At 46.1% G+C, this 50894-nt stretch overlaps 2 protein-coding genes across 11 annotated transcripts; one reads left to right on the forward strand and one right to left on the reverse strand.

The window, feature by feature from the left end:
• Positions 1–6029: 6029 nt before the first annotated feature.
• On the reverse strand, positions 6030–24181 carry LOC119879041 (PWWP domain-containing DNA repair factor 3B-like). Of its 7 annotated transcripts, none has more exons than XM_038589509.1 (4): positions 24047–24181; positions 11095–11207; positions 9211–9391; positions 6030–8471 (listed from the first exon to the last, which is right to left on the reverse strand). In XM_038589509.1, the coding sequence occupies exon 4, from the start codon at positions 8265–8267 to the stop codon at positions 6312–6314; it is 1956 nt and encodes a 651-aa protein (XP_038445437.1). In that variant the 5' UTR covers positions 8268–8471; positions 9211–9391; positions 11095–11207; positions 24047–24181; the 3' UTR covers positions 6030–6311. The 7 variants fall into 7 exon arrangements, with proteins under 7 accessions (XP_038445437.1, XP_038445438.1, XP_038445440.1 ...); XM_038589510.1 differs by lacking the exon at positions 24047–24181 and adding an exon at positions 23637–23858; XM_038589512.1 differs by lacking the exon at positions 24047–24181 and adding an exon at positions 14683–14790 and having other exon boundaries at positions 9256–9391.
• LOC119868547 (synaptonemal complex protein 3-like) lies at positions 23467–34931 on the forward strand. 4 transcript variants are annotated; one of them, XM_038589518.1, is made up of 9 exons: positions 23467–23791; positions 25561–25746; positions 26483–26552; positions 26709–26743; positions 28634–28748; positions 29576–29675; positions 31198–31296; positions 34230–34334; positions 34462–34931. In XM_038589518.1, exons 2-9 carry the CDS (start codon positions 25620–25622, stop codon positions 34468–34470), a joined length of 660 nt encoding a protein of 219 aa, XP_038445446.1. In that variant the 5' UTR covers positions 23467–23791; positions 25561–25619; the 3' UTR covers positions 34471–34931. The 4 variants fall into 4 exon arrangements, with proteins under 4 accessions (XP_038445446.1, XP_038445443.1, XP_038445445.1 ...); XM_038589515.1 differs by lacking the exon at positions 23467–23791 and adding an exon at positions 23847–24318; XM_038589517.1 differs by lacking the exon at positions 23467–23791 and adding an exon at positions 23847–24318 and having other exon boundaries at positions 34465–34931.
• Positions 34932–50894: the final 15963 nt, after the last annotated feature.

Below are 50894 nucleotides of genomic sequence, written 5' to 3' on the forward strand. Positions count from 1 at the left end.
TTCCCGTTTTTGTAAAGTAGGCAGCACACAAATTGTGGGGCTTGAACTGAGTACCTGAGATCAAGAGTCAGCTGCTTTACCAACTGAGTCACGCAGCACCCCTCTTAGTTCCTTTTCAGGATGTTCACTGCTAGTATACTGATGGACACACAACTGGATTTTGTGTGCTGAATTCAAGTATTAGCTCTAGTAGCTTTTGTAGTGGATTTCTTAGGATTTTTTGATATCTAAGATTCTGTCATCTGCAAATAGTTTTCTTTGTTTTCCACAATTGGTGCGTTTTGCTTCTTTACCTTGACCGATTTCTCCGCCTAGAATGTGAAGTACAATGTTGAATAGAAGTGGCAGGAGTGAACATTTTGACTTGTCCGTGGTCTTAGGGGGATGCTTCAATTCTTTTACCATGGAATAGGATAGTAGCTGTGCGTCTTCATAAATGCCCAATTTCAAGTCGAGGAAGTTCCCTTCTAATCCTAGTTTTCTGAATGCTTTTCATCCTGAGAGTGTACTGGATTTTGTCACATGCATTTTCTGCATCATTTTGTGGTAATCGTGTGGTTTGTTCCTTTCATTTTATTAATGTGGCATATCATGTTGATTTTCATACGTTGCACCACCTTTATAATTGTGGATTAATCCCACTTTGCCATGATGTATAATCCTTTTAATTAAAATTCTTTTTAATCAAGAAAGCTGCTGGGTTTGGTTCCTAGTATACGTTTTAAGTTTTTGCATTTATACTTGTAAGGTGTATTGGTCTGCACTTTTCTTGTAGTGTCTAGTCTCCGTTTGCTATATCAGGGTAGTGTTGGCCTCATAGAATGATTTCGGAACTCGCTCCCCCCCTCCTTGTATTTGTTGGGAAGGCTTATAGAAGGATTTATAATGCTTTTTCCTTTTTAAAAAATTTACATTCAGTTAGCCAACATCATTAGTTTCAGAGGTAGAGTTAGTTAGAGGTAGTTTCAGAGGTAACTCATCAGTTACCTATAACAGCCGGTTTTCATATCACGTGTCCTTCTTCATGTCCACCACCTAATTTCCCAACGCCCCACCTCTCCTCCAGTGACTCTGAGTTTGTTTCCTAAAGTTAAGAGTCTCTCATGCTTTGTCTCCCTCCTGTGTGTGCATAATGTGTGTGTGTGTGGTGTGTGTGTGTGTGTATACCACAAGTTCCTTATCCATTCATTTAATCAATGGGTATCTTGTTTCCTTTCCATAGTTTGGATAGTTGTGGACAGTGCTGCTGTAGACAATGGGGTGCTTGTGCCCCTCCAGATCATTCCCTTTGTACACTTGGGGTAAATACCTACTAGTGAAATTGCTGTCTCATAGGGTGGCTCTATTTCTAAACTTCTTGAGGAAACCTCCATACTGATTTCCAGAGCGGCTGCACCAGCTTGCATTCCCACCAACAGGGTATAATTCTTTAGGCATTTGGTAGAATTCACCAGCGAAGCAACAAGTCTTGAGCTTTTCTTTGTTCTAAGTTCTTCTGGATGGATTCACTCTCTTTACTTTTTTCATGGGTCTATGGAGAATTTCTATTTTCTAATGAGTCTGTTTTGTTATATTGTGTGTTTCTAGGAAATTGACCTTTTCACCAAACTTGCCTAAATTTTGGGAGTACAATTGTCCATGGAATTCCCTTGCAATCTTTTTTTTTTTTTTTTTAATCTCTGCAAGGCTGATAGTAATGTCCCCACTTCCTGATCTTAGTGGGGACATTTCTGATTTTTGTAACCTGACTCTTCTCTCCTTTCCTACTATACTATTGCTTTTATTTTCTTATATTGTAAGGACATATCAGCTTCATAGGCTTCCATGTGTGTCTTTCCATGTAATGCTACTTGTGCTAACATGAAGGTCCTACCACCACCTACCCAGTACATTACTGCCAACTGTATACGGAGAGTCTGGAGAGAAATAACAAAAACTTGGATGATCCACAGAAACTTTGGTTTCCTGTCACGTGAAATGAGGCAGAACTCCATTATTATCTAGACTTCATACGTTCCTTTATAAGTAAAGGAGTCATATTCAATATTCTTTTTTTTTTTAAATGCAGGTATGGTCCTTACCACAGTGCTCATTTACCTTACCTTCGTAAATAGACACAAGTTTTTGGGAAAGGCTTGGCCAGTGTTTTCTGACCTCCACTTTCCTCACAGGGCCCTGGGCCCGTGGGCTGACTTAGAACTGGACACTTGGTGGGGGACCGGATTTTTCCACTGGAGCTGCTAACATCAGCTTTCTGCTTGCCAGTTCTCATTTTTTTTCTCCTTAGAAACATCAAGTAATACCCCAGCCAGCTGTCCCTATATCTAGAACATGGAACACTATTATGTACTCTCTATACTATCTCTCGCCGCAGATTCTGGTCAGTCACAGGAGACTGGCCACACGGGGCCTTGCTGTCCAGTATGGTAACAGTGCCTACCTTGCTCCGCATAGGTTTGTGCCACCATTTGGATTCTGCATCTGGAGGATCCTGTTGTCTCCATTTTTTTTTCATTTTTTTAAATTTTATAAATTTATTTTTATTGTTGTTCAATTGCCAAAATATAGAATAACACCCAGTGCTCATCCCATCAAGTGCCTGCCCCCCTCAGTGCCTGTCACCCATTCACCCCCACCCCCCACGCGCCTCCCCTTCCATCACCCCTAGTTCGTTTCCCAGAGTTAGCAGTCTCTCATGTTCTGTCTCCCTTTCTGTTGTCTCCATTGATTGCCAGTCCCATGCCAGTATATCTTGCTTCCAACAATGGTTTACAGAGGACAGTCGGCACTGGGCCTCTCAACGAAGCTTGTGCCACTACTTCACCAGCACATTCCTTTTTTGAGCAGGGATTTCTCTGCCCCCCCGAAGAAACAGAGCCTGGAGGTAGGACATCTGATCTCACATTATGTATCATATCTAAAATCCTACTCCCTTGGACCTTCTCACCTATTCTTCAATTTTCTCTGCCTAGGAAGCTCCAGTATTTCCAGGTCATTTGCTGTGGACTGTTGTTGTCCACGTTTATATAATATGTACAGGAGGCTGCTGAGTTGGCCCCTTGAAAGGACATAACACCCCGAGTCACAGTTCTGTGCTCCCACATTAATAAGCTCTCCCCATATTAACTTATATTCTGTGCTCTCTCTTGGGAGTCCAGCATTCTCAAAATCCATTGCACGTGTATTATCTCACTTCACGTAAGTACCTGCCAGCCGGGTCCTACAGTTTTCTTCTTCTGAATACAAGGCATTTCCCATCCAAAGTGAACTTCTGTTTTTCTTTTTTTTGGCCGTTCTGACCTAGTCTCCACCTACCCTTGTTATTATTCCAGAGGTAATGGAGGTTATCAGTGATTAATATCGAATAAGTGAAGCAACATCTGTGCAGTAGGTACCTTAGATGAAGTCTTTGCAGCGTCTCTGAGAACAAGGAAGCTACTCTCCAGTAGCAAGGGTCAGGGGGGTTGCTAATGCCCGGGTGAGGTTTCAGGGGATTCTGGGTATTCAGTATTCCATGCTCATCACCTTAGTGTGTCTCGGGGTTCCACTATTATCTTTGTCAGATAAATATGGAGACCTCTCAATTCTGTGCATGCGGTCTCCATGCAGCTCTGCCAACCAACAGTTAGAGTCAGGACCCGATTTCCACCCTCTGCCTTGTGACCGTAGGAGAGGAGGCCTCCTTAATCCACGAGGTTAGGGTGGGTGGCAGGTTGGGCTAGCCCTTCAGACACACACACATACACACACACACACACACATGCCCATGCTACAGAACCAGCTTAGGGCGATCTTAGAACCCCTTAACAACTGCTCAGGCTGGAAGGTATCTCAGAGTCTACACAGCCAGCCCCCCAATTCGGCTACACACCCCAAAAGTGATCCTGGTTCACCTGGGATCCTTGTGGAGTAGAAGAGATGCATGTCCTAGGCATGTCCGCCCTCTTCAGTGGATACCTCAGGCATACATGACACCCCAAGAGGGAGAGGGTCCTCACCCTTCACCCCAAACCAAAGGACACCCGCAATTTCACAGGCATGGGGAATCTGGGGATCTGGTTTCATATATAGGCCATCAGTCCATGATACCGATAACGATTTCTTACTAAGAAGGCAAAGTAGTGCCTCACAGTCACCTTAGAAATGAGAGAGTCTTCAACTATATCTTACTTAATCTACTGACTCACAGTGCCAGGAGTGGATGATGGGTGGGTGGATGGATGGGTGGGTGGGTGGATGCATGATGGATGGATGGATGAGGTAGTGAAGAAAATATTAGAATGTAGAGCCAGATATGGCCATATGAGAAGGCTGAAGTTGAGTGGTCTATTTGGCTCAGGAGACACGATGTTCATAGAAGAACTAGAGTGTGTTGTTCCAGTATAAAAGGTCCACAGACAGCATGAGATGGTGTGTTTCCAAGTACATTCCAGGACCATGAGGATGTCATGTGGATTAGCCCAAGCAGAACGCCTCAGGAGTCATTGGCATCTCTCAGGCAGCATCCAAAGAAGTTGCTTTTGGGCCTGAAGCTTACACAATTTGGAAGGCCCTCTTCTAAACTTATGCAAAATGAGCATGAAAGTGAATATTGATTTAGGATGTGAAGAAAATTCATAATGAACTTTTAAAAATGACGACTAAATCACTGAAATTCCAATATAGTATGTACACACACACAGGTGTGTGTGTGCATGGATTTAGACACAACTGTGTAGTTGTACAATCTAAAGTATGAAGAAGCACTAGCTCAAAGTGAAAGGCACAACGTTTTATTGGGAATCAAAACAGCTAACTCTTGCAAATTTTACACACACATTCACACAATCACATGGCCGTGTGAACACATAACATAGACCTGTGAGTGACAGCTGACTCCCTCTAAGAATAGAAATGCACTCGGGTTCATGTCAGACCAATAGTGCTCATTTCCACATCACATTTTAAAAGCAAACTAGCTTTTCTAACATTTTTTTTCCTCAAAATCTCTTACTTTCCTAAAGTTACTATCCTCACTTTCAAGTTAAGATAACAATTCATAGGCTTCAGGGTTTACCTTTTAGTTACACATGTTTCATTGTACCCTGACAACAGCCACAGTTAGCCAAATGGAGGCTTTTCTGTAGCTCATTTCTGGTTCCCAGATCCCGGTCCATTTATTGCTCACACAGCCTAGAATGACTTACCAGCCTGCATATATTACTGCTGGAACCTGTCAGGGCTAGCCAGTGAATAAATCAAAAGAGAGCGCTGGCTTGGTTTGAGATAGATGACTGCGTCTTAGGGGACACAGTTCCGGAACAAAGTGCATGCTTTCCTACAATGTGTGCCACTTAGATGGGCTCCCAGCAGTGAACCTGGACTCCAGCTAGGTCTAAAATCGCTAAACTGTGTGTCTGATTAGTTGTCTTCCACAGAGGAATAAGCCACTACATGCAAAGCATCCCATCAGTCAGGAAGACAGCTAGGAGCCTGTTTGTTTTAGGAAACCACTTAGCCACTGAGCAAGAACTGCTTCCCTAAGTGGAATCTCAGGCAAGTGTAGAGGTCACAGTCTCGCACAGGCCGACAAAATGTTCACCGCACATTGAGATGTCGTTCACTCCCATGTGGACTACACGCAGATGACCAGTCATTAACTATGGGTTCCAGACAGCTTTTCCAGGAACCATGAGAAGGTAGTGACAGTATATGGCAAACATCTGTGCCGTTGGCATCACCCCTCAGGGCTTTTCGTCCACACAGATAAGCATGGAGGATCAAATTCAAGGAATTTTCCTAAGAACGAATGCAGTCATTTACACCGAGGTGTCACAGAGAGAGTGAGAAATCCATGTGATGTTTCTGCGAAATCCATCTTACACTTTAAAAGCGATTGTTGCTTCATGTCTGACACCAGGGCTCTTTCACGTCATAAGAGATCGTGCGTCCCGTATTTAAAATATGAAGTGCTCTCCAAAGCAAGCTTAAAAAACATGTAGACAATGACACAACCAAGTAAGTAGAGAGAAGTACGACTGTCTGCAGTATTTTTTTTTATCAAATTAGTTTGCGAGGCGTTTGGGAACTAGAAACGATGGTGGCCGTGCTACGCACAAGTGCCACAGATGGATCCAAAATGAACCCAGCATGTTCCCGGGGTCTCAAACTCCTAGAACGTATGTACATGGCATAGAGAATGGAAGGATCCCGCATTGCATACAGACAGGCAATGAGAGGTCTCCCTGCTGCAGTGTGGGCACAGGAGGGCTTACTTATTAGCTTTGCCCCTTGGTGCCGATCTCTATCGCATTTTCTTTAAGATATTTTTATCAAACAGCTCTTTTTCTCGGTAATGCACGGGTGGGGCCCCGTAGGTACTTTTCTTCTGCCTCCTTATAACCTAATCCGTCAAGTGCAGCAATTGAACAAATGATTGCTTCTGGCAGAAGAACTTCCAGAACAAAACTCACTTTGTCGTCCCTTGCCAGAGTCAGCCTCTTCTTGTCTATTTGTTTGTAGATTTCTTGTAAATGTCCCACCACGACATCCAACTGGTCTTCATCCTCCAGGTATGTTTCAACGCAGAGCGTGTACCTGTTGGAATTCAGAAACGATGTCAGCCACCTGGACTGTTTCCTGCCTTTGACAATGTCCAGAAGGTGGTGATCGGCCCCCTTCGTTTTCACGATGAAGTCCACGAGCCTCTGGTTGGCTCGGTCCCGAGCAGCCCTCATCCGGTCAGGGAGAATCTTCTTGCGGGGCCTCTTCCCGCCCACGGAGGTCTCCTCCTCAGAATCCTCCAGGTCGGCATAATTGACCTTTGGGAAGTCAGCCTCCAGATCCCCGTCCTGGATGGCTTTCCTAACTGGGTAACTGACGTCAGCAGCATAATAGTCCAGGAAGGAGCCTGCAAAAGACCCACAAGTGAGCCCTTCTCTGTAGTGAGAAATCAGGGAGAAACACCAGTTCACACTTTGCTCGTACATTTTCCTGGCTCTCTTCATCAGTGTTTCTTTCTCTTTGCAGTCCAGGGGCTTTAATCTTCGAAGAGGAACTCGAATGCCACTCATTTCAGCGTGCATGTTTGCCTCAATCAAAAGCACCCTTGCAGTCTGCTCTGCTTGGCTGACGCTCTTTACCACCGCTGGCCAAAAGGGGTGATTTTGAAATTTAAACCAGACCATCATTCCTCCTTCAATGGGACAAGGCTCCTGTGGAGAAAGCGTGCTGGTCAGTTGTCCCATTTCCTGGCTGACATCCTTCTTAATAGCAGTGGTGGGGTTCACAGCCTTTGAGCTGGCCGAAGGTCGAGATTCCTGCAGCCCTTTCTCAAACTCTGGTACCTGCAGCTTCCTTCTCCTGTTTGCCAGACGGAGTGAACAACGCGGCCTCAGGTTAGGGGCACTGGAGGAGGCTGCCGCACCTTCCATGCCTGGCTCCCAGGGACCCTCTCCGTGGTCCTCAACATTCCTGGAGGAGGCAGAGCGCTCAGAGGAGGCAGCCGGGTTCTTTGCGTGGGTGTCAGGTGCCTCGTCTTTCAGAGCCTCCTCGGGCACAGTGAGGTTGAAACCTGGTGGCGGAGATGGAAGGATGCCTCCATCTTCAGCCCCGGTACCCCCCTCCTTGGCTATGCGATGCAAAGACCTAACTCTTGAGGTGTCCCTCTTTTCCTTGCCCTCTTTCTCACCACCATCTTCTGAAAGCGACGGTAAGTTCGGGCGCCTGCTGGAGCTTGGTGAGGACTTTGCTCGCCTTTTCCTTGGAAGGGGAGTGATGGTTGTGTGTGCCTGTGATTGGCCGCCTTCTGTGGTGTCTGGTCTCTGAGAATGCACCAGCCGCGGTTTGAGGTTTCTGCGTTTCCTGAGACGCCTCAGTAAGATCCCTTTGGCCTTCCGGTAGTCTTTAAGAGATCGCTTTCTTGGTCCCCTTCGGGACGGTGTAGTGGTCTCTGGATCATCCAATGCTCCTGCTGGGCGCACATCTGCTCTCTCCTTCAGAATCTCCAATGCCACTGAAAGAGCGTTTCTGTAAGGCACTTCCTGTCCCGCTGGGACACTGGCCTTCGACTGGGCTGTTAGCAAGGAGGTAATGGATTCAATCTGAGACTCGTTTAGGATCTTTACGTCTGTGCTTTTCACTTTAATTTTTTCATCTACCGAGAGTATTTCAACTTCTAGAGAAAGTGCTCCTTTCCTCTTATTTCTTGGTGAGACCCCGGATCTGGACAAAACCCTTGCTGGCCACAAGTGGCCTTTCCAGTTGCACAGGACATACTCAGCATCCATTGTGATTTGGGTGTCCTCTCAAGAGGTGACTAATAGAGGTTGAGGGTTCTGGCCGTCAGACACACAGGCACGGCACATCTTCCCTAAAACAATGTCCTTCAGCACGCCTTTTGGCCTCGGGCCACAAAGGGTTTACTGCTTGTGTGGACCCTCCTTCTTCACCTGAGTCTCCCAGAGTCACGGAACGGACTGTATAGGAGAACACTGGAATGTGGAAAAGGAAGAGAAGAAAACCATTAGGAGAAAAAATTACTTTTGTGAACATAGAAGAACATCGGTCACTGAGAATTGAAAGGAGATAAAACAAAGAACTATAAAGAGTTTGTGTGTCAGATAGGGGGAGTAAATACAAGGCAAGTATCGGGGAACATACAGAAGATGCCTGAGGAGTTTTTTAACCTTCCATACCCAACTTCTTGCCCTGCTTGTTGCCACTCCGTATTAAAGAGCATCTGTGTGGGGAGGCGGGTGTCGTTTTCCAGATCTCATTTGTGTTATTGGCCGTCTTGTGCCTTTTGTGCTCCCTGGGGCTCATCCTGGGGGGATGCTTCACTCGGTCCTTATTTTCTGGGGGGCGCTGATGCCACCCTGTGCACCCAAGGAAGCCAGGGACGATCTCCAGCCTACAGACCCTGAATGCCAGCCAGCCCAATCTTGGGTTCAAGAGCATGAGCTTAGAATCCAGAGGTTCACGAAGATCATCCTGGTGGTTACTGGTGCCATCCTTCATAAGGATTGCTACAGGCATGGGCCATTGGCTTGACCTGCCCTTTTGCATTGCACTACGGTGGCTCAAAAGGCTGTTGCCCACCCCCCTCCCCGCCCCCAGAGCTAAATTTTCGGAAAGAGATGGCTGTAGAGCGAGGAGCGGAATAAGCCACACTCCAAATGTCAACATGAAATGACTGCAAGTGAAATGTTTAGTAAAATAGGAACGTCTTACAAAACAGCACGTAGATCGAGGGAGGCGTGAGTCTTTTCGCGGCACCTGTTGGTTCACACGTTCCAACTGCTTGTCCGGCAGACCCTTTCCTCTGCTCTGTGCCTCTGAGGTGCACAGTCCTTCCAGGGATCAAATGGCCTCAAATGTAGATACCCAGGACGTACGTACCTCTAATGTTAATCTAGAAAATCAGAAAGGCAGATGGGAAATTAAGTCAACGAAATGGGGATGGAGTCATCATTTTCCCTTCCCCAGCTCTGGAATACAGGCTATTCTGAAGCAGAAATGTTAGTTACATCTCATTTGGAATGTAGACCTGTCTCTCTGCTTCCTTCGTTTGAATTTCAAAAATATTTCCATGTTAACCTGTTTAGTTTAGGCTGGTCCTCCTATTTCAGAACCATGGCCACTACTACAGCTTTCATAATAGCCTTTTTGTCCGTCTTAAATGCAAGGATTTAGTAGTAGCAGCGTTTTGTGTGTGTGTGTGTGTGTGTGTGCGCGCGCAACAAAACGGTGTCTATTATGTAAGTGTGTGTTGGTGTTTCTAAAGTAAAATTGTGAAGAGAAAAACCATGCAGAGGGGTATACACGGGGGCAATACATGATAGATGCTTACTGTCAACATGATGGTGTGAGCGTTCAGCGCACGTTCCCAATGCGCCATCTACACACGAGTGCACATATGCCTAGCACTGTATTTCTTCACTCAAGAGCAGTATGGGATCACTGTTTCGTGGGAATCTGATTTTTTGCATCAGTTTTGTGAATCACTTTTTGCAATGCGGTTTCCCTGACATTTAAAAACTTCATTTAAATACATTTCAAACTTTTAGATGTGTGTCATGCAGAAAATGCAGTTGTTCTCTCAATCCCCCTTCCGACCCGTCAGGAAATACCTGTTAATGGGTTCTACTTTTCCACATATACTGTTCAATTACGTATCACAGTTCGCTTACAGATTTTAGTTCATCCAGTATCGGTTTCAAATGGTACGCTTTGATTTACAACAGATTATTTCCCTAAGAAAACACATGTATGCAGGACTTTGTTCACACATACTCCTAGCTACAATATGAAACGTATGATGACTAATGACACAGACTTTGGGCCCAGCCTGCACAAACCTTTTCTTGCCAGAATGTATGATCATGCAGGTATTGTGTCCTCTGCTTTACAGAACTCAGTGTACTGGCTCTTAGATCACGGGTGTCGGGTGAGGACACAGAACAGAGAGGAGAAGGAAAAACAGGTAACTCAACCAACTGCAGTCTCCCTGCAGCATGACCTGCCAGTCTCTCACACAGAACAGGAGTGCCTGAGTCACCTGAGCTCCAACCAGACCCCCAAGACAGACACACACACACTCACAGATACATACACAGACTCAGAGTGATGAGGTTAGAGACGCAAGATGCCTGATATTGATGCATGGAATCCATGTTTTCTGCTCTACGCATGCATGCAAATGTTGTTGCTTCCAGGGCAGCTCGTCTCAGTTCCTTATCTTGGAATTACACACGGAGAATCTAAAATGCTGTTTAACACCATAAAGTAGGAAAACCATTAAGGATCAGTAAGCTGATCACCCAGAAGGAATGCGAACTGCAAATATATGAGTCTCGCACTTTTAAATTCTGTTTAAACCTATTTTCTATAGAAAGGGCTTTAAAAACCATAGCACCTATTTGAATATTCTCTCCCATTCACGTTTGTGTACATCTGTTCAACTACGAAGCACTTTAATGGAGTAACTTGCAGCGGACAACCAAAATATCAATTGCAATCATTTTGTCCGGTTACCAAAACGATGCACCCTTGAGAGACGCATTCAGAAGGAAAGGGTTTTTAATGAAAATATAAAATCCTCCATGGCCTACTCACCATGTGCTTTGGCCCACTGTCCAAACAGCTTCCATTGAAGGGTTGGCACATAATGTTGCAGATGATTTCCTTATTTTTTCATCCTGACAGGAGCACAGCTCTCTTCTTTCCCTCTAAGGGTGCATCCAGGTGGGTGTGTAGACAGACACGTGGCAGTTGGAGAGAAAGAGGGACAGATAGAGGGAATTACATGTAAATGTTGATCCTCTTCTGCACACCAGGAACAAGTATTAAAAATAGAACCCTGAATGACACTGAAGTAACTATTAAAGTGACCCCCAATTCTCGGAGGGCTTGGATCTGAACATGTATCCACAATTCTAGTTTACAGTCATACCAAACATGCCTGCCCAGTAAAAATGAATAGAATAAAACAGAAGGGGAATCGTAGAAGTAACAACTCCACGATTTGTAACTTCAGGGTCAATTCCAGACCATCAAGAAATAGAACCCTCAGATGAACCAGCTTCAATTTTTAAGTCCTGCTGTTAACTCTAGTCCATTTGCTCCTTGGCTAAGGAATGAGAGAACGTGGTGGCAACGAATATTTATTTCTCCAATCAATCGCCGTGACTTTTGGAAGAATGATTTTGGAAGCTTTGTTCCTTAACTCCTTTCCCCGTTGAGGGCTGTGATCACTTCCAAACAAAAACGAAAACAACCCTCTGAACGTGTTGTCTCAAAACAAGGGCACTGTCCTTGATAGGACTCCTGCACCCCTCCACTCCCCAGAGGCAGAACTTCTCTCATCTTTACCCCAACACCCTCTCATCCCTTCCCTAAAACCAGTGCTTATTTATTGGACTTTTTGTGTGTGTGGTTTTCATTCTGAGATGGAGGAGGAAGGCGGGGCCATAGGTAGAGGGAGATGGAATCTTAAGTAGGCTCCATGCCCAATGCAGAGCCCCACACGGGGTTCGATCTCATGACCCTGATATCATAACCTGAGCTGAAATCAAGAGTGTTGACCCCAACCGACTGAGCCACCCAGGCACACCTTGGAGCTTCTTTTAAGCTGTAGGCTTTGTGACCTTAAACTGTCCCCAAAACATGTATTTCCATGAATGGACGAGTTAGCAGTTCCCCCTTTTGGCTATAAAGGCACATTTCACGCAATTTCACTTAGAGAGAAAACACGTTCTTGCCTACTGTTACACCTTTCCAGTGCCCCATGAATCCAGCATGAACTTTCCACCTGTCAAAGTTTTTAACCTCATTCCATTTGTAGAGCAACTGAGTGGGAATTGCATCTTCAAACCTTTCCCTTATGTTGCTCACTAGTTTCATAAACTCATGGAGGTCACACCTATTTGGAAATGTGGACCATTTTTGTATAAACATTTCAATGGCAAGTAGCGCAGACTGAAAAATCGTGAACCGCCCTCAGTTCTACCAAAGAACTGAAAAAACTAGGCTTGCTTCTCACCTACCAATGATCAGCTACAACACTCAGAGCACCTACACATTCAAATTGCCAAACTCTGCCCCCCATTTTCCCTTAAGAAAGAAGGAACCACAGCAACTACGCTTGCAGGCACACACCATCAAGAGCTCTAGAGCTGCCCAGAGGAGCAGAACCATGAGTGCTTGTGCAAAGGACGACACAAACATCAAGGTTCCCCTCAGGGCCTTATTTTAAGACTAGAGTGACTTCTGTCCCATTCCTTTAGCAAACTCAGGTGGTTTCTCCCATCAAGCAGGCCAATTTTCTTCCAGAGATTCTCTGTTACCCCTCCAGTCACTGTTACCTGCCACAGGGAGACCTCCACTTCCCTCTCTAACAGTGATGAAATCATGCACAGCCTTAGGACTGAAAAAGTCAAGGGCATCCTGGTCTTTCCTGCAGGCGAGACTTCCATAATTACTGATAGCCCGGCGAGCGGACAAAGTGTGTATTTCAGAACCTATTAATTTCCCTGTGTCGTGCACAAGGAGAAAAAGGTGCCCTAATTCACAAGACAACTCACTGCATCGTAGCTTGTCATAACGGCATTGGGTGTCTGCCAGGTGCTTGCTACCCATGGGAATAGACTAACAAACCGATAATCTAAGCCAACAAGGGCATGTTATGCATCCAACACAAGGACTGATGCAGACCTTCATGTGCTGACAGAGGACAAAAATTCATTCACTCCCCCCCCCCAAAAAAAAATATATCTAGAGACCAGTGAAGCGCAAGTAATACGCTTTCCGTAAGGCACACATTCACATGAGAGCAACGGTGTCTACTTCATCTTTGGATACAAAGACATGTCAATGCAAGAGAAGAGTCCAGAATGATAAACAGAAATGTCATGGCACTGTTGCATTGGCAAGAGAGGAAGGAAAAGGACAGAAGTGGGTGGTGAGGGTAGACATCATTTCTCAAATGTTTTAAAACATTACACGGAGGACACATTTACGTGTACATAGGCACCGAAACCTTACTTTGCAAAGATTCTAAGGTGATATGAAATGAAATCCTGGATGTAAGTGAACAAAAAGCAGGCAAGCAAAACAGTACCAACCATTGCATAGAAAGCGATGCAAATACATTGCAAATGTCTTTGAGGTACATTTTCTATGGATCAAAGGAAATGTTCATTATTAAAATGTATATATTTAACCACAGAAGATATATTGTACTTCGGTCCAAGAAGAGAGAAGGGCTGCTGAATGTGTGAAGGAACAATAGGCAACAATGTTCCAAAATATCAGATGGTGTATTGAGATGCCAACCTGCAAGCATAATATATTCCGTCCCTCTCCCTGCTCTCCCTCTCTCTTCCTCTCTCTCTAACATTCACACACACACACACACACACACACACACACACAGGTCTAGGCTCATCATGGTTAAACTTCTAGAACCCAGTGGGAAAAGAACAGCTTTAAAAGCAAAGAGGGAAAACCAGCATGACTTTTAGGCAACACTCTCTTCCTATTTTTATGAAAGAGAACTTGAGTCATTTGGAGATCAAAAAAGAAAAAAAAAAGTACAATTGAGCAATGACGCAAGAGTGTCATGACAGGAAGAGTGGGCACTTGTAGTTCCAGAGAGCGCAACGGAGGATACGGTGGTTCTGAGAAGCCGTGACGTCTGAAGAGGAGACCTCAGAGCGTGGGCTCCGACCTTGTCTGTTAGAGATGTTTCTTAGATCATGTGTGTGTCGGCTACTCAGAGTGAGCACAATATCATCCCCTAGGCTACACAGAGTCACATTAGATCTTCCAATCCTACCCATTTGCCTCATTTGCTGACTTCTTTCTCCCTCTCATTTCACACACATAATAACTTGACTCTAAGTCAGTGCAAGCGAGTCAACTTACATCTTTAAGGGTTCATGGGACAATCATCAAGCAGAGGTACATGATGAGGAATATTTGGGGATCTCTGCTTTCAAGAAGTCAGGTAACAATGCCCTCGGGCAATGGTGTCACCTTAGGACAGCAGAAAGGGGCCCTGGTGTGACAGAGGTATTCAGTCACCTAAGCTCCCCAGCCCCAAGAGAAGCTGCCATCCCCTCTGATAAAACAGGAGGGATTAGAGCTCTTAAAGTCCAACTAAAACCCACACACTGGCAACACACAAACACACACACGACTCACACATTGATAGCAGACACTGACTAGTCCGACGTTTCTACAGGTACTCCATCTCTCCAGTCTGTAAATATCCTTGTTAAATGTTTCTTCTGTCTCCAGGAAAGAATGGCTTAACCCAGTTGTCATGGAAACCAGAATGTCATCAGAAAAGGTCTTCCTGATGTTCGCTTTCTATGGAAACCAGGAAGTACTAATACCTCCTCAGATGCAGAGCGTCGATCGTGGTCTCAGTCAATTACACCCTGACCAATCCAGTGAATGAATGAATGAGTTTGTGAGTGAATGAATGAATGAAACATTGAAGACAATATCTGATGGTCTCAGAAAAGGCACTGAGGGCAGGGGAGTTTTTGCAAAATGGGTTATGGAAGAAATAAAGTGGAAAGATAACAGCTTCTGTCTTCCCTTCACACACACACACACACACACACACACACACACACACGCTTAGGATCCAGGTTCCGTTAAGGACCTCCTTTCAACGTGCCAAGACACATGAGGCCGTGTGTGTTTGTGTGGGTGGGATTCAAGGACTCTCAGTCAATTAAAAATGACCCAAGAGGAGAAGACGTGTCAGGACAAAGGCCCTGGGTGTCAGAGGTCCATTTGCCTTAACTAGAAACTCGGGTTGCAACAAGACCAAATGACCCTCAGTGTACCCTCGGACGACTGTGTACTGACAAGGTTTTCGGGACACCAGTGGTTCCTGAGAAGAGAGGCGAGTCCCCAAAAATGTCCCCGATGGAGGACAATAGGGAGATAGAGATGAGCCTCTCACATTTGGGATGTGCGCTCAGCTTGTACTGCCGCAACCACACTGCCAATGAAGGCTAAGCCCAGAGGTAGGGCTCCTCTCAGAAGGGCACACAGCGCACACTTCCTCTCTCATTGTCATCTACATCAGGGGACAGAGCTGCCCTGTGATGTAGCTCTTGTTTCCTGTTAATGAGCTCCAGGCAATTCTTCTGTGGCCAGTCCTGGGCAGTGTGATGTGCTGGGAACAGGCTTTCGGGAGGGGAGATTGCAGTTCCGAGCTCCAGGGTTTTCCTATTTCCATGTTGTAAGTACTACCATTATGGCCGAATTCAAACCACTGACACGATGTCACCGAATGCTGATTTGGCAAGTGATGCCCCAAATCAGCCCTCACAAGGTGACGGTTCCAGACAGACCCAGCACAGCCATGGACCCCAGATTCCAGAGCCAGACAACGCCCTCTCGTTCTACGTGCAATCCACGAGAGCAGGGCAAGCTGGACTCTTACACAGAACTGTGTGCCACCTGAATGAAGGCTTTCGAAAGGTTCTTGGTGAAGAGGAGAGGAAGAGGCATACCAAGAGCCTCCATGTATGTAGCCTATGTAGTTTTAGGGGTGGGAAAATAGTGGGAAGCACCCATGGCCAATCTTTTCAAATCAGAGATGCTTTCTGAAAGACCAACTGTTTCCCCTTAATGTTAGACATTCTAGGGGGCGTTAACAGCTATTGTTAGGCTTTGGTTTGCAATTCCGACTGACTAATAATATTGAGCATATTATCATGTGACTTTTGGCCATTTGTTTATCTTCCTTCGGGAAATACGTACTCAGATCTCTTTCCCATCTTTATTTGTTTTTTCATTTGGTTGGAGTTGTAAGGGTTCTTTCTATACTCTGGTTGCTAGACTCTCCCTAGACATATGATTTGCAAGGGGAACCCTGGGTGGCTCAGCGGTTTGGTGCCTGCCTTTGGCCCAGGGCGTGATCCTGGGGTCCTGGGATCGAGTCCCAAGTCAAGATCCCTGTATGGAGCCTGCTTCACCCTCTGCCTGTGTCTCTGCCTTCCTCTTTCTCTCCGTGACTCTCATGAATAAATACATAAAATACTTTTTAAAAAATCATATGGGCAGCCCGGGTGGCTGAGCGGTTTAGCGCCAACTTCAGCCCAGGGCATGATCCTGGAGACCCGGGATCGAGTCCCACATCAGGCTCCCTGCATGGAACCTGCTTCTCCCTCTGCCTGTGTCTCTGCCTCTCTCTCTCTCCTCTCTGCGTATTCTCATGAATAAATAAATAAAATCTTTTTTAAAAAGACATATGATTTGACAATGTTTTCTCCCATCTTTATGATATCTTTCTCTCTCTCTCGATAGTCATTTATTTTTTGTTCTTTTAAAGAAAGATTTTACAAATTTACTTGAGAGAGAGAGTGAGAGACAGAGAGAGAGAGAGACAGAGAGAGAGAGGGAGAGAAAAAGAGAAAGAGAGAGAGAGAGATAACAGAAGCAGGAGGAGCAGCAGAAGAAGCAGGCTCTCCGCTGAGCAGGGAGCCCGATGCGGCGCTCAATCCCAGGACCACAACCCGAGCCAAAGGCAGATGGTAACCGATTGAGCCACCCAGGTGCCCAAAGATGGTGTCTTTTAATGCAAAAGCTTGTTTTCATTTTGGTGAACGTCAATTTACCCATTTTTTTTTTCTTTTGTTGCTTTTGGTCTAATGTTTAAGAAATCCGAGGTCATGGAGGTTTACTGCTATCCTTTATTCTAAGAGTTTTATAATTTTAGCTCTCACGTTTAGGCGTTTTGTGTATCCTGTGACTAGAGTGTCCAAGTTTGTTCATTTGTATGTGGATATACCGCTGTCCCAGAGCCACTTGTTGAAGAGACTATCCTTACCCCCTGGATGGTCATCATCAGTCATCCCTCACCCAACATATTGGTGTAGTTACGGGAACCAGTGAAATGCTGAGCATTATGAGGAAGGGGATCAGAAGTACAACATAAATCATTGGCTTAGCCTGGACCGTTAACTCGAAGTAGACACTATGGAAGAAGGATCGGACTGAATAAAATATTGAAGATTTGCTTCCAAATCTTAGATGAAAGAAGTAACATGTGTGATTAAAAACAGACGGAAAAAATAAAAGCCCAGAGCTGGTAGCAAATCAAGGCAGGCACCAAAAGGTGAAAGGTCCAAAGAAAATAATATAGGGGGCAGAGAGAGAGGGGGGGGGGGAGAAGGATGGAAGCAGATAGTATCCCTCACTTTCAAATCGTATAGTACATCTGAGTAGTGGAATGAAGCATGAATTTCATTTCCTCTGTAAATTTTCTATTTTGTGAAAATTATCCTATCGTGAGTCTTTATTGCTTTTATAATTAGAAGAGAGACTTGACAGGAGAACTTAAGTTAACAAAGAGCGCTCTGTATTAAGTTATTTTTGGAAAGTAGACCGTTCTTTATGAGCTAACCTCTGGAAGGATAACTTCAAAATTCCAGAAAACCTCTTGGCACTGCCGTAAGAAATCACAACGTGCTGAAATGATCTATAGACAGGAGTCATCCAATACCTGTGTTTTTCTATAGTCGGAGGACCTCTGAGATGTATCAATTTGATTTCTCCTTACAAGTGTAAAACAGACAAGTTCACGGTCGGTGTTAGAAAAGTCAAAAGCTGTTATGACTCAAAAGGTGTCATAACTCATCTTGGTTAGTCATGGAGCAGATGGTCCACTAAAGTCCCTTGTTCCAATTTCTTTCCTGATTTTCAGATTTTTAATATTTTCCTCACATCCTTGGTGGGCATTTGCAAAACAAAGACAGTGGTTTTATGAAGCCGCCAGATGGAGATATTGAGCTGCCACTGTTTGTGACAGTCAGGTCCTTCTTGACTAATACAGTGGTTCCAAGTTTGAGAGCAACCTGGAGAATTTACTGAAAATGCAGATTCCTAGTGCACGCCCACATGGTTGATTGGGCAGGCCTAGGACAGATCCAAGGAATCTGGACTAAACACTCTCCTTTCAGGGATTCTGATATATCGGTGATCCCATGCACCACCCTTTGAGAAGCTCTGATGTAAATGGCCATTGAAATCATGCACATAGGTGGAAACATTTAGGGAACGTGTATCGATTGAGAAAAGAATCAAGTAAAACCAAGTCCTGAGGAACATCATCATGCGAAGGCTCATTTGAAGAGAAGGAGCTAGCAATGGTAAGAAGGAGTCGCCAGAATGAAAGGAGATAACGGGAGACTATGCAGTTATGGAGGCCAAAGGAAAACAGAGAGAGTGGGAGGGAAAAAAAGGAGATAAGAAGGGTCAACCAGACTGCATGCATTTTTGATCGAATTTATTCACACATCCGTCATCATCTTCTCTGACTTCTTTGGAAGAAATACTGCCTTAAACAGTAAGAATGTGGGATCCCTGGGTGGCTCAGCGGTTTAGCGCCTGCCTTCGGCCCACGGTGTGATCCTGGAGTCCCGAAATCGAGTCCCACATCGGGCTCCCTGCATGGGAGCTGCCTATGCAGCTGCATCCGTGCCAGCTGCGCCTTTCCAGTTCCAGAAGCTTTCCTAGCAATGCCACCAGTATCATCTGGGACACGTATCATGGCCAGCCCATGGGCTGGACTGAGCCACGTGCTCATCTTCTGCCTCTGCCTGTGTCTCTGCCTGTCTCTCTCTCTCTCTCTCTCTCTCTCTCTCTGTCTCTCACGGAAAAATAAATTTAAAAAAAGAGTAAAAATGCCCTTGTGATGTCTGACACACCCTAAGTTATTCATGTACTTGAAATATATATTTCCCGTCCCAAGTCCACATTTGTTAATGAAATGTTACAGTTAATCCTGATGATGAAAATCAGTTAGTTTTTACGCTTTGAAATATGTAGCAGGCACCGGCTTGCATTCAATGTTTGATATTCAGGAAATTGTGTGCCAGTGGCTCACAAAGTGGCCACAATAATGGCAATACAATAAACACGAAACGCCGATCACCATTACGATAGAATGAATCAGAAACAGTAATGCTGCTATACTGTTACTAATATTTGACTGGTTCCCGGATATTACTGAGGGCCCGTACGAGTTTTTATGCATTATTTCACTTAGCGGCATCCAAAATATCACGAGACAAATACTGTCGGTATGCCTTTAAGATAGTACGAAAGTGATCAAGGCTTCGAGAGAGAAGTCAAGAAGTCAGCTCGGTGTCTCACAGTCCCCGAGCGGGACAGCCCCGTTTAATGGCATGCTGGACTGTCAGTTGGTGCTTTGAGCATTTTTGTGAGTTTCCCTTTAAGAAAACCCAACGTAGTCAAGTTTTGCATTACTTTCAGAAAGGCACAGGTTGCAGGGACCTCCCGGTCGCCACCTAAATCCTTGCTCTCCTCTTCTTCCTGGGCCCCATCTAGGCATCATTCGCCGGCTTGCCTTGCTGTTACGTGTGACCGTGTGCCTGAGATCCAGGCAATGGGACGGCAAGCGGAAATGAGGCGTGCCACTGCCAGGCCTAACTTGTAAACACCTGGTACCTGGTGCACCTCTGTGCTCTTTGCCCCTTCTAGCAAACTGCCAAGGGGGCCACCTCCGGGGCTCCCGTGGGAGCCCCACGTTGGGTGTGGCAGACTTTCTGACAGCCGGGGTCCCTGTGGAAGTGCATGGATAGTGCCTGCCAGGAGGACCCAGTCACTTTCCCAGTAATGTGCCAAGAGTAATAGATAAACTAGTTGAGATAAACCAGTTGAGTCCCTGTACACGTTTGGGTTTAGGTGTTAGGGTAATAGTCTACCACCCCTGACACAAGCTGGGCAAAAATAAATTTCAGGTATGCGCTGCTCTGTCACCGTGAATTGCGTCTTCCTGCTTGTTGAATCAAGTAGCTCATACAGGGGCTTTGTTTATTCCAGGTAACACACGGTAGGAATACATAATCCAGGGCTGGTACTACACCTCGGGAAGCCAGGATCTCCTCTCTTCTCGCCCCTCTCTCCTTAAATGTGGCTTTTGTCTCCAGGGCCACGGGCACTGCGTCTGTATCACTGGCAGGAGCAAGTGGGAAAGATCGAAGGGGAATGCCGGCTGCGTCTTTCCAGTTCCAGGGGCTTTCCTAGGAATGCCACCGGCGTCATCTGGGACACGAATCACGGCCAGCCCAGGGGCTGGACTGGGCCACGCGCTCACCTGTCTGTGCAATGGGGTCAGGGTTCTGTTAGTAAGGACGAAAGGGTGAGGGAAGGGGTGCTCGGGGAGGTCCAGGACCTGCCACAGCACTTACACGTATCTATACTGATCATCCAAATCCCCAGTGGGAGCTTCTGACAAATCGCGATTCCTGTCCCGGTGCCAGCCATAGGGAACCAGAATGTCCCTGACAATTTGGAACCCGAAAGCCGTGGTTGAGCTACTGGCCCTTGCTCTACCGAGGACAGACCCTTGTTCCCGTCATCTGGTCTGGTCTGCGTGGACTCTTCAATGGGTTTGTCATTTCATAACGCTTAGGTGCACTCCAAAATGCCAGAGGCAGCACCTTTCTCGATTGACAGGTTTTGAAATTTACATGGAAAACAAGAACTTTGTAAAGGACTTCCACCTCCTCAGTCACAGCCTTCAAACCATTTTCTGCAGTACTGGGACAGGCAGGCACTACTGGAGACCATGGCTTGTAGCTGAAGACGTGCTGTAGCCCCAGAGCAGCAACGGGACGCAAAACAGTGAAGAGGCGAGGGCCAGGGGTGGGCAAAGGGGTGGTGGAAGGGGAGGAGGGCGGGGGGTGGGGGTGAATGGTGACGGGCACTGAGGGGGGCACTTGACGGGATGAGCACTGGGTGCTATTCTGTATGTTGGCAAACTGAACACCAATAAAAAATAAATTCATGATTAAAAAAAAAAACAAACAAACAAACACGCCAAAGGTCTGGCCCTTCCTCCACTGTGCGGCTCTGCAAACTTGGGTAAGCATCTGTAGTCTCTGACCATGGTCCTCTTAACTTATAAAGGGGCCTTGCACCAATTCACCTTCCAGAGGGTTATTAAGGTCATCCAATGAGTCACGGGTGTGTATCCCTTCAGGCCAGGGCAGCATAGCTCGCTGAAGTGTTGTCTGTATTCATGGGCAAACAGTGACCAATACGAATTGTGAGTTCCAAATCTGCTTGGTAGAATGATAGAGGCTTCCCGCATGGTCAAAGTGAGGCACGGGAATAGGGTCCCGTTAGCACACAGAGGACTGGATTACAGTGCAGGGAGAGGAGCGAGGCGGCACAAGTCACAGCGACAGGCAGAGGAAGGAGTGTCAACCAAGGGTCTCGGCAGAGAAGTTGGTTGAGCTCGTTCGAGGGCCCAGTGGCAGGCAACAGCCACGGTGTGCTTCGGGCGGTGGCAAGCAGCTCAGGATGGGGAGGATAAAGGGGGGAGTCAAAGGAGACGAGGTGCTAAGGGTCCTCGTATGTAGGGTCGACCCTCGTGTGGAGGCTGTCAGGAATCACGGAAGGATCTGAGTCATCAGAGTGTAAGCTTAATCCCGGAGGACTCGGAGTTGGGCCTGACCTAGAATCTTTGTTTTTACTCTTTAGAGATTTGTGTTTATTTATTTCTTCCTGAGAGACGCAGAGAGAAAGCGAGGCAGAGACAGAGGCGGAGTTGGAGAAGCAGGCTCCAGGCAGGGAGCCCTACGTGGGACTCCATCCGGGGTCTCCAGGATGACGCCCGGGGCCGAGGTGGCGCTAAACCGCTGAGCCGCCCGGGCGGCCCCGACTTAGGAATCTTCATTGTGCCACAGGCTGTGGCTTTTGGCACAGGATAAACGAAAGGAGCGGTGGGACGGGACAGAGAACCAGAATCGGGGACATAGCGAACCTTGATGTGTGACCGGGCACAGCTGATAGTGGCGAAAGCGTGCACCCTTCAGAAAAATGGGGACGGTACGGTGACTTTTTTTTTTTTTTTTTTTCTTTTCCATGGGGGGACAGAAGCAATTAGATCACGACCGGACAGCAAGCACAAAAACCAATTTCACGTGAGCAGAGACTAAAAGATACAAAATAAGCCCTTAAGTCAATTTTGAAGAAACATTTATGACCTCGGAGTACAGGCAGCTTTCATCCTAAAAGGCCCGGGAGGCCAGGAAGCACCTGGGTAAATCGGAAACGTCACAGTTTATAGACGCCTTGCGCATCAAAGGACATTATCAACAGGCCACGCAGGCAACCCGAGGAATGGATGAAGATCATTGCAAATGACCGACCCGGTAAGAGAATAAAATCCTGAACCGTTAAAGAGGTCCTACAACTCACCCGCGGTGCAAAGAAAAAAAAAAAAAAAACAGAAAGAAAGAAAACCAACGCGCACCCCAAAAAGACAGAAACCTTATTAAAAATTGGCAAAGGACCTGAATGGGCATATGTCTAGAGAAAGGACACCCGTGGCCCCGTCCCCGTAGGCACTTGAAAAGGTGGTCTGCGTGAGTAATCGCCAGTGGAATGAAAAGTCAGAACCGCAAGCAGCAAGCACTTCACACCCTGTAGGATGCCTGTTTTCAAACAGAGAAACACGAGGCAACAACCAAACGAAAGCCAAAACCAAACAACTGGGAATTACAGGAGCTGGCATGATGTGGAGAAAGGGGAACCACTGTGCACTGCTGGTAGGACTGTGAACAGGTCATCAAGTCCTCTGAAGCCTTGGGCGCATTTATTTTTATGTGTTTCTCTTGGGCTCATTTAAACACCACAGAGCGTAATCGCACACGTTCGGCAGACGTGAGATTCTTCGTAGCATCGCTGCCGTCCAGGGCGCTGCAGTGGAAATAAGGGCACGTGGACGGAGGAGCAATGGGGCGAAGGCATTGAGGAGCGGTTCCCCGGGGGCGGGGGCGTGTGCTCCCAGGGGGAGGGGGAAGGGGGCCGCTTCCACCGAGCGGTTCCCGGGGGGGGGGGGGGGGGGGGGGGGGGGGGGGGGCGTGTGCTCCCAGGGGGAGGGGGAAGGGGGCCGCTTCCAGGCCTATTCCCGGGGCTCCACGGGATAGCACAGACCCTGTTAGGACACAATGCTGGGTGGAAAGGGACGTGGCGCAACCGCCAACGTCAGGCAGGACGCTGACAGGAGTTCAGTCCTCCTACCCGGGCAACCCAGCGGGAGGCCAGCACAGTGAAGGACACGCGCAGGGGTCTGTGAAACAGCACCAAAGGCAACCTACCAACCGCCAACCCAAGAGCGGAGCCGAGACAACGGAGGGGGTCGTTTGCTCAGGACCCTCGGGGAGACGGCTATTCCTCCGGGAAGCGGAAGCGCTGGGTGGAAAGGGCCCCGCCAGGAGCCCGACGAGGACCTGCGAAAAGCCTTCCGCCTCAGGTCAGCAAGGTGGAGGCCTGAGCGGCCACCTGCTCCACAACCCAGTACCCTTTAGTGATTTCCCAGGAAGATGAAAGTAACGTCCTCGGGCTGCAGAGCCGGAAACGCGCAGCCTGGGCCCCGGGGCTCAACCCTCGGCCCTCAGCCCTCAGCCCTCGGCCCTCAGCACTCGACCGACCCTCGGCCCGCGGCCCTCGACGCTCCACCCTGGGTCCTGACCCAAGACCCTCGGCCCTCGCCACGTGAGCCCCGTACCTCGACCTCCCTCGACCCTCGAATCTCGACCCTCGAACCTCGACCCTCGACCCTCGACCCTCGATCCTCAGGGCCGGCAGGCACCGGCGCCCGGAGGGCAGGGGGCCCGAGGGGCGTGTCTCTGGCGAGGTCCCGCCTCCCGCATGCGCACTGGGCCAGCCCCTCAGCTCAGCGACGCTCCCGCGCAGGCGAGGCTGACTGGCTCCTCTCAGTCAGTCGCGAGGCCCTCAGAGGAGCCTGGTCGTCGCCGCGGAGGACCTGCTGTGGAGGTCGTTGTGTGCGCGGAGGCCTGAGAGGGGCGGGGGATGGGGATGCGGATGGCGATGGCGATGGCGATGGCGATGGCGATGGCGATGGCGATGGCGATGGCGATGGCTGGGGCGGAGGGAGGGACAAGACAGAGGCGATGGGGGTGGGGGTGGGGCGGAGGGACGGAGGGAGGAGGGCGTCGAGAGACGCGGTGGGTCGGGGTGGGGGTGCGAGTGGCGGTGGGGGTGGGGTGGGGTGGGGCGGAGGGACGGAGGGACGCAGGGAGGACCGACAGAGACAGGGGGTGGGGCGGGGCGGGGGTGGGCCATAGGGACGGAGGCTCGCAGGACCGAGGGGCAAGACAGAGGGGTTGGGGCTAGCGCTGGGGCATAGGCACAGGAAGGGGCATAGGACAGAGGAAGGGTCAAGACAAACGGGGGCCGGGCCGGGGGCCGGGCATAGCGACCCCCTGGGGGGCCCAGCCAGGCAGGCAGGCGGACCCGGTGGCACTGGGTGGCCGTGGCGGGCGGGGGGGGGGGGGTATCCTGGAACGTCCGGGACCAGGGCGTGGGGCGGCCACGGGGGCGGCGGGGCTGACCTCTGAGGTGACGTCCCCACGGGGTCCTCCGGGGCTCCGACGGGATACGACCAGGCCCCTGAGCGCAGAGCTGGCAGGGCGGGGAGCGGGAGCGAGGGCCCTCATGGCCCGGGAGGGTGACACCTGGTGAGGAGGGGCCCTCTGCGCCTGGCCCTCCGGCCACACCACCGCCCGGGCCCGACATCTTGGCCCCCGGGGGCGGGGCCACGGCTCGTCCTGGGGGTCCAGGTGGCCCGTCGAGGAGCCCCCTCCACCTGACTGTCTGCCGACGGGTGCAGAACGGCTTATTCCCCGCGCATCCCCAGGGGACGCGGGGGGGTTTCGTCCCGGCCACGGTCGGGTCTCCAGGCCAGCACAGCCCTGCGGGGAGGGACCTCGGGGGCCGGGCCGGCCTCTGTCCCAACGTAGGCGCAAGAGTGCGGCGGAAGGGCGCGGCACGCAGATGGCCCGGGGCAGCTGACGTGCCCCGGGTCGCCGTCCCCGGGGCGGGGGGGGGGGGGCGGGGGACGGTGGGGGGCAGGGCTGCGCCGGCCGCATCCTCCTTGCTCCCTCCTGGCCCGGCCAGACACACGAGGACACGCGCAGCCCGGTCTGTGCAGAGGCCCCCTGCCTGCCGACGCTCGCTGACCGTGTCCCCATTTCTCGGTCGCGTGCTCGGGCTCACAAGGTGCGGGACAACTCGGAGGACACACAGACACCTCGGAGGGAGGACAGACACCTCTGCGGATGCCTCCGGCTGGCAGGAAGCGCCTGGGGAGGAAAGCCCCTGCGGAGCCTCAGAGAATGGCAGCCTGTGATTCGGGCGGAGGAGGCAGCAGAGAGCTGAGTGGGCCAGAGGCTGCTGCTGCGGAAGGTACCGTCTGCCCCACACCTTTGCGGACACAGCGCTCGCTCGGAGATGACCGCACGCGGGGCAGGTCTCTGCCTCCGAGTCCTCCGCGAGGTCAACAGTACAGTCCTCCAGCGTGCGCGCCCCCGCACGTGTGTGTGCGCGCCAGCGCAGTTTCACCTGCCGCAGGCTGCCCGCTGGATCCTCCTGTCCCAAACCAGGGTTCCAGAGGCGGAGATCGCACGCAGCTCTTCTGCCGCGCCGCCACCCCACCCCGACCCCACCCCGCGCCCTGCAGGCCCTCTTTCCCAAATACCTCCCACGTGCCGGGTGCTGTTCTCTGCCGTTTAAGCGCGCCAAAGGCCCGGAACACCTTCGCCGCCGCGTGGTCCTGGGCCCCGATCTCCTTTCCTCTGCCCTTGCACAGACAGACACGCAGCCTTTCCTAGCTCTGCCTTGAAAGGCTGTTGGTTTGCCAGAGGCCCCGCAGCCCGCGCGGGTGACGGTATTGCCCCCTCGAAAACTGATCGAAAGGCCACCCTTCCCTCAAGAATGCTTTCTGACTCCTAGCTATGGGAAACGAACTAGGGGTGTTGGAAGGGGAGGAGGGCGGGGGTTGGGGGTGACTGCGCGGCGGGCACTGAGGGGGGCACTTGACGGGATGAGCACTGGGTGTTGTTCTGTATGTTGGCAAATTGAACACCAATAAAAAATAAATGTGTTATTAAAAAAAATGTTCTCCACTTTTATTTCAACGCAGGAAACAATCCAGTAGCCGATAAACATGGGCGAAAGAGGTCTTCTCCCGGACCGCGTGAGGAAGACGTGGGGTAACGTGTTTACAGTATTTTCCCTTGCCACATCAAGTCAACTCGGCTTGCCTGCCCGTTGTTCTCTGTAAAATCCTAGAATGAGACATTTCTTCCAAAACAAATACGACCTGGGTTTACGTCTCCTCGGTAATGTTTGCTGTAACTTCTTCACAGAAACGAAATACAGGAGATGCTGCAAGGACTTGGAGGTATGCATAAGTGATATCCGCAGGGAAGAGGAAAGTTTTAGATCCTACAGCTTTTACAGGTGGAAATCTTAATGAGTGGCCTGCAAGACTGATTTTCATGCCTTGTTCTCATATGTAGGATATTACACAAGTATTTAGTGTGATTCAACTTTGCCACTTTCTGTGCTGACCTTTTCCATTGTTGATCTGGAAGGGTAAAAATGGTACTCACCAAGAGGAGGTAAGAGTGACGCCGTTATTTTATGCACGGGTACGTCAACGTACTCTGCGAGCGAGTGGACGGAGCAAACTTCGTACCTCCTTTGGTGTGCACAGATTAGGTGGCATATCAGGTTTTTATGTCAAATTTAATTTTTCTTAATTTAGTTACTTTTCATTACTTTCCAGTGCTCTGTTCTTTGGAGTAGCAGCACACACTGAATCCTGCCAAAATCAATCAATCAAACAAAACCAACCAAAAGAACAAACAAAAAAGCACCCTCTTTGTCGTCATTTCTCATTAATAAACCGTATAGCTGCAAACTAGAGAACTCCCGTAGCTGCAGAGAAATGTCATATCCAGACTCCTAAGCTTTTTGTTGTTTGGTCAGAGGTCAGTCACACCATCTGCACTACAGGACGGGACACTTAGCAAAGAGTCCCAAGTCAATCTGTGGCTCTTCGATAAGGATCGCCCTTACAAGCAAGTATGTTTTGACAGCTTTGCTCTATTTGGTGGCGACAAAGGGCTGGCTTTGTGAGCTGTCTAATAAACTTCTTACTGTAGAGGGATTCCGGGTGTGTAAAATAGTTTTATCAGACTGCAGATCCTTCATGACTGCTGAAAAGTAACTATCGACTGTAGATCCAAAAAGTCAAATCATGCGATTTGCAAAGCTTTATTTGAAGTATTAAGATTCGGTGAAATGCAGCACTTATGGATAAAAGTGCTATGGAAAAAGCTCCGTGAAAATATTTTATTTATTTTTTATTATTATTATTTTTAAAGATTTTATTTATTTATTCATGATAGACACAGAGAGAGGGGTGAGAGAGAGAGAGAGAGAGAGAGAGGCAGAGACACAGGCAGAGGGAGAAGCAGGTTCCATGCAGGGAGCCCGACATGGGACTCGATCCCGGGTCTCCAGGATCAGGCCCTGGTCTGAAGGCGGCACTAAACCACTGAGCCACCAGGGCTACCCCGTGAAAATATTTTAAAAGTGTTTCTGAACTCATTTATTCCAGTTAGAGTTTTTACAGTCACAGCCTTGCTCTCTTTTAGTAAAGCACAGTTAAAAGCATCACTCACTAGATCGCTTGAAAAATGATTCTTTAATGTGCGATATGATGATTTTTCTCCTTTTGGGGTCGTTTTTAAGAAAATGCTCTTGTGATGTTTTATATAATGCATCCTAATGGTAATCCATCTAAACATGTCCCCTGAGTTGCAGGATATTTTATAAATTCAGAATAGTTTGCTTTTTACCTGTCTTATCACAAGGACATTAAAGTCTATCTTTGGGATTCTTTATACGCATTTGAGAATGGAATGTCGTTTGATTATTATCCCCCTTTCCTTATCTCTGAACCCGCAGTTAGAGTAATGAGAATCAGGATACTAGTACTGCAAAGACTTTATGGAAAATAGCGAGCAAATCTGGCTTTTTCAAACAACGCCTGTGTTCTAGGTTTTTTTTTACTTTTTTTTTGGGGGGGGGAGCGTCATGGGCACACAACATGATATTAGTTCCAGGTATGCGACATAACTGTTTGGACATTTACGATGCTGCAGTATAGATTTGAAGCGTCTTTGCTTATTGCTGAGGCAACATTTACTTATATTGAATCGTATATATGAAAACCAAATAATTTTCGGCGTGAAATTTCAACGAATATCTATGTTCTACACAGGTGGCATTATACAGGCTCTTCTGGCAAAAAGAAAAATGTTTGAAGCAAATGCAAAAGCTTCTCTGAAAAGCACTAACGAGAAAATGGAGCAAGGTTGGAAAATACAAAAACTAAGGTGAGGTTGTTATTTTTAAGCCACGAGGACCCATGTATCATATCTTAGTATTCCTTGGTGCAAATCACGGAAGGCGAATGCTATTATATTGAATTTTCCATTAAAAAAGAGATTTTGCTTGATTCTTTTCTTCGTGGATAAATTCTCTTAACCTCACTCCTTATCAGCATTGAGGTGTAATTCCTAGAAGCCAGTAAAGAAGACCTCTCCCCTCCCTTTCAAAGAACAATTGAGTTCTCTTCCTGTAGGAGTTTTCTTCCTATATAGTTTTCTTTTAATTCATAGTCATTCTGGACCTACACTAGCCGAACCTTGGGTAAACATCTGACAGTGTTATCCCAGTGAAAGTTAACTGTATTCCTTCACTGTAGAAAAGGTTAACTTTATATCATAAAGAATTTGCACATTGTAGCTAAGTTGCGTTCACTGTTCTTTCTTAAAAATCATTGTGCCAAAGAGGGGAACTGTTTAAGTGAAATATTCCTGTTCGGGAATCTTCGATAAAACATCCTCATTGCATCTACTTACTGCATCCGAACGTAGAGGTTCTTCAGGAAGAAGAAATGAAAAGTAAGCTGCTTTTAGATAAAATGAGTCTTTCTGGAAAATTGATTTTATGGTATATCCTCGCTAGTATTTAAGAGGCAAGGCATGTGAGAAGGCTTCTATATTGGTCGCTTAGGAACAATACTGTTGGTAATAGTCATTTGTGTGCCCTTTCTGTTTCCCGTGAGACTATACTGTGCTGTTACAGTATTCCTGCAAAATATGGTTAATTTTCTCATCTCTTTGTGGAGTGTGACGGTGCTCGTTATCATGTTTTACAGGCAGAATCTTCATTTCAAATACTCTCAGCAGTTTCTGACTCTCTTTCAGAAGTGGGATACCGACATGAGGAAAGCCCAGGAACAGGAAGCAGAACTAGCTGTTGGTATCAGCCTTGGCTTTAAAATTGATCTATTTTATTGATTTCTTTACTGTATCAAAGTCTCAAGTAGCAAGAGGTCATGCAAAAACATAGGAGAGAATGTAGAGTCCGTGAGCCCAGATGGGTAAGGGTGGATAGAAGATAGCCCAGATGGGTAGTGGTGGGAGGCCGAACATTCTATTTGGATGGCTTCTATTTAGTGATGCAGGAAGGTCACCAGTTAAGAGTTAGAGTGGTGGAGGAGGCGCTGCCTTTGGGCGGCAGAGAGGAAGTCCAGGAATTGTTTCCTGAGAGCGGGCCAGCGAATGCACTAGGGGAATATCATTGCCAAGCAGCATTATGGGTTTGATTTGGTTACTGCCATAGTGATCATGAATTTAAAGTGAGACCACGCTGCACAGTTGTGGCAGAACGGCCAGAGAGCTGGATCTTCCAGGGTTGGGGTTCGGCCACACAGATTGACAGAGTGGAAAGGGGGCAAGGTACACGTGCAAGTGCAGAGGTATGATAATTGACCATGGAATTTAAGCCAAGAAGGAGGAAAAGAGAGACTAGGAGAATGGGGACTGGGGACAAGGAAGACTCCTTGGATCATTGAGATATCAATTCTGAAAGAGTACTGAACCGTAGTAAGAAAGGGAGAGAACAACAAACAGGGAGGTAAAGCTGGAATGTTGTGGGGGGCGGAGTGGGGTGGAGAAACAGCATAGCACAGTGGTCAGGAGCCTGGGCCCCAGAAACTTTTTTGGTTTTTTTTTTTGTTTTTTTAATCCAATCCTGGTTGACCAGTACAAGCTGTGGCTTCAGGGACAAATTGTATCTCACTCAGGTTCCTCACCTATGAAAGGAGGAGACATGGTAAGAGCATCTGCCTCGTAGAGTTGTTTTGAGGGTTGAATGAGATCGTATGTAATAAGTCTATTTGAAATGGTTCCAAACAGTACCTGACACGGAGCTGATATGCAAGTCTTTGCTCTAAGTAATCTTATGTAGACGTTGCAGTTATTGGGAATCCCGGGTCTGACTACGTAAGTGACTAAAGTAGGGAAGAGGACAGAATTATTGTTGGAGAGCAGGTCAAGGAACAGAGAGGCTAGGATCGTCTGTACGTGTCCTGAAATGACAAAGAATTAACACATGTTTTGAACGTTGTTAAGAAAGAATCGCTCCTCTGTGACTACTGTTAGGAAGGATAATTGTATAGAGTCTTTGCCTACTTGTGGTAAACAGATTATTAGAAGGGCCGTTTTTGGACTTTGAAGTCCAGAATTAATACATGTCTTCAATATCGGTGAGGAAGACAATTTCCTACTTAATGGTACTAGGTAGGGTCATCGTGTATTGTTTCTGTATATGCGTGGTGAACACAATGATCTAAACTTGGTCGCAAAAGTTGTTAAAACAGGAAATGCTGACAGGTATCGATTTAAGGAATCTTCCTTTTTAACCTGATGGGTAATTATGTTCTCTGAATAATAAACGTGACCCACATTTTGTCACCTTTTTCTTTTATGTTCCTAGCATATGTTTCAGGAGCAACAAAAGATTCTGCAACAAGCTAGAATTGTTCAGAACCAGAGGCTGGAAAAATTAAGAAACGTATACAAAGAATTCTTAAAGGTCTGTTGTATTTGGCAGCACAATACGCTCTTAGAAAACACAAGACATAGAGGTGCCTGGGTGGCTCAGTCGCTTGAACGACCAACTCCTGGTTTTGGCTCAGGTTGTGGGTCCTGATCCCATGGGTTGTGGGATGGAGCCCCGCTGGGCCTCCCTTCTCAGGACGGAGTCTGCTTGAAGATTCTCTCCCTCTGCCCTTCTGCCCACTTGCACGTGCGCTGTGTGTGTCTCAAATAAATGAGCAAATCTTGAAAAACTACGTAATAAGTATATAAAAGTAGAAGATAGTTTCTTTCTGAATCTGTGGGTGGAAAACCATTTAGGTTGTACATCAAAATTGTCAACCAATGTCCAGTATGACCTCACTGTTTTGGATTCAGCCTAATTGGGAAATGCATTTTTTTATTTTTAGTATTAATTAATACTTTTATGGGAGTTGTTTATTTTTTTTACTTTCATTTCACATTATTACAACACACATTTAACTCTTATTTTTGTAAATTTGATTATGTGTGAAATTGAGATCTTGAACTTTTTTTCCACAATGTTGAAGATTTAAAGATCTTGACTGTAAAAAGGAAAAAAATACAGAAATACTAAAAAAAAAATATCCTAAGTGTACCAGATGGGAGTCGTTTAAAACAGGGAATGGCAACGTGGGAATTTTACCTAGAAATACACGTATTGTGAAGAATACTGGTACTCTATTAACACTTCGAGCATGATTTTTTGGTTCGATCATCAGTTTTGAGATCAGCAATAAACATATAGTGAAAACTAGGAATTCTATGAATCACTTCTACGTGTCTTTTCCTTGTATTGATGGTTTCTGTTAAATACGAGTAAGCAGTTGTAATTGATGGATCCTGATTTTTATATTCAAATGTGTTACATGAGTATTTTGTGGCACATTTGCTTTTGGAATACTAGAGGAATAGTGACTTTATACACAGACTTAAGGGATCCCTGGGTGGCTCAGCGGTTTAGAGCCTGCCTTTGGCGCGGGGCGTGTTCTTGGAGTCCCAGGATCAAGTCCCGCGTTGGGCTCCCTGCATGGAGCCTGCTTCTCCCTTTGCCTGTGTCTGTGCCTCTCTCTCTCTCTCTCTCTCTCTCTCTCTCTCTCTGTCTCTCATGAATAAATAAACAAAATTTTTAAAAAGTTTAAAAATATCATAAGGAAAGGTCTAAGAGAATGTATATCATAATGAAAGGCCAGAGGAAAACTAACCGTTTGTGAATTGAGAATGATCTGGTGTGATATTTGCACATCAGCAGATTGTCCTCAGTGACACATACCTCTTCTTCAGGCAGAGATATACTTCTTTAGGAAGTGATGGAATCCTGCACATTCCCCTTCTTTTTTTTCTTGTTGTGTCTATGGGCGCTGTGTGTGTGTGTGCGCGCGCGCACACGAGAGTGTGTGTGTGTGTGTGTGTGTGTGTGTGTGTGTTTGTGCCCGCGTCGGCCCTTTACCTCTGCATCTGTGACTTTCTTTCCAACCTTTCTGCAACTGTATCTTTCTTTGAATTCCCACTGCTACTGCCCTAGTTCGGGATCTCACCATTCCTTGCTCCTCCAATTAAATGCTTACCTGAGTGCTCTCTTCCCCAGTCCATTCTTAAGGTTCTGCAATATGATCTTCCCTCCTGAAAACCTGTCATTAGGTTCCCATGTTAAACCCTCAGGTATTCAGCATCTGCCCCTGCCCAGTAACAGAACTCCCCTTTTTAAAAAAAGATTTTATTTATTTATTCATAGAGACACAGAGAGAGAGAGAGAGAGAGAGGGAGAGAGAGGCAGAGACACAGGCAGAGGGAGAAGCAGGCTCCACGCAGAGAGCCTGATGCGGGACTCGATCCAGGCTCTCCAGGATCATGCCCTGGGCTGCAGGTTTTGCTGCACCACCGGGGCTGCCCCCCTTTGTGGTTTTAAGTGGACATTCCTCCTTTCCTTCCACCCTTCCAGCTCTCTCTGAACTAACTCACCTTTACTTCCTTGTTTCTGGAATACTTTCAGTTCCTTCATCCCTTTACCTACTGAAGTCCTATTCTTTCACCAACTAACGCAGAGTCAGTCTTACCTTCCAGCACACAGTCATGGCAAGTGGTGTTTCCTTAATCATTACAAAGGATTTGTGTGGCTTTTAATTTACCTGTTTTTATCTCCCTAGAATAAGGGAGGAAGAGATCATGCATCCCTTTTCAAATTCACGGCACCTAACGGCACCTTTTCTGTAGGATGCACGAGATCGCGACTCGTTAGGTGAACAGTAAGGATTAGACCATGTTTGCTTTTCATGACTTAAGAGGCCGTGTTACAGATCATTTCATTCCCTCCAATGGAATATGTTATACTGATTATCAGTCATTATAATTGCAGGGTTCCGTGGTGTTTATAGAGTGTTTTAAAATTATGGATTTTCATTCTGTGGGGCGGTCAGTCTTTATCTGTTTTTCCTCCACCTTGACCTTAACTGTCTATTAATGCATTGTTTGGAGCCAAGTGTATTACTGTCATGCCTCTATAATAATAATATTTGACTCAAACACAACATTTTAAAAATTTCTTAAGTGGGTATTACGATCTCCATGTATCAGGTACAGTGTTTGTTTGGAAAAATTAATGAGCATCCCTTGCATATTAAGGGTTGTTACCTTTGAAATCTAACTTAATTTTTTAAAAATATCTTATGTATTCTTTTGAGAGAGGGCACACGCAGGGGGAGAAGGAGAGGGGGAGGGAGAAGGAGACTCCCAGCTGAGCAGAGAGCCTGACGCGGGGCTCGATCCCAGGACCCTGAAATCATGACCTGAGTTGAAGGCAGACTCTTAACCCACTAAGCCACCCAGGTGCCCCCTGAAATTTGATTGTACACGTTTGCAGCATGAGATGAAAAGCGGTGCTTTATACCTGAACTAGGCTTCTTGTTTTAGAGTTCGCAGGCCTTGGACAAGGACCATGAACATCTTCTTACTGATGAACAAAGTGAAGTCAGAGAAGAAATCGTCAAGTTTCAAAACAAAATTATGAGGGAAGCTGTAAGTAGTATACATTTAATATTAAGACCTAAGGAGGCATGTGAGCATTGGGGTATTTGTTTTGCCAAAATGTATGCCAGCTACCCGAATAACAGGCGAATGTCCCGTATTTCCTTCCTTGAAACAGCAGCAGTAAGAGCTGGCAATGGTTCGGAAGTCTCTTCATTCCCTGTTGTTCTGATGACTTTGAAGAACGAAAGAACGGGAAGCTACGTTTTATTAAGTATGACATTAGCTGCACTGAACCACACTGTAGTAGTTTAAAGATTGTAGTTGAAATTGGTACGTCTTGTTTATCATAGCTTGCTTGCTAAGTGCAAGAATCTTTTCCTGTTAAAACCCCGACCCTAAAAAGCTGTGTGAGGAGTGGCAGTTCCACAATTATATACGTATTCAGCTTTCAACCCTTTGTTAGTAATGAAGACTTTTTGTACTTAACACTGTCAATTAGCTGTTAGCAGTAAGGATGATTTAATTTTAGGCTTTCCCTCAGTGGATCTGTATTATCCCCAAAAGGCTCAAACCACAAGTACAGAAAGAAGGCTCCATTGTTTTGCCTAAAGGGAAAAAAAATTAAAGAATATAAAATCTGTCTTATCCGTGCACCCGCTTATATTTACTCATTAGTTTACTGAGCCAATTCCAATACCAATATGGTTTCAGAAGAAAACGTACTCTACTGCCTTATAAAAAGGATTGCAAGCAAACATAAGATTGTGTTTTAAAATCCATTAAACTGCCTACAATCGCTGGGAGAAAAGAACTACATATATAAATATCAGTGCTGAGACATGGGTTTGTGAATGTGTCATTTCCACAAGCACACCAAAATGTCATTTAACTGGTGTTGGTTCACTATTAAATGACACCTGCCCTTAGGATTTATTGAATATATTTCACAAACACGCACATGTACTTAATTACTTAGGGCTTAAGCATTTCACATCTCCCTTTTAATTAAACATTTTGTTTGTTTCTTTATTTATTTTTGAGGCAGAGAGAGAGAGAGAGAGACAGAGAGAGAGGTGCAGAGACACAGGCAGAGGGAGAAGCTGGCTCCATGCACGGAGCCCGATGTGGTACTCGATCCCGGGTGCCCAGACCATGTCCTGGGCGGAAGGCAGGCGCTAAACCGCTGAGCCACCCATGGATCCCCTCACATCTGTCTTTAAAGATAAATCACCTACAGTGCTTTTTTTTTTTTCAAGTTTAATATTCATTGAGTATGGAACACTGATTTTATACTTGAGAGCTAGGAACTTGAATAATTGATTCTTCCTTTTGTAGTGGGCATTTGTTTTAACATTTGGTAACATAACACCATCTTCATTTGGGCATGTTATTTAATAAACATGACATTGTTTCAGAATATATTTGGAATAAGCCCTTAAAATATATTTTTCTGAGATACTGAAATTCCTCCCATGAATCATTCAAAACAAAACAACCCCATTAGGAGGAGAGGAAAGATTTTCTCCCGTTTTTCTGTATGGTGTCGTGGGTGGTTTTTGTTTTTTCTTGTTTTGTTTTTAATATCAATTCTGACCCCTGTATACCAACCTTCTGTTTGTTTTCAGGTTTTTGTTTGCAAGTTTTCAAACATAAGCCCATACAGAATATCTTTTTCTAACTGCAGTAATGTATACAGGAACAAATGAGTCCTCCACCACTATCCAATCTTTGACATTACAGGGAGAAATTAATTGCCCAATTTCACATGTTCGTAAAGAAATTTCCTTTTAAGCCAAAGCATGTGTTGGTATATGCGTCTGAAGTTCTGTTCCAAATGTCTAAGAAGGTCCTCATTTGGGAAGTTTTCCAGTAGCTATAGAGGCAAAAATAAAGTACTCCAAAGGTCCCCATGAAAGTTCTCGTATTCATACTAAGACATCTGGTTTTATGTGAGCGGGCAGAGGCAATACTCAGTACATAGTGTACTTAGTGATCAGCAGCCCGCGGGATGACAAAAGGAAGGGACATAAGTGGTATAGAATAAATTGGTATGCATGTATTGCTTAGGTAAGTAGTAGTTGACTATGTGATAAAATAATGTGATTAAAAAAAATAATAATGTGATAAGAGGTCCATGGGTGTTTTCCTGGGAAAATCTTCCTGTGTCTCAGAAGGGATGCTGCCCACCCACAGCAATTACCAACAAGAGGCAATCAGTAGACTCTCCAATGGGACAATTGGTATTACAAGGTGGAAACACCTTGTAAATGCCAGTCCGTAAACATTAGAGGGTACATATACACCTCTTTCTTAGGAGAGACACCAGGACATACTGCACTAAAGTAGAAAGCTAGTCTCTATCTTCTTGCCTATGTAGCTCCCTCTCTGCCAGAATCTTTTACCTTTTTAAGATTGATTGATTGAGAGATTTATTTATTTATTTATTTATTTATTTATTTACTTACTTACTTACTTACTTATTTATTTATTTGAGTGAGACAGAGAACGAGTGAACGAATGGGAGGGACAGAGGGAAATGGAAAGAGAATCTCAAGCAGACTCCGCACTGAGTGCAGAGACTGATGCAGCGTTCCACCTCACCATCCTGTGATCACAACCTGAGCCACAACCCAGAATCAGTCGCTTGATTGCGCCACCCAGGGACACCAAAGATTCATTTATTTATCAGATAGAGGGAGAGAGAGCGCACACAAGCAGGAGTGGGGCAGACAGAGAGGGAGAGAATCTCAGGCAGACTCCTCGCTGATTGCAGAGCCCGATGCGGGGCTTGAGCTCACTACCAGAGCCAAAGTAAAGAGTCAGTCACTTGACTGACTGAGCCACCCAGGTGCCCCTCCTCTCTGCTTGGATCTTTAGGGACTTTCTGCCATTGGGTCGTTTCCAGCTTTACCTTCACATGTCTACTGATGGTTTTTAGCCCCACATCGTTGCTGCATAGAAGAAATTATGGCACCTCCCCAAAATGTCTGGAAATGGTACATGACAGGAGAATCTCAGAACTATGCATGGTTATCTGAGGAAGGCCTTAGCCCAAGGTTGGCACTGATCTAAATTCTACAAAATTGCAGCTGCTGCCTACTGAACACCATCCAGTCTCAGGCATTGTGCTAAGGGCTTCACATGCATAATCTCCATATCCCATCAGGTGATCCTTTATATGTGGGGGTCTTTTGAAAAACATATATTGTAAAGACAGAGCCATGGGATGAGGTGTTTAAATTAGTCTTACTCATTCCTTACAAAGTATATAATTCGGTTAGGGATAGATCGGGCTAGGCAGGGAAAGGTAAGAGGAAGGCCCCAGAACCAGGCTCCCATAACTCCCGAGGACACCGAGATGGAAAAAAAAAAAAAACAGGTAAGGAAGTGGATCTGGCCCCGAGCCCTGAAAGGTAGGGAGTATCATCCTCTGTGTAAGCACAGAGACTCACCAGACCCCAAAATAGCCATATGTCATCCACTCATGACGACACAAGAAATCTCAAGGCCAGAAACTCCCTAGTCAGGTTCTCTGTGAATGGCCAGCCAAAAACACCTTCAGTGGCAACCCTGTCGGGGCCCCTCTCACTGCTGAGAGCCTTCTACATGTCCTCTCCTCATAAGCTTCTATGGCTTTAGTCACTCTCCTTTGTCCACAAGATTCATTCTTGGATCCCGTGAGACCAGAGCCAAGTTCTCACGAGCATTTTGGTGCTGAAACCCGGGATCGTGCTCACCAAAGGGTGAGTAAATGCAGACTCTTTCCTTTCTTTCCTGGGAGACATCTCTCCCTTGGATAACCTCTTCTTGTAACAAACAGCAAACCAGGGCACCTGTCAGCCAGCTACAGGTGAATAGCGTGGCTCCTGGTCTCAAGAGCCAGGTGACAGGCTTCTGGAGAAAGGTTTGGTCAATCCCGCTTCCTCAAAAGAAGGGAATGGTGGCCTGATCCTAACAAGTTCCACTGACGGTCCTCCTTCTCTGGTTTTCTTAATTGGCTTTTCCCCTGCCTCAGCGACTTTGCCTATAGTGGGGCCATGCTCACATACGACACTCAGGTGTGTGAACAGATGTAGCAGGGGTAAGGCGAGGAAACATAATTGAAATTGGTTTGTAATGGGCCTGACACATCAGGCACCGTGCGGCTAGGAATGCAAGCAAACTCACGTGACCAAACAATGAGGGCTCCAGCAAGAGAGCTCTGAAGAATAAGGTCATTTATAGGTTTCCCTGCTAGTTTAAGGTGCATCCGGAGAGTGGACATAAGGACTGGCAATCCAGCGCTCTGAACCTGCCCTTTGGCCACCATGATGGCCTTCGGGTCTCCGAGACACGTAAAAGGATGGAGGACCGGCCCTGGGGCTCACGCCCTGGGGAAGCCTCATCCGTAAGCAGCACATGCCTCCCCCCCTGAGAGACCCTACATGTTTTGCTTGCTTCCTTATCCTTATCAAAAGAATATCACAGTTTAAACCATTAGCCTTGCTAATCTGTACGATTAGGACACTTTTGTTTTTCTTTTCTATCGGGGTGGGGGGGGTGGGGGAAAGAGGAATCCAGAGGAGCCAAGGAGGATTAGGTGACGGACAGTTAAGAGTGGCTGCTCCTACCAGCCTGATCCCTCCTCAACCCAAGTTGTTAGGCCACTCTGTCACCATGGGTAGGCACACAGGGGACGCCTTGGTTGACAGGAGAGAGCTGATATGTAGGGATGCCTGCATAGTCAACCTCTCTGTAAAAGGTACGGGGTAACTGATTACCATGGGATCACGAGATGGGAAACTAACCATCCTCCACAAAAATTAATCTGGATTGGGTACTGCAAAATTGGACATTTTTCCCTGGAAACCTGTCTAGAGTTTTCCACGGGTGAAAAACTGTGGGTTCTTCAAAGCAAGGTGAAATAAAGCGTGACCTTCGTGGCAAGGCACAGTCTCTTCTTCAGTTCCCAAGGACTCTCCCTTGGGGTGCCTTTTACCCAGCTGGAAACAATTTGACTTGCAAAATGTAGGGAAGGCCTGATCTTCTGTAACACTGTTTGGCCTCCACGGGATCTATCATTGGATCTCTTCTGCAGAGAACGGGGCTCTCCGTCAGGACCCCCGACCCAAGGGGCTCTTGCAGAATGTGTTGGCCTGAACATGTTGGCTGGTAAAGTCCCTATTATCCAATATGTTAGGAGGGATAAACCAATAAACCCGGGCCTCTGGAAGAAATACAGGCCTTCTGCAGCAAAGCGGTTTGCGACTGACTCTCTCACTGTTCCTCCTCCTAAGAGATGTGGGGGCTTCTCCCTCATTCATTTCCCAGGTTAATGGGTATCATTGGAGCCAACCAAGGTTAGTCTAGCTCCAGATGGAGACTTGAAGGAATGTTCCCGAGCAGCTGCCAAAACTCTCTTTGTTTCGGGGAAGTTCCGTGTCTTCCCCGGCCTGATCTGGATGGCCTAATTCTACACTGTTGGTGGAAGAACACGGCATTTGCTCATCTGTTCAAGTGGATGAGCTTTAGATGTGGGAACCCTCTTGCTCTGCCTCCTGGCTGCTCTTTGCCTCTTCTGTCTCCCCCTGCCCCTGCTCCTGTTTCTGCACCAGCTTGGTTACTGGCTACGGACACTGCTCACTTCAGATTTCCCCAGCAGTGTCATAGGTAGACATTGACAAATGGGGAACACACTAGTTTTTAAAAGTGGACCCGGTTAGCACATAATCTGTATTTAAATTAATTTAATTTTTCGGGTTTTTTTTTTAAGATTTTACTTATTTACTCATGAGAAACACACAGAGAGAGACGCAGACATAGGCAGAGGGAGAAGGAGGCTCCCTGCCGGGAGCCCGACGCGGCCGACGCAGGACTCCAACCCAGGACACTGGGATCATGCCCTGAACGAAAGGCGGATGGACGCTCAACCCCTGAACCACCCAGGTACCCCCAGCGTTGGTTAATTAATATAGATATATCGTTAAAGTTATCAGCATTTTAATGTGAAACTTGTAGCCTGTCAAGGTTTGCTAAAGGTCAAATAAGCCCGAGGTACCTGAGCTGCGATTTGTTAGCAACAAGGTGACTTAAAATGATGCTTTACCTTGTCCGTCTCAAAGTTTTCACAGGTAATTGTTAAGATAGCTCTCAAAGGTTTTGGTAACCTAAACCTTTAAGTTTTGTGTGGATGGTAATTGAAATTAAGTTCATTGGACATCTAGACCTTTTCCAAACAGGATAAAGTGCTAAAACATTGACTTGCAGAGAAATATGATAAAAGGCATCATTTATAAACAAATCAGATCATTCCCTTTTCTCTCTACTTGATCCCTCTGAAATTCAAAAGGTCTGTCTCTCCATGAGTGTTCTTCCTTCCATGGCCCTCATAGTCATTTGCAGAGTTCGTAAGAGTCTGTTCCTATCACAGGACATTATTGGATATATATTGGTCATTTTACCAGGGCTTCGCTGGCATGTCCTATTTGAGAGACATGCACAGACTCGGAGATGACCCAAACGGCTTTAAGGGACTAAGGCTGACTTTATGAAACGTGGAGGCACAAAGCCAATGGAGATTTTGGCCTGATACCTTGCTTACGGAGCTCCCAGTAGCCTCCCCTTCACCAGGTGAGGTGAGTAAAGACTGTCGCTTCCTGGCAGGTGCAGGAAACTCAGGATACTTTGGCGGACCCCGTGAAGAGGAACCCGGTCCACACCTACAGGTATTGCCGCCATGTCTCATTGCAAGTGCTTGGTTTGGCTTCTGGCCTGGAGGGGGCTGCTAAAAGTTCAACCTAGAGATTCCTTATAAAAAGTTCTGGCAAAGCAGATTCTAAAAGGCCCGTATGATCAATCATTATTCTTGCTGAGCTTATGGAAGTCATTAGGCCCAGTTTGTTAAAACTGGACTTGTTTTGCAGACAGGCCAGTCCTGATGTGGCTCTCTTTGATTAAAAAAAGAGGGTAATTTTACAGAGAAAACTATGTCTCAATCACACATCTTGGTGGATATGAAGTTATAGCTCTGATCCTCTTTAAGTAAATGCTGCTTGCCTAAGCTAGACTACTTGAGGTAAACTTCAGAGAAATTAGCTTTTCTATTTCTACACAATGGCTCACATACAAGATTATCTTTATGCTTTTTTATTCTATGGGGGTGATGACAGGACCCCATGGGTGTATGATGACTTTCAACATCTAGAAAATGGGATGAACTCCCCAGCCATTTTGTAACTCAACTTGCACCTTGACCAGTTCTGTATGGCTGGGGTTGGCAAAATCCCTCCTTTAAAGCCAGAGCATACCACTACCAACAACAACAACCGCCCACACACACACACACACACACACACACACATACCCCGCCCTGCCCCGGCATGGGGTTAACTATGGCCTTCCAAAGATATTCAGGATTAATTTGCTCTTATATTTGTGTCTTTTGTTTAAAAGGAATTCTTGAATTCTAATGATGTTCATATAATTACTAAGCCCCTTTTGGTGTGTGTGTATGTGTTTGTGTGTGTGCACCTCTGAATGTATGGTATTTACAATAACAAAGAAATATTACTACCAGCAATCTGATTTTTTAATGAAGCTTTATGTTTCTTCATGTAGCTCAAGATGCTTTGTTCTTTTTTATTCTAAGGTATGTCCCATCGCTGGGATACACTGCAAAATTGCAGTGTGTGTGTGTGTGTGTGTGGTGTGTGTTTCAGTCTCTAATTATGCATTTGAGAGAGACAGAACTCAAGCAGCGTGAGGGACAGAGGGAGAGGGAGAATCAGACTCCCCGCTGAGTGGATAGCCTTAGTGGCTCCCAATCCCAGGACCCCGAGATCATGACCTGAGCAACGTCAGACACTAAACCGAGTGAGCCACCCAGGCGCCCCTAACATTGCTATACTTTTAAATCATTTGAAAGAGTTCTCTATTCTGTATGGTTAAAGCACCAATTGATATATACAACTGACACGACTATGCCATGTGGTTCGTTTTTTTTTTTTTTTTATCTATGTTTAGACATAGTCTTTTTAAGTTCGATCATTTATAATGTCATAAAACATTTATGGATTCTAAACAAAACTTGACGGGATGAGCACTGGGTGTTATTCTGTATATTGGCAAATTGAACACCAATAAAAAATAAATTTATTATTTAAAAAAATAAAAAGGCAAAAAATAAAAAAATAAAACTAAACTGAAAAGCAGGATACTTTAAGAGAAGCAGGTTCCATTTCTGTAATCTCCACCCAGGTCCTTCCTTTGTAACCATTTCTTTCTCTTTTTTTATATTTTATAATCTATGAGAGGGATAGAGAGAGAGAGAGAGAGAGAGAGAGAGAGAAGCAGGCCCCATGCAGGGAGCCTGACATTGGACTCAATCCCACATCTCCAGGATCAGGCCCTGGGCTGAAGTCGGCACTAAACTGCTGACCCACCCTGGCTGCCCTGTAACCTTTTCTAATATATTTTTGTTCATCATAGGTACCTAGCTCTAGACAGAGAGAAAGAAAGACCTACTCTCCCTATGTGTTAGCTAAAACATAACATTCCATACATTGGTTTGTTCTCTACCCATCAGAAACATGCCAGGACATTCAGGGCACGCAGGAGACTGCCTTTATTTTTATTTTTTATTTTTTGCCTTTAGTAACATTTTGATGAAAATTTAAAATTTACCAGGAGGAAAGGTAGTGACTATTTAAATGCTGTGCTACTTTACCTATGAATAGAGAAATGCAATTCTATACTAAAACAGGAAAACATTCTCTTTGACTTGTGAATATTTGAATCCCTGTGTGTTTCATCTTTTAAAATAGGTAGGTATCAGTACACATTTGAATCTGTTACCTCAACTTAGATCACATAAACTGCAAAACGTTACCCAATAACTGTCTTTAACCATATTCTTCACCTGCTTAACTAGAGATTTTTTTCGGCTAATCGGCTGGCATTTTTCTGGATGCAGTTAGTGAAAAGAGTAGACATCTGCCCACTAGACTAATGTGCTAGTATTTTTTTTTAAAGATTTTATTTTATTTTTTTTAATTTATGATAGTCACACACAGAGAGAGAGCAAGGCAGAGACACAGGCAGAGGGAGAAGCAGGCTCCATGCACCGGGAGCCCGATGTGGGATTCGATCTCGGGTCTCCAGGATCGTGCCCTGGGCCAAAGGCAGGCACTAAACCGCTGCACCACCCAGGGATCCCTGAAGGCTAGTCTTGAGATAAGTCGTGTCTTACATATATGTTTGATTCCAAGTAGCAAGGGTCTGGTGTAATTCAGAAGAGAAAACGCGGCTTTCTCTTCACAACTCACCTTTAAAATCCCAACCAAAACCCTTCTGCACAGCAAAAGAAACAGTCAAAAAGACTAAAAGACAACCTACAGAATGGGAGAAGATGTTTGCAAATAACGTATCAGATAAAGGGCTAGTATGCCAGATCTATAAAGAACTTGTTAAACTCAACAGCAAAGAGGCAAACAAACCAATCATGAAATGGGCAAAAGACATGGCTGAAATTTCACAGAGGAAGACATAGACATGGCCAACAAGCACATGAGAAAATGCTCCGCATCACTGCCCATCAGGGAAATACAAAAGAAAACCACAGTGAGATACGACCTCACATCAGTGACACTGGGGAAAATCAAAAAGACGGGAAACAACACATGTTGGAGAGGATATGGAGAAAGGGGAACCCTCTTGCACTGTTGGTGGGAATGTGAACTGGTGCAGCCACTCTGGAAGACCGTGTGGAGGTTCCTCAAAGAGTTAAAAATAGACCTGCCCTACGACCCAGCAATTGCACTGCTGGGGATTTACCCCCAAGATACAGATGCAGTGAAACCCAGGACACCTGCATCCCAATGTTTATAGCAGCAATGTCCACAATACCCAAATTGTGGAAGGAGCCTCGGTGCCCATCAAAAGTTGAATGGATAGGGATCCCTGGGTGGTGCAGCGGTTTGGCGCCTGCCTTTGGCCCAGGGCGCGATCCTGGAGACCCGGGATCGAATCCCACATTGGGCTCCCAGTGCATGGAGCCTGCTTCTCCCTCTGTGTCTCTGCCTCTCTCTCTCTCTCTGTGACTATCATAAATAAATAAAAATTAAAAAAAAGTTGAATGGATAAAGAAGATGTGGTCTATGTATACAATAGAATACTACTCAGCCATTGGAAACAACAAATACCCACCATTTGCTTCGATGTGGATGGAACTGGAGGGCATTACGCTGAGTGAAATAAGTCAATTGGAGAAAGAAAAAACCTTATATGGTCTCATTCATTTGGGGGAAATAAAAAATAGTGAAAGAGAATAAAGGGGAAAAGGGAGAAAATGAGTGAAAATATCAGTGACGGTGACAAAACATGAGAGACACCTAACTCTGGGAAACGAACAAGGGGTAGTGGAAAGGGAGGTAGGGGGAGGTTGGGGTGACTGGGTGATGGGCACTGAGGGGGGCACTTGGCGGGATGAGCACTGGGTGTTATACTATATGTTGGCAAATTGAACTCCATAAAGAAGTAAAAATAAAAAATAAAATAAAATAAATAAAATCCCAGCCAGTCATTCTAAGGCCACATCGAATATCAACATTATTATGTGGCTTATATCGTTCTTTACAGTGACTATTTATTTATTGATTGGCGGGAGAGGGGCGGAGGGAGAGAGAGAGACAGAGAGAATATTCAGCAGGCTCTTCATCCAGTGCAGAGCCCCACGTGGGGCCCGACCTCACCACCACTTGATGATGACCTGAACTGAAAGCAAGAGTCTGAGGCTTAACTGACTGAGCCACCCAGGCACGCCTCCGTGTGACTGTTTAGACTCAGTGTTCATTTTCCTTTCCTTCAAGAGCACGGGAATTTGCACACGGTTTGAAATCCACTGTGCAACACACATGGTGGCAGCCCCTTACACAGACGTTTGTTGACCAAGACCTCCAGACTCCTCGTTGTACAGGACCAGTTTTTAGCAAATAAGATGGTAGTCTTCAGGATACATGAAAGTGTTCACTGAATGTAAAATGAGGAGTGATGGAATTCTGAAAAGTCAAAGATGGGGAGGAAGAAGCAGTCTAGAAAGGAGTTGGAGAACAATGTCGGGCAAGGAAGAGCATAGACTACATGAAAGCACAGCAAAGCCTTTCAACAAGAGAGGAGTGATGAACATGTCAACTATTGCATAGAAGTTATGCAAGATAATTAGTGGAAAACAATTGAAAGTCCATGCTTGGGGCTCTTGGGTGTCTCACTCAGTTAAGAATCTGACTCTTGATTTTGCCTCAGGTCATGACCTTACGGTCAGGACATGGAGCCCCACCTGGCTCTGGCTCCCTGCTCAGCACAGAGTCTGCTTAGGATTCTCGACCCTCCTCTCTGCATCTCTCTCCTCCCCTCCCTCTGCCTCTTCCTCTGCCTCTCTCTATCCACCCCCACCAACCCCCAAAGCAGAAAGTCAATGCTTACCTTAAACAGGTTTAGTAGAATGATTTGGACAAACTCCAGACATCAATGTGTTAGAAAGCAAATTCGAAGGTAGGAGTACGTTGCAAATGTAGACTACTTGTTACTGTTGTTTGTTTCATGGGTAGAATTTAGTGATTTCTCATTTGCATATATAACACCCAGCGCTCATCACATCAAGCGCCCTCCTGAATGCACATCACCCAATCATCCCTCCCCGCACCACACACACACACACACACACACACTTTCCCTACAACACCCCTCAGTTTGTTTCTTAGAGTTCAGCGTCTCTTATGTTCTGCCTCCCTCTCAATTTTCATCCTATCTTTCCTTCCCTTCCCCTGTGTTCATCTGTTTTGTTTCTTAAACTCCACACATGAGTGAAATCATATGGTATTTGTCTTTCTCTGAGTGACTTATTTCACTTAGCATAAGACCCTCTAGTTCCATCCATGTCGTTGCAAATGGCAAGAGTTTACATTTTTGGTGGCTGAGTGCTATTCCGTCATAGATATATACCCCATATACCCTGCCTCTTTCTTTTATCCCTTCATCCATCGATGGACATCTGGTCTCTTGCCGTATATTGGCTGTTGCGGACATTGCTGCTACAGGCACTGTGGTGCATGTACCCCTTCGAATCACTGTGTTTCCATCCCTTGGATAAAGACCTGGTAGTGCAACTGCCGGGTCGTAGGGGAGCTCCACTCTTAACTTTCTGAAGACCCTCCATACACTTTTCCAGAGTGGCTGCACCAGGTTGCACTCCCACCAGCGGTGTAAGATGTTGCCCTTTCTCTGCATGTAAACTACTTTTCAAGTGGGTTGTGGATTACGGGGAAAGAAAGGGACGGGAGTGATCGCTTCAGAGGCTAGAGGTTAGGAACCGACAATGGTTGGTTAATGCTGTTCCCAAAGACACTTAAGCACGTTTATCTGTTAGTGAAGATTTGTCTGTGGGCAACCAAAACCGGATTAGTGACTTAACAGCGCAGGATACTGGAGATTTCTCTATTTTTAAAAATTTTATCTTGAAATGTCTCTATTTTTAAGTGGCACTGACTTGAGAGTGTTTAAGCATTGCCCTCAGTCAGATGGTGTTGATTTGTATCGTTTTTTTCCTGATTACAAGTGTCATGTACGACTGGTAACGAAAAGTATTTAAACTCTACAGAAGTACATGAAGTAGAAAGCAAGCACCTTCAGTCACCTCAGGAATCACTGCTATTAGCAGTTTGATCCATGCCTTTGAAGGGTTCCGCCTTCCCCCCACCTTACTACATGCTGATGTTTACCCCACAAGAGCTGTGAGCTTCCGTTGCTCTCTAGCATCCTTCACTTAATACTACAGTCCCATTATCGTTTCATCATGGAACTAAAGTTAAAAGAATTGTAAAGCCAATAGATATTTCCACATCTTTGTAGATTGATACAGGAGTAGCTCTCCTCCATGCTCAGGAATTTGTCTATAAAGCCTCACCGAGTGTTTGCTCTATGTCTCTAGACCAGATGGAACTGAAATGTGGGTAGCTTCAATAATCATCTGTGTGATATTTCCATTTTGAGGAGAAACAATGGGGGTGGAGGGGTATGGTAAATATGGGCATTTAACATTATACTTAAGCACCTGTGAAAGATTCAGAAAAACACTACCGCGTTGCTGATTTTCTCTGGAAAGGTGCCCGCACTGTATGTGTGCTGATTCCATCCCTTTAACCTTTTGTATCCACCTGATAATTCGATTATGCTATATGCTGTGCGCAAGTCCCCCCATGTGTTGAATGCATTAGCATAGAAAAGCACACGACCTCATTTCCCCAAGACAAAACGAAATACAATTGTTGAACTCTATCTTAAAGGAGAACACTTATCGCATACATTCAACATTAGAACAAACGAACCCAGCATAATATTCTCCATTTAAAACTTGCAAGTCAATGTTAGGAAAGAAAAGTTGACAGTCTGCATTTTTAATAAACTACTGTGACACGAAGGTCCTCATCTTTGAACCTCATGCAGTGTTTTATTTTCTGCTTGGTTGCTGACCTCAGTACTTGGAAAAAGTTGCTTCTTAAGAGGCCACTGTCGTCAAATCGAGCTGTGCATAGGGAAGAAATCTCACAGAGAGAACAACGTACTCTGTCACAACCACCTCAGTCCATCACACTGGCTGAGTGACTACTACATGCCCAGGGTGTTAAGAAGAATGAGGGTGTCGATGGCTAGCAAGTCACCTCGATTCAACACTTACGAAGTGCCTACGCATAAGGATGAGCATTCTTTAAGTCTCTGCACAGAAACAGATTAACTCGATAACCTTCATGTTCATGACCTTCGACATAGTGAAATGCAGGTAGGATCCAGCCCATTGTTCCCTGCTAGCTGGTCACTGGTAGAGCGCACTGCGTGTATGTAAGGTTGGCCCAAAGCTCTGTGGCCCCAGATGACCTCTGAGTCACACCGTGAGGCTCTGTGGAAGTCTCTGGAAAGCGCAGCTCCGATCTGGTTACTCCTTCAGGCTGCATGCTCCAGCCTACGGCAGAGTTGCATACCGTCTGCAGTGGTAGAGATGCAGTGTCACTGTATGATGCTGACCTTCTGCTCTATCCCTGAGGGCGCCAGTGTCCTGTCCCCTGGACTCACACAGGACTACAGATCCTCCTGGCAATAATGAGCTAGAAGGTAGCAATTAGGGTTTTTGGAGGATGTCCTCATCTTTACACCCTAATATTGGAGTGTGTCTTTGGCAGTGCCGCACAACTGGTGCCGCTACTGGTGGTCAGAAATTACTTGAACTGATGATTCATGGTGAACATAAAGCCGTCAGTCCTGGGATGCAAGGCTGGAAACTACTCAAACAAGGGCCGAGTTTCCTCTGTAGGGCCACCACAGAGATACATGGTTAGCTTTGTGGCTATTCCACAGAAACGGTGAGATTCTGATATGAGTGACCGCTATGCGGGATATGCGGGGAGGCTACCTTCCAACTTTCTAAGGTAAGCCCTCTATTACTCTTGCTAGCATTCCGACTGTGATACCATACAATTTAGATACTGAAACTTTAACGGGCTACCCACTCATGCATTTGAAAAGTTTGAGAGTCAGTGTTCCCTTTCCAAATGCAAGGTTAAGTTAGTAGTCTTCTGTGTCACTCACTCTCTCATCTGCCTCATTTACCCTAGCGGTTACAGCACCCACGTTAGACCGCATCTCAGTTAGGCTATTTTTAATTTTGGCCTCATTTGATCTCATTTGTGCAGGAAGAGATTCTCCAGAGGCTTTTATGCTTTTTGAAAAGTTTGAGAGTCAGTGTTCCCCTACCAAATGTGAGATTAGGTTTCTAGTCTTCTCTGTTTCTCACCCTCTTCTGACTCTTACGCGAGCTGTTAGAGCACCCAGGTTAGACCGCATCTTAGAGTATTTTTAATTTTGCCCTGATTAGGTCTCATTTCTTTTTCTTTCTTTTTTGAGTTGTTTTTCCATTGGTTTTTATTAAAGTTCGATTTGCCACCGTACAGCAAAACACCCAGTACTCATCCTATCAAAGGCCCTCCTCAGTGCCTGTCACCCAGTTACCCCAACACATCACCCACCCCCCCTTCTGCAACCCTTTGTTCATTTTCCAGAGTCAGGAGTCTCTCACGCTTTGTCTCTCAATCTGTAATTTTTCCCAGTCACTTTCCTTCCTTTTGCTTCCAATCCATTTCACTATTTCTTATACTCCCTGGAGGAGTGAAATCATATGATGATTATCCTTCTCCGATTGACTTACTTCACTCAGCATAACCACAGAAGAAAGAGCTAGATCTCATTTCTGCAGGAAGAGATTCTCTAGAGTCTTTTATGCGTTTGCCCAGACTCACCAGAAATTTGATAATTCTGATCCTGATGTCTATCTCCACATCTTACTTAAATCCATATCCATTAGATCTGTGGCACAGAGTATCACCTCCGGCTCTTCCTTTTATTTATTTATTATTATTATTTTTTTATTTACTCATAGAGAGAGAGAGAGAGAGAGAGAGAGAGAGAGAGGCAGAGACACAGGCAGAGGGAGAAGCAGGCTCCATGCACCGGGAGCCCGACGTGGGACTCGATCCCGGGTCTCCAGGATCGCGCCCTGGGCCAAAGGCAGGCGCCAAACCGCTGCGCCACCCAGGGATCCCCCGGCTCTTCCTTTTGCGGTGAATTCATCCTCCTGGTCGTTTTGTCCAGTGCAGAACGCCTTGCAAGAAGTGGTCATTTTTCTATTTATAGCATTCCAACTGTCCTTCCCTTACATCTCAGGTTGAATTCACGGGTGTTCAGGAGGGTTTGAAAGTTATCTAGCTGAATTTGGGGGACCAGATGCAACGAGGACCCCTACCCTTCTTCCTGCTTGCCTCTTCTCCTTAAGTGACTCGTCTTGACCTCAAATTCAAGTTATCGATAATACTCAGTGCTGAGAATGAATGGGAAAACATGTAAAATTAAATAGTAAAATATGCCGTGATTCTGACCAAGTTGTATTAATCTGAAGCAATGAATGAATCGTTTGTTTCACTTCCTTATCGGTAGCTCACAGGACGAAAAGCGAATGGTATTTTGGAGACACCGTTTACTGTTTTGACCCGCAGTTTAATAATTTTGTAGATAATATATCTCTCTGTGGATAGTAAACACAAGCAGCCAATATCCCCCCCCCCCGAGTAGTTTTATTGCTTATGAACAGCTGTCAGGTAACACTAGGAGTAAGAGCCATTCGGTGAGACAGCAGTCCTCCCATCTGACTCGATGATTGATTGAATCCAGCGGCTCTGCAGACCATATGCTATCTAATGAAACAATAAGAAAATAGTGGAGTCATGAGCATGTGCTACAGTTATCTTAAGCAACAGGGAAACATATTGAACTGAAGTCAGTAAGTCTATATTCCACAGAAGGGAAAGTACGCAGATATGCATTAAAATACACAGACAACACACTGGAGCATTTATTTTGCCTCTGGGCCCGGTGGCAACATTTCTCAAATAAGGATCTTCTTAAATGTGTGAAATATACCACAACTTCTTTTCCCATTCATCAGCTGATGGATCCTTGGGCTCTTTCCATAACTTGGCTATTGTTGAGAATGCTGCTATAAACATCGGGGGGCACATATCCCTTCAATTA

The sequence above is a fragment of the Canis lupus genome, unplaced genomic scaffold, assembly GCF_011100685.1.
Source record: "Canis lupus familiaris isolate Mischka breed German Shepherd unplaced genomic scaffold, alternate assembly UU_Cfam_GSD_1.0 chrUn_S2221H2421, whole genome shotgun sequence".
In the NCBI taxonomy this organism is placed as follows: domain Eukaryota; kingdom Metazoa; phylum Chordata; class Mammalia; order Carnivora; family Canidae; genus Canis; species Canis lupus.

Coding starts and splice junctions, on each gene's coding strand:
- LOC119879041 (XM_038589509.1), bottom strand. CDS start 8,267: ATGGATGCTGAGTATGTCCTGTGCAACTGGAAAGGCCACTTGTGGCCA.
- LOC119868547 (XM_038589515.1), top strand. CDS start 23,862: ATGAAAGTAACGTCCTCGGGCTGCAGAGCCGGAAACGCGCAGCCTGGG. Junction 26,553..26,708: donor CCGCGTGAGGAAGACGTGGG/GTAACGTGTTTA, acceptor ACTTCTTCACAG/AAACGAAATACAGGAGATGC. Junction 29,676..31,197: donor AACAGGAAGCAGAACTAGCT/GTTGGTATCAGC, acceptor TTATGTTCCTAG/CATATGTTTCAGGAGCAACA.